The following is a 57,323-nucleotide window of genomic DNA, read 5'->3' as shown; positions in this document are numbered from 1 at the left end:
AATTTATAAGACAGTGTACCGAATCTTAATTGCTCAAAACTTACTGGTACTACATTCTTAAACAATGCCTGTAATAACGATGTAGTCAAGTGAAAATATTTGTTCATTATTGAAAACTGTCATAAATTTTGTGACGAGATTTATAGCCTTAACAATATAGAGCCTTTTTCAGACAAAATTGTTCTCTATATACTTCCCTTACCAAAAATCAATGCAAAACACAACAAAAAGATTCACACCAACAGAGAGCAAGGTTTTGTTTAAATCGTCGCTATTGCTGTGTAGCCAGTGTGTTGTCTATGACGTAATAGGTAAGGGCAACACTTATTAACGGTCTCCCAGAAAAAAACATTTTCAATCTTTCATAATTTCATTGTTCTGCATTGCACATACTGCTACACATAAAGATAATAATTTTTTGAAATCTAAAGCACTTCATCCCCTTATTTAATAGCATATCAAAAGGAGATCATGCGTACTGATCTAATAGTTATACTACGAAATATTTGTCAGTTAGGTATTATTTGAAGCCCAGCAACCAAAACATAGGAAGGATAATAGGCTTACCAATCTACCTCATCGAAACAAATAAATTCATAAATTATTCATTACATACTAGGTGTTAGTACCTAATCCTGCTTTGCCCGTCTCCGACGCATCTGTATCTTTGGCGTCGAGATTTTCACTGTTCTGTGAGGAAAATCTTTCTAGTCGTCGTCTTCTCAGTTCAGAACTATTATCAACGTCCGCGTCACTTCTAGGTTGGTTCGATGCGTCTGTGTCGATGTTTTCAAGCAAATCATTCATCGCATCAGAATTATTAGATTGTCGATCTTCTTCCTTTCTAGCAACATTAGAATCTGGTTCTTCTGGTTTCGAAAGTAAGCTGAAAAAGAAAAGTAATTGGATTTTTGAAAACTATCAGCAAACATTAAAGCCAGGATTTCCTTAGAGGGGGTCGCTTCGTCCACACACAAAAATGGGCACTGTTGTTACATGATAACATGAAGTACTTGATATTTGAGTCTAAAGATGGGTGTACGCACCCAGAATCCCTTTCTCGCTACGAGTAAGCTATGCAATTAAAAACTAAAAAGGGAAAATTATATAGAATGATTTTATCACAAAGCAACATGAATGTGCACTTTGTTACAACATCTGATATTTTTATTGATAGTCCTTAGACGCAGACGGAAAGGGGTTTTCAGTATAAAGTTGATAGGGGAATATATCAAATTCGAGAAAGGGGGAAAGTTTTGCCCTGAGGTGTGTCAAAGACATAGGCTAGTTTCTGAAGAGGATGGGTCAGTCTTGCATTATATGATTACAAAGTATCTACAAATATTAAACTTACTTAAGCGTTGTAATAACTTGGGAGTATTGGTTCAATTGGACAATAGCAGCATCTAGCAATGAATGCACGTTTCTTAAGACTTTGATCCTGGCTTCAACATTGGCTCTCTCTTGACCCTCCATGTTACGGAGCTCTTCTTCTGAAAGCGTTGAAAGATTTTCTAGGGGGCTCATGAAAAGTTGTGGTGGCAACGGGGAAGGCATACCTAGGAAAAAACAAGCGCATTATTATTAACCAAAATACAACTTAACTGTCACGTTGGCGTGAATCGAAACACAAAACGGTTTCATTCGAAAGAGCCGACAAAGAAGGTAACCCACCCCTGAAGCCTAAAATACAGAAGGTGAAAAAACAAAAGCATTTTTTCATGGGCAAAAACAGCTATGAATTGACTTCACTCTTCCTCAAACCAAAGTCAAAATTCGAAAAATCTCCTACTAAGACGAACCACAAGTAGCTTTCCCAGCAGAAATACGAGTCATTTTTCTTTCACAGAATTTTAGGGATGATCAGGCTTAATTCAGATAAATTTCTAACAGACCACTCACCTGGCATTGCCATAAAAGGTGGCATGAAAGGTGCCCCAGCCATAAAAGGCGGGGGAGGTAAAAATCCAGGTATTTCTTGAGCCTAGGAATAAATCAAATAAAAAATTAGAAAAATGATTTCATAACGTGGTTTTTAAATCTATTTTTTGCAATTTAGTAAATATATGGCATAGAATCAAAATATTTTGTCCATTTTAACACATGGTTAGAGCAACTTCCTAAATGTGTCTTATGCAAAGGAGCAGGTACCTTTTATAGAGCACACAGATTAACCATTTTCCTTAATGGCGTCCTTTATAGTTACTTTATAGAAGCTATCTATTAGAGTTACTTACAATCATACGCTCTCCAATAAGTGACAATGACAGAGACAGCTTTTAAATGAATGTATCACTAAGCAAATGCAAAATGTTTTTTGAAAAGACTCGCGTTTCTGGTAACATCAATTCGTATACTACTTTTTGAAAATTGGCGAGCGTTTTTCCTTTCACCAGACTGCCCGGGTATCAGATTTTATAAAAAGGAATATTTGCCAAAAATAATTCGTTCTTACCTGAGCAGCTGTTGCCGATGGTCCTTGAGATGTGGTAGCTGCTGAACCTGTCGTTGCTGAGGCAGGCGTTGAGCCCGCCGTAGTCGGTGGAGGAGCTGGAGGCTGGTTTGGTGCCTGTGGCATAGCAGGATTCCACATGGGAAATGGTGGGGGCGGTGGCATACCGACGAAACCTGGGACTGAAAAGGCAATGAAATCCATTGAAAATACCGACAGAGCATTTAAATGAGATTTACTCTAAAAATTGGTCGCCTGTTCATCAGCCATAAAATAAAGGTCACTTGCCTACAGGCTCAAGAAATCTTGTTTTCGTTAAGTCGTTACAGTCGTAGGTGTCGTATCAGTTGTGTTCTAGCGGCCCGTCCGACTTTAAGGAAACACATACACGAGTACGATAGATAAGAGTTATGCAACCGATCGCGTCATTGTCGTATGAGAAAGATCGAATCTGTTTCATATCACTGATAAGACTAGAAATCACATTGATCGGATAAAACCTATAAGGCTGATACAAAAATAAAGAAGCCAGGAGAGAGATGATAAAAACAAATATAGGACAGTTCCTTACCGTTCGGATGGAACCCAGGTTGCGGTGGAGGCGGCTGTGCAGCTTGCGCTTCAGCCTGCCTTCTTTGCTGTTGTTGCTGCTGTTGCTGCTGCTCTATAGGTCTAAGAACATCCATTCTGCACGTGGGACAAGATTGTTGTCTTTGGAACCATGATCGCAGGCAGTGAGCGTGGAAGATGTGATTGCACGGAAGTTTTTTGCCAGAGGTCATTTCCTCGCGACAAATGATGCAAACGTTGTCATGTTGAGATAACAACTCTTCTGTGGCATCGGGATAGCTAATAAAATCGAATAGAAAATTTTATTATTTGAATTTTCTTTAAGTTATCAATCATTAACAAGACTTCTCATTTTCTATAACTGGGAGTTGACGAATTTGCCAATTAGATTCATTTTAAACTGCTTTTGGATAGTTTTTTCTTAATTTGGGGACTTTTACTTGCAGAAAATCTATTGCAGTGTTCTGATTTTTTTTCACTTCTTCGAGGACAATTACCTGGCGATTGGCCACCTTCTATGCTATGAGAACCACTTCCTAAGGGGTTTTTCTTTACAGTCGCGAAATCCTCTTTTTTCAAAGCTTTTTGAGAAATCTTACCACAGTTTTCCCAGTTGCAGATGCATACAAACATTATCCATTTCCACAACCAGAAAAGAAGAATTATTTTTACCAAATAATGAGAATTTCAGAAAAACTAATGGTTTGACAGAATGCAAATAAATCCCTGCTTACGTGGGATTCCAAAACCTAAAGATTATGGGAGAATTTGATAAGCAAAAGAATGCTTGATTTTATGGTCGATAGAAACAATGATTTTTAACATATAGGTAATACTCTATGAGGAATTAACGGATATTTTCTAAAAATATAATTCGACAATTGTGAATGGGTAATTGCCACAACTTACTAATTGTTCATGTATGCAATTGCTCTTCGTGACAAAACAACATCTGAAACTGACTTCTTGAACGCCCTTCAAAGATATACAGATAAAAATATTGATGAGGCCCAGTTTCTTGTATAAGAAAAATTTATAAAGTAAAGTAGATTGATATCACAAAAACAAAAATACCAGAAATAGCAAAAAAGTGGTCTTATTTCTAGTTGATAAATTCTAGAAATTTTTTTGGCGATTTCTGTTACACCAAAACAAACTCTCGGAAGGGGCAGTGGCAAAAATAAGGTGGAAAAGAAGAAATGTCCGATTCACAGTGCCTTACAAGATGGCGAGTAAGCAAAAATGGCCAACTGCTTAAAATTTGAGGAATACAAAGGTAGATGACAGAAGCAACAACTTACTGAAATAGATAAGTGATCTTATAGTAAAGCTCCAGTATAGTAAGGCTCCACTTAAAGATTTGGCAAACAAATTATGATACATACCTTAAAGTTAAGTACATTGGCCGTATTGCAAAAAGAGGGAAAGTGTGGATCTTGATCATGATGATGACAAAAACTACGTAAAGAAGTGTTTTGAAGAAACCTAAAAAATAACCATAGATATTAGCTTCACATATCCTAAAAAATTGTAGAGTTGAATCCCGAAATAATAATTCTTGAAGAAAAATTGAATAAATAGAACAGTTATACACCGTTTAAATAGTTTATGCTAAACCAGTACTATAAAAACTGTATCAACATATTGGGTTTAATATTCATGGCAATTTGATGAAACTTAACAAATTTTAGGAAAACACAAGTGAGTTTCTATTCTATTCCTCGTTCAAAACTATCTATGATGAAAATAGTCAAATATGGTAAAAAAACGTTCTCTGTTCTGTTACAGCACAAAAAGAAAGCCAAACAAGGCAAATGTCTCAACATCACAGCAAGAGTTTGGAGCTTTGAGCATGAGATAGACAGATTAAAGGAAATCTAACCTGTAATTAGCTCTGTGTATAGAAGATATACAGTCTTGTTTTCCCAAGGGTTCTCCCTGTTCAGGTCAATTGTATGCAGGACATACTTCATAATGGTGGTAACAACCATTGTCAACAGAATGGCATACTACAAAACAATTAATTATCTTAGCAGCCTGCCTTCAAAAGGTGGTGTATAGGAAGGGAATGAATACATAAATGCTGTAAATTACATTTTTTTATACAACAAAAATAACAAGTTTATACTGCCAGTTCTTGGAGAATGTATTGCTTGATTTCAATGATTTAATCTGATTTAAAGGCCTAAATTAATGGTAATTTTTGAGCTATGTGATTACTATCTACAGGATTTTTAGGTTCTTTATAGTAGCCAAAAAATTCAATAAATGCTAAGGCCATATCACCAATTTTAGCAACACTGGCTATCTACATAAAATCTGCAAGCAATTATATGGACACAAATTGTGGTGAAAATGGATACAAATATAAGGTATAATATTTACCTCAAAGCCAAACACAAGCTGAACAGTTGCACCATTTTGTACTGTACTCCTGAAGGCATGGTGAATCAACACTGCATCAGCAAGACCAAGGAAAAACAGCAGAGCTTCAAAGAAACATTTTGTTAATTATTGTTGACAACATAAGAAATCTATCAAATAAGGGCACAAAGGATAAAATTCCATACAAAATTTAATCAAACTATGATGCAAAGGATAGAAATAGTCGTCATGAGAGTGAGTTCAAGGTCACACTAGGTATGGTAGTTTGGCTCAACTAGCCACATATATTGTTCTAATGGCACAAGGACTTGTTTGTGTAACTGTTGCAAAGTTATTGCAGGGTTTTCAAAATTTCTATGGAATGAGCAAGAAGTCTTTTTGTGTTTTCAAAGGGAATAATCAAGCAAAATCAATGGTTTATATCTTTTTGCTGCTAACACTAGGGTACAGAAAAGAATTTCATGGAACTGAGCATTGTCGCAGTTAAGAACATCCATGAAAATAAAATACATAATGACCTTCCCAAAAGCAAGTGTTAAACCACTTACCTATAGCTCTGATGTGAAACTTGAATGTGATAACTGGACTTCTTTCCATCTGAAAATTGCAATATCTCATTGTTAAACAATGAAATTTGACCAGATTTTAACTAATGAAGAGGCTATGTCACAGTTTTGTAACTGTGCCAGCAGCATAGGACATTGTATGATCTTTTAATATAGAAAGGAGTTTGGAGAAATTATATATTATTAACTGAGCCTATTTATTGAACTAGAAATTTTCAAACTGTCTGTTTAAAAACCAGGTCTACCAAACAGTTTAACAAAATGAGCTGCTTGGCTTAAAATTGCTCGTCCTGTTCATTGTTAGACAAAGATTGTTTTTCAACTCTCAATTTGCTAATACAATGTCCTGTGTCACATCTCTTTAAGAATTAAATCATTAGTAATGTTTCCTCTCTCTTTCATATCTCCTTCTTTCTACCTCCTTTTCAGAGAGGGGCTTCCTAGCTAAGAGTATCAGAGCCCAGTTATATCCTCAAACTATCATGTGACATAAACATTACTGTCTCTATAAAGATGGAAAAGGGATAAATCCTAGACGAATGCAACATTGATTATAAATTGTTTCTACAGAAATATAAGGCAAATGTGAAACTTACATAATCAATTCTATCCTCAGCCAACCAATGAAATCCTTTTAAAAATAATAAGAGTGTGAAAAGGGAGACAAATTTTGGACTAAAATCATCCCTGAACACAGTAAAAGCCAAGCAGGTTTCTGTGACTGCATACCATGATCTTTCCATTAGATGCTGTAAAAAAGAAAATGCTATATATACATTTCTACACATTAATTGGGCAAAATTTAAAATTTTCAAAAATTGGTGGAAATCACACATTTAGAAAATCAAAGATTAGGCACATGTGGGCAAGTAATACCCTATTGCCACCTCAGGCCCTATACATCTTTTCTTTAAAGAATATTACTAGACAAGATTAGGGCATTCACCCTCATAAGCTGATCCATGCAGGCAGTTTATCCGCCCTTGTCAAAATTTGTTTGCCAAAAGGCCTGATACATGTAGCTGGGATGTGAAGACAACCCTATAAATAAATGAGAAGTGCTATACTGGGTTTGGTACAATCTGAGTTGCACGAATCTTGAAGGTTGTTGCATAAAACTTGTCTATGTATTCAGTCTATAGCAGGTTGAATTTCCTCTCAATTATTTCTCAACTACTTAAACTAATAGACTGCCAATCATTAGAATTCCGCAATGCCATGCAAGTTCAGGTATGTTACTTAGCACCCTTAACCAGTTAATGCCAAAAGCTCTTTGAATGTTTTTCTTTAGTATAATTACAGTAAGGCAAATATTTACCTCCATTTCTGCAGCTCTCAGTTGTCCAAAGAACACTTTCCGCATCATTTTTCCCAAAAGCATTACCACAACAAATGCTTGAATATACAAAACCTACAAAAAGGTTCAGTTCAGTTCAGTTTCATTTTTAAATTTCCGCTACATACTTCAAATAAAACTACAATACATATGCAAAAAAGAAATACAGAAAGAAAACTAAATATCAAATACAGGACACAAGAAAAAACTGAATGGAAAATAAAAATTGAATTTCTAACTCTGCGATGGTTGGGTCAGCTATATCAGGGGGGCATTCATTTATGAACTGAACTAGCGTGGAATGCGTGTAAGTAAGACCAAAGATATTCAGCATAGACTAACAATTTTCAGTTGTATTTCTATTTTTTATTGGTGTATAACTGTATATCTGGCTTGAGTGCTACATCGACTTTTCCCTGAATTGTATACAAGTTCTATACAACAGGATAAGAAATTTTAACAGTGTAAAAAATGTTGAAAATTGATCGCAAGACAGCATTGGTCAGAGACATTTATATGTGATGTGATACGCAAGTTCGAAATACCGATTGAAAAGTTAAAAACTAAATATTAGGTTTGCTGCAAGCAATCAATCCAAAATCAATTAATTTTCACTATAAAACGCAAATAAAAATACATAATACACATCATTCTTACCGCCATACTTGGGTTTGACTTTGTAATATAAACAACAGCTGGATAGAATTGTCTTTTCTGGACAAATGCATTGACAATGGCTGCTGAAGTGAGTAAAGCACTCCCCATCGTTATCAATAATAACCTCATTTTCTCTTTTTTGACAAGCAAAGTCGCGTCACCTGAAGCCTTTTCTTTAACTTTTTAGATACGTACGAGTTTCCAGCTATGCTTTTGATGATTTGGCGATGATAATATGCAAAAACTAGAAAACTACAGATTGATTTAATTTCTTCCTCCTGGATAGGCCAAGATGGCTGCCACAAAAACACAAGTCATAAGTCTCGCAATCCAGTTAGGCACGACAGTAACCCATCTTATGGGCATTTGAATCTAGTTAAAGATTTACAAGTAAAAAGATCCGTCTTCAAGAAGCAATAGATAGGCAATAGAACTCTCCTATTTATCAGCAACGTAGCAGCCTCTTCAAAGTCCAGAAAACTTTTCAGCTTTCAAAGAAACCATCACGAGGCTGGATGATGTGGACGGGAGACAGGTAGTAACAACAAGGTAAATAACAAAGGCGATAAGAGACAGGTAACTTCTGAAATTTCTGCTTTGAAGATATTGCATCCAACTGTGTGATAAACTGCATTAGTATGAAACATAAAGTTAAGCTTTGGGGATTAAATATAACTATCACTTATCAGTTTACCACACCATGTTTCTAGGTCTTGACACGTAAGGAAACAAAAAACCTCCTTTTGAAAATACTTGAAAACTCAGTGGATTTTACAGCATGTGATACTCAAAACCAGAAAATAAAATTGCGAGAAATTAAACCACTTTCAAAGAGTAATATGCAGCAAGGAACGAGATACCGGGGGCCGGGGGAGGCTTGGCCTCCCACAGAAACTTAAATAGCACAAGTAAAATACTATTATTTTGTAAAATATGGCTATCTTTGCATTAATTTGTAAGGGCTGCCCCCCACCTCTAAACAAAAGTTATATCTCAGTCATGCAGATCTTTTTGCTCGTCTGATAAGAGTTCCGTAGGTGCACCCGTTTACACTTAATTACTTTCTTTAAATACTTTCTTTAAAACCAAACCAGCAATAAAATTCGAATGCATATTCTTACAGAGCGCTTATTTCTATAATGATATGCTAAATATTTCCCTTACCCCTTTCTTGTTTCACTTTGAGTCTTTCAATAAATATGTTTGTGAGATTCATAACACATTTCCTTTTCAAATTAAAAATTCCAAATTTGAAAACAAAGTTCACTTATGTGAGTAAATTCTTCTAGTGCCTTTTCCTTATTCAAATTTTGTTCCTAAAGGAAATTCTTGTTTCTTTTCATTCTCAGTCTCCCTCTTTAAAGTTTTTTGGGTTTTCAGAAATGTGAGCCTAAGGTATCTTTCTCGTGTGCTCCTTACACAAAAGCGAGTATTTAGCCCAGAAGTATCAAGTCTGCTCTATTTGTCTTCCTACTTTCGGAAGATGAAAGTCACATTTGGAAGAATGTGCTTGTCAGTAGATTGTTGCGTATCTTCTCTAGAACAAAAATATACAGCCAGAAAGAAGAAACTGCAGCCACCTTTTGGCAGCAATGTAGCCAGGAAGGCTATTACTATTGTGAGGGGGGCGTCCTACGCTAGGGAATGTCTCTTCGCTTATCGTGGAACAACGCTGCCTAGAAATTTTCATGGTAAATCATGATAACAAAGATTTTGCCCCTCCAGCTCTTGTTTCTCCAGAGCCTGGAAAACATGGCGGGCATATACGGTCAATGACCGTGGGGAAGGCCAATGCTACCACGCCCAAACATTGCCTTTCTTTAGTATTTTGGGGAAGGATTTCTAAGTTTGTGGGAATTGCAAAAAGGAAGAACTAAACACTTTCAGGACTCTGTGTTCCTTTTTGTTTGTTCATTTCCATGGCAATATTTCAACCAACTATGAACAATGAAAGATTTCAAGCACAGGAAACGCATTTTTCTCTCATTTAACTATAATATTCTCATCTAAAAATTTTCACGATATAAGAAAATTTAACTCAGATTCGTAAAACAATTCAAATTAGAAGTTCCTATCTCATTAAAAAGTCCCCAATGCAATACCGAATAATATTAATCTTTGAAATTTCAATTAAAAACGGTAACAACGTGTGTGGTTATATCTTAAAAAGAATTATACAGATTGAGTACACATTTCGCTAGAAAACTGCAAGAATACTGACGTTTCCACATCAAGGAATATCCATTGTCGATTCTTCAGATCTTTGAAAATTTCGAGGGTTTTTCACTCACCACAAATCCACTTTGCAGTTTGTAGATGGCTGACAAGTGCGTAATTTTCTATTGTATATCCTTCTGAAAGGAGCAAGTCAATTTTTCTACACAGAGTACAAAAATCCTTTTTTGTTTGTAAAAATGCTGCATCTGTATCAAGCGCCAACAAAATGCAAAACCCCATGATAATTTGACACGATGTTTTCATCTCAGATTTTGCCAAAAACAAATTTGGGTTATCGATGTATTTGTTGATTGCCAGTTTTATGTATGTTGCATACCCTCTGCTGATCAATTTTGGGCCTAAATTCTTCAAGCAAATCATGTTTTGAAGTTCCTCAAACACAATATGCCCAAGCGTCAAGTCCTCTTTGTAAGAATTGGCTTCGCCTTCTTCAAAAACGACCACGCCATTTTCTTTATCTTTTTCACCTAAGGCGTGGATTTTAGGATGTTCCTCTGACGGCGGCCTATCAGCAATTAGCGAGACAAAATCAGCAGACTTGCCAAGTATAAGCGACATGAAGAAGTTGCAAACTTTTTCTGGCAGATCAGAGTACAATCCAGATAAAGACTTGATAATGACTTGCAGCATGTAGCTTGGCTGAACACAAAATCCAGGTGGCAAAGCTTAGTATAAAGAACAGAAATAAATAAATTATTACGATCCCATTGATGTTATGCGAAATATCATACAGAATCAATCAGCAAAAGGCATAAAAAGCTATTTTGTCGAATAAGCGAGGGTTTGGAACTATCGTGGGGTTGAATTCAGAGGTGCATTTGTAGTTTGGAAACTATTTGTATTTTAAAAGATAAAAAATAATACAGCAAGTAACCCAGTGTTTCTAAAAAATCAATAATGTTCCATTTCCTTCAAACAAGATATTATTTCCTGAACTCTCTTCTTTGAAAACATTTTCGTGCATAGTTTCATATAGAGTGCAAATGCACGTTGGGAGGAGGGAAAAGAACACTCGTCTCATTGTTTTCTAAAATTTGTTTCATAGCTTTAAAAATTTTGCCTTGTGTATAGCCTCATGGAGGCACATTTTTTGGCAAGAATCAGAGAAAAAAGCGAGGAGGGAGACGCTGGAATGACGACATCCTTGGCGGAATTCTTGCTGCAGAAAGTAAGCATCCCGGACGATTTTGGAGGTTTTTAAGGGTATCACAGATCACGTTGAACAAAAACTAGACAGAAAAAAACGATAACTCACTTGTACATCGTGCAAAAGCTGCAGAATCTTGCTGAGGGTATAATTTACATATGAATTGGAAAATACTAGCAGAAACTGAGCAGCGAATTTCTGAATCTTCGTCTTGAATCAAGTCTATAATGCATTTCCAGTATTTGAATGCCAGTTCGGCTGAAAGAACGAAAAAATAACTTTGAATATATAGCCTAAAATAAAAACAATTCATTTTTGACTGCTTGAAATACTGAAAATTTTGAATATACTAACATCGAGCTTGAAATACCGAAATACTGACGGTGAATTGCTTTAGATACTGAAAATGCTTGAAAAGAGATCCTCCTGAAAAAGGATCTTTTTTCATAAAAATAAAGATGTTGCATAAGTACGTAGTATTCTGGCAGCCAAAAATATAAGCATGTACCGTTTCACTTTGAAAAAATACCCCTGGCTTTCTTTAAATTTTATACACTTTTATGGGGTTTTGATCAATGAAGGCGTTTTTCGAACTGTACGTTTAAGGAAAATAGAACGAAAATAGTCAATACTGCAAAAGACTTTGGTTTCGATTTTCTTAACGAAATATCAGAAAACAGCAAAAAGCATCAAAAAAATTCAAAAACATTGGATGAAAAACAAATGGGAATCTTTATCACATTTCAAAATTTTCAAGAGGGTGTTCATTTGAGGGCATCAAAAAGAAGAGGGGCTTTACTAAGAAGTACTCAAATAACAGTAAACTAAACACTGACTTCCTTCTTAAAGAGTTGACAACTTTCTAAATTCACTCACAACTTTCAGAATCAATAAGTTCCACATCTGTCATGAAATCAATGTAATTTTCACTGGCAATAACTTTTGCAGATTCCATACGAGTAAGGAGACTCTCCTCTGGCCGGCAGAAACTGCTCACGAAATCAAACATTTCAGCCACACAACTAAAAGCTGTAGATTTTACCACATCTCTCATCTACGGTTCAAGCAAATAAACTAAACAAAAACAAGAAAATGACTTGAGAAATCTTATCAATAGATTTTGAGTGTGAAACAGATAATTTTCAAAGTCTCGCCAAAAATACTTTTCTTCTAGTTATCATATCTAATTTTGTAATAGTATTTCCACTCTAACAAATCTTAAAATCAAAACCCTTTGATAAAGCAAAGTGTTTTCTGCTACGTAAAGAAATCAAATATAAATTAAAGTTGTCTACACGGCTGTCAACGACTTGCTAAATTTGTAAAGTCAAATTTTGAAAATCTGTGAATTTTTTGCTGCAATAAGATTGATGAAACTCAATATGTGTAGAAACATGTCTGGTAGAAGAAGCATTCTATTTGTAAGGCCGCTGGTCAAATTCTTCAAAAAATTTTCTTGGCTTCAAAGATCATTTAACTCACCCGCTTCATTGAATTATGTAAACCACAAATCAAGACTGTAGTGAACATTTGAACAGCAGCATTCAACGACTCGCTGTAATGTAAAACATCCACGCTAAGAATAGTTCTCCCTGTAGCTCTATATTTCTCTGATTAATATAACTCAGCGAAAGAGTCTTGGACATCTTAACGAACCCCGACCGCCCAACCTCCCCTCCCCCACCCAACACCACCCCCCAACACTAAGCTTACCATTTTTAGATATCTATATTTCAGTATTGGCCAAAATCAACCTGGAAGAGTTGGTCTGCGAATTAAGTCATTTAAATATCAATACCAATCATTCATTGCAACCGACTATAACAAATAAATAAACACTGTGTTTTGTATGGAAAATTTTACAGAGGGCATTTTGAACGAACCAATAAAAAAACAGACAGTTACACTTGAATAGCCTTTGTTAAACCATATTTAGCTTTAATATCATAACAGTACTTTCAGTGGATTTTGTTGATTGGCAGCTGTATTTTGATCAATGGGATTCGCCGTCAGACATTCGCAGTGATCTTAGCCATTTTAATCCGTGACCAGAACCAGCAACTGGTTTTATAAACTTAAGTGGAATTATTTACTTCTTTCATCTAAATTCCTACGCAAGCGGTCGATGCATTCAGTTAAAGACAGCCAAACTGAGGTTAAAACACACATCTAAAAGGTGAATAAACACTAAAAAAGGAAACTTACCTCTTTTTACTTGGCTGAAAGTTTGCTTGGAGACACTTCCACACCTGAACAATGATGAAATCGTTGAAAGAATAAACATCAGGGGAAATCTATGACAGCTTTATTTTTAAGTGAATATAATATACTCAAAGAGTTCGCAGCTTACGTTTAGGTCGTTATCCGATTCTAAGGATTGTCAGGAGAAAAGTGCTTGATAGGGTAGGTGATCGATAGGTGATGAGCTTATCGAAACTGTTTTCACACTAACAGAATCAAAAGAAGAGCAAGAGTAATTTAAAAGAAATCCTCTACAAAGTAAATGAGCAAGAGCAAAACACAGACCAGAAATAACGTAAATGCCCAAATAATTCTAGGTGTCAAGTGATGGGCTTCTTAGCTTACATAAATGATTTACAGTATAATTCAATGAATATTTTGACATTCTTTTTAGCTTTAACTCTGTTTTATAGATGTTGCCAAGTATAAAATCGATACAGACTTAGATGGTGAACTAAATAAAAAGAGGTTGCTACAAATCATATCGGTTAAACACAGAAAATATGAACCCTATTTTGAGAAATTAGGAATTACTTTTGCATACGAATTTCAAATATGAATTTCATTAATCAGAATGTTTAATAGCTAAGTATATGAACTGCTATATAAAAATATTGCTAGTTTCTCATCAGGAATGTGTAAGTTTTTAAATAGCCACGTAAAAAACGGAAAAGGAGACTACAATCATTTTTGGTAGAAAAGATGTTTACCTGCATACAGTCGAAATATTTCCCACTTTCCATGATCCAGGGAAAGTTTTTTGAATGGGACGATGCTAGAAGTGCATTGCAAATCTGCAGCAAAAAAAGGATTCAAAATAAATTGTTTTCATCAATAGTTTTTCAAAATTAACGCCCTTTGGTGGGGGTGGGAGGTGGGGGTACATACAGATAGTAAAATATTACGAGGTCGGGACAGCAAAACTGTATAGATATTTGTTTGTACTATTACGTGTTTCACAATAAATATTACAGAAAAGCTTATTTCCAATTATGAGAATAATGTCAAATGTGCACTACGACTATCAATCTCATCAACCATTTAAGGAGAAAAATATGGAACTGCACACTCAAAGCAATAAATACTTTGACGAGAGTAAACTTGCAGGGTTTGTCCCATACCAGGCAACAGGTTACTTTTATGATGAAACTCAGAAAAATGATTTCATCTTTGCTGATTTCATCAAGTTGAAAAACATGTTTGTATCAATATAACGATTTTGCCCGACAGTTCTGAGTGTGTGAACAAATTTCCGAGCAAATTCATGGAAAAAGGTCGCACTAACCTCAGCCAGACATTCAACCTCCGTCTCACTCTTGAGTAGCCTCTCTTGAAGACATAAGGTTACAGCCTCTTTTTGAATTTCAGATTTTCCATCCTTGCAAAGCCAGTGCAAAACTAACTCCCGAACGTCATAAAAATCAGATTTCAACAACTTTAAAACAATTTCCAATTTTACTACCTCTGCGTCACGGCCATCGGTTACAAGATGCTTGAAATTATGATATTTCAAGCACTTTTGGAGGAAAATGGAACAATTTTTCCTGAGCAGTTCGTACCCAACGCTCCTTTTCAGTGACTGAAGTGAGACTGCTTGTATACTTGACAACCCTGATAAATGCAACTCATCGAGTGCTGCTTGAAAAGAAGCTTCAATAATGTTTAGGAAGGAATCGCGCACATAAGGGGACAAGGAATGCCAATCTGAAATGTAACAGAAATACGTAGTCATACATTTAACGGAAAAACGTTTATAACTAATCACTACTGTAAACAAAAAATGCCAAGATAAACGGCAAACTTCAACACTTCCATAATTTGAAACACTTCCACGACAGTTCTTCTTCATTCTTGAAGGCTCTTGCGCAACCGGAATGCATTGCGACTTTATTTTCAAAACTGGCCTAATTTTGTACAGCATGAAAATGCAAAACACAATCAATTTCTCAAGACAGGCGTGCCGGCTGCGCAAAAGCCTTTAACTTAGACAGAACAAAAAAATAAATATATCAATTAAAATCGAAAACTTCGGGAACGTTCCAAGGTGTGTTAGAAAGCGAAAACTTCAATAGCAAGCAGTAACCATAAGCATAGTTGATAAGAGACCAAGATAAAACTTTTCACAAAGTCTGCCACAAAAGCTGGTTATTATGCTCTCTGCCGAAATATTTATCGCGAAATTCAGCCGAGCTTGCATGGTCGACGCCAACTCTAATTGTCTGATTTATCCAGTAAGACAATTAAGACAACCCCTTTCCTGATTACAAGCAAGCCACTTAATTTAAATAACGATCAATGTAGGTAAATTATACCAGGAAAAATTTTTTAAAATAATTAACGACGTTTCGAGCATAGCCCGTTATCAAGTGATAAAATATAGCGTTTTTGACTTGATAACGGGCTATGCTCGAAATGTCGTTAATTATTTTAAAAAATTTTTCCTGGTACAATTTACCTACATTGATCGTTATTTAAATTCATCATATTGTACCGCACGCATTTTAGTATATTTAAGCCACTTAATTTGATTGCATAGATCCTTATTACCTTCTCCGTTAAGCTCCATGATTGTTGCATTTATTAATTCAAAGAAAAGAGCTTTGTTGAAGCTGCAGAGGTTGTCGCTAAAATACAAAAAGTTCATTAGTTGAAATTGACACTTAGTACAGGAGCGCTTTAAATTGCAACTATGGGTTCACGCTCTACTATAAAACAGACAATTTCACAGCAATGTTTATCTATTTGAAAAGCCATGATTTCGTGGACCAAACTATCTGATAAGAAATTTTTTATAAGATTGAGGTTTCTCATTCCTTGCAAACAAAAACAAAACAAGAGATAATAGATACGAACATTTTTTCAAATATCATAATCTATGATTGTCTTTACAAGTTTTAACTTGAATCTATTCTGAAGCATTCTTCAGTATTCACAGACGTCAGGGTTTATGTGACCCCTGGATAAATGATGGATATCGAGCACATGACCAAAACCATTCCCACCTGAACATAGCAACCTTAATTACATTAAGGGAGCTTTTATTTCAAAAGTATAAAAACTCTAAAAAACAACATTTGAAGATGGCACGAAATAAAGAAAGCATTCCATACTGAAGCACTTTTCGTCCGACACTCTTCAGAGTATACTGAAGAGACAATTTGTGTACTTAATTTATATGCTCATATATTGTCGTTATTTGGACAAAGTACCACAGACGAGCAAAATATTTTGTTGAACGTTTACTCAAACTCTAGCTTGAAACACTTGTTAGAATAACATGATTTCGTTTCGTCCTTTTAATATGTAGTGTTCACACAAAAAATCAATGAAACCATTTGAACCGTACCTTGATACCAGCCATAAGTGATCTCTAAAGGATAACAAAGGCCCATCAATTATTTGCTTTTTTAATGACGATGACACGGTCCTGTCTGCCATTTTGCCACGCAATAATTCTTGTATCTTGAAATAACGGAGTAGCAATCAAAATTGATCAAATGACCTTTAATGAATCAATTCAAATAAACTTGTTCATAGCATTCTAAAATATCTTTCTTCAAGCCCTTTAGATCAGACCTTGAAGATGGTTGCTAATGCCAGCTATTATAAGACAAACAAGATGGAGAAAATCAACCTACAAAGTCATTTTACAGAGCCGGAATAGCATAGCCAACACGATATGGGAAACCTCTACCCGGACAGCCAATCTTTCACTTGGGAGAAGGTAATACAGGCAGATTCTTACAATAAGACCGATAATCTTATCTATGTATAATTGGATGTCAATGCTACTATTAAAAGGAAACATGAACAACAATTACTCCTGCCTCCAATGCTAGCTGCAAAAGTCAATAAGTAGCTTCATAAAGATGTAAACTTTGCATGCTATGTTCCTGTTTTTCCGTCCTACCTTTTGCGGTACCTAAGCTATTTGGCAAAGAACAACTTTAAGAGGCGAGGCACTATTCCTGGCTTTCCAACAGACATGATAATTAGCCTTCCCGATTGTTCTGTTACAATCTCGATCCTTTTATAAACGTCAAAGATATGTTTTATAATGCATTAAAGCTATATGAAGTTCCATACAACATCCTGGTAATTTCAAACTCTAAGTAAATAAAAAGACACAAACCTGTAACAAACAGCCGTTTATATGATTATGACAGATCTTTTTGCTACAGAGGAAACAACACGCTAAGTTAATATTAAATTTCTAGTTAGCAACAAACAAAGAGACAATGCACTTCTACGCAAAATAAGCATATAACATAATATGAAGAGATAGGGGTCATCAAAAATCATATCTCAAAAATTGCTCTCACTTTATTCCATCAGTTGGCAAATTACTGATTAATGATTGGACAGTCTCTACAAGTTCTCCTGGCGTCACAATTGAAGCTAATGCCCTGGCGGCCATTGTTCTGGTTTTATAGACCCCGCTTCTTCCACACCTATGAAAGAATAAATAAGAACTTCTAGACGATTATTATGATATACATACATGTATGTATAGAAGTTACTTATTACAAATAAACCAATCAAGTAGACTATCGAAATATGGATAGCATTAAATGAATATTACCATATAATGAAAAACTAATACTTTTGACATATTTATTGACTTTAGCTGCAAGGACGAAATATCCATATAAGCTTTGATTTATCAAGGGAACGTATCATGAAGAATAACTCATCTAAATGTATGTGATCTTGGTGTCAAAAAATCCAAACAGGAGTTTACAGTGCCTTAACACAAGGTTCAATTCCGTAACATCATATAAACAAAAAAAAGTGACCAAATAGTATGATTGTAAAAGTGGACCCAAAGCATAGTTAAGAAATCTTTAAACGACAGCCCTTAACAGTATACAGACGAATAATGATTAAAAGTAAGCAGAAAACTAAATCCACGTGCAGATGGAAAGAAACGTGAGAGGAACAATAACGCTTGTCGTGACGGCTTTCCGTCATATTCCGAGAGAACAATACAACTCCAAACTCTAAAAAACATTGCATTTTAGGTTGATTGAATGTCTTTTACCGCTGGATATGTGGTGCGAAGGCACGTAACTTCATCTTTGAATCGTTTCCATCCATTGAAGAAGGATAAAGATGCGAAAGCAACAACAGCAACGGAAAGACACTTGGGTGCAGATGGATCCTATTGCTATAACGATAAAAGACAGAGGTAGAAAACAAGAGTTAGTTCATTTTGAACTTTTGACTGAGTGCTAAAATGCTGGAATCTTCGGTAGATCGAATTTTCAAAGTTAAGAAAATTTAAAGTCAAATTTTCTTGTATAAACATACAGTACAGAAATATGATTATAAATGCAGCCTTTGATTTAGTGACAAAGCTTAAAGCTAAATTGATAAAGTTCAATAAACAACCTATTGCTGATATGTCTCAAACGATTTTCTTTCTTGTGCAAAGATTCTGTTGTCAGTAATGAGATCTGCTTTAGCTAGAGCTTAATTCCTTTCACCTTCTATAAACTATAGCAATAATTTTTTTTATTTCAGCTGACTATCAACTGATTTCTACTGTATGTTACAAACAAAAACAGGTCGTCAGAAAAATATTAAGAGCGAATAAGAAACAGAGGAATGACGAATTACAGACAGCATACCTCTGAGAAGAAAACTGTTCTGCAACAACTTCAATTTCCGTTTTCATAAAAGAGTACATGGCTGGAAATCTTGAGAAGAATTCATTTCCACTCATTCTGTAAAAACAAACTAGTGTCTTATGTTTGGAAGTCCGCAATGGATTAACTTCTAAATAAAAGGTCTTGCAATAATATCATCGTTAGTAAATCTACACAACTAAAGTATACTGGACATTGTGATATGAGTGTATTAGATATGTGCTTACAGAATTTACAGTAATCTGCATCTAAAAAATATTAAAGATTAAAAAAATTGAATGGTGGTATAAAAGTGGTCAAGAGATATCAATAGCAGATATCAATAGCTCAGTCACTATAAAATAACTATAAAATACATCGTCTTCTCCATAATTATTCATTCAATACAAACAAAACAATTACGTTTTGTGACAGGTCATCTTTGACAAGAAAAAGGATAACTCAGGAGATAACAGCATGTTGGAAACAATTCAAAAAACCTTTTGACAATATGAATATAAAAACTTGGATGACGGCCATAAAATGATTACGCACTATTAACACAGAAGAAGACTAAAATGAGACAAAAAGAAAGAATCACAATCGATTAGCTCTTTCGTCTTTGTTCCTCCTGTTTGCATGGGGTCAGGTCTGCTGACTTCAATGTTTCAATAAAATGTTTCATATCACTTTTTATAAACGTTCAGCTTCCTCATTCACATTTTGGAGACCAGGTGGTCTCAACTAGCAATCAACTTAGATAGAGAAGATCGACGTTCGCAGGCATATCAAGAAGTTGACATTGAAAAGCCATTTTGAGTGCAAATAAAATTATGCTCAATTATGCAATCAGCTTGTAGTTTTTGAAATAGTGTACGAAACTTGTTGCTAGCCTAAATATTAAGTAACGAAATCCGGATCTGGTTTCTAAATTTTTGTGTAAAAACCTCTTTTGGCTGTTTCCGTAATATAGTTTGAAATGAGGCAGATCTCATTTGTCAATAAAATACACACGAGAAATCAAAAGTAAAAACGACTTTACGGGAACTTCCTCACGCCAAACACCCTGGACATCAATGCACTGAACAGCAAAGTACAAGCATTTCTTATCTAAAAATAAAAACTTTCGTTTAAAAGCAAACTCCATAACTAATTATAGCACTTCAAATAAACTGAGTGCCTTCCTCTAGCTATTGCTCCAGTATTAGTTCTAGTTAAAAAATAATATTCTTCATTATTCTTTAGCTACCTTTTTTGGCCGTTTATACTACAATATCATCATAGAGGGAATTTGTGTAGCTGTAGTTTGAAAAAATTAAAAAAAATGATAATAAAAATGATTATCGAGCTCGTGGTCAGCTATCTAAAAATCCTGAAATTTTATTCGTTGTTTCACCGTCCTATCGTGCGAGCACCGAGAAGACAAGTTCGAAATTACACACAACAGCCTGGTTAAATATTCTTACAAAAAGCTACTTGACAGCATTACGGAAAAACAAGAAAAATCTCAATCCTGATCTTTGAAGTTTACAAAAGAGGACACCTGACATGAAAGAGCACTCACCGCCCAAATACTGGAGGAAAATCCTTTGACAGCGATCATCAAACCATCACTTGCGTAAGGAAAAACATCTTCGCCAAACTTAGAGTCTCGAAACATCGCTCGTAGAATATTGAGGGTGATTACCTTTGAAAAGAAAGAGAGCAGTAGTTTGAAATGTCAATATCAGTGACAGGAAAAAAAATGGAACAGCAAAAATATATCGATATCACATACCTTTTGTGAAATGACATCATCATTTGTCAAATCTAGTTTGCTTGCGACGGAGCGACTTAATTCAACCAAAACTATGAAAGAGTATTTATAAAATTGTTACCTCGAAACATCTAATGGAAACCTGAGGAATTGTTAAACTCCAAAATTCATAGGCTAGGCTATCGCTAAGGTCGTCTTTGCTATACAAAATATGAATAGAAATATAATGTTTTTCCGTATAACAGGAAAGTTGATGGTAATCAATGTTTTCTTCACGATATTTCTTGAATGCTTATATATCGGGAAAAATAGGAGCTGAACACTTACAATTTGCCTAAAAAAAACCTTAAGAAATGCTACTGTCAAAAAACGTATTAATGTAAATATACCACTTTTTAATGTTCATAAGCTTGTTACCAGTCATCAGCTTGCATTTTATACGAGAGGCAAAAATAGTCTAACAAAAAACGTGTTGTTAATCCTCTTGAAGCCCATGGACAAACACTTTCTACATAAGATGAGGTTTTGGTACAAGCGCGTGTAAGACCATCAACAGAACGCATACACAGCTATGGCTTCACCAACACAATGAACAAACGGAAGGAAAATATGAATTAGTTCGACATGGAACTTTATAATAGTTCGAATAAAATATTTTTAGCAGTAGCTACTCAACTTGGAGAATCCGAGAAGAACAGAGTAGAGCACGAATAAGGTGCTTTGTTTTGGGAAGTTTATACTCACCTTTCATTACAAGGTGAAAAGTCTTCCTCTTGTTGATAATTGGTTCTGTGCTGCAAATTGCCTGAAAAAGCCAGAAATGCAAAAATATCACACACATGCACTGAAAGATATAAATTGCAAATGGTGTACAGTGAAATTTTGCACTACGAAAGGCTTGTTTAAAAATAGGAATTTGAAAAGTCAAAGTTGGCAAGGTAAACAAAGAGAACTAAGAGAGTAGAACTAAGAGAACAAAGTAGCCAGTTTAGCTTCCATCACGCCATGCTCATTGTACCTTTTACAGCAATATTTCATAAAAGTTACTGCATTACCCATCGTCTAATACATGCTGTCATCTAGCATGCATTAATCCGAGGCAAAAACAAGAGTTTGCATTTTTGCAACACACAGCAATACAAGATTGCTCGATTTTGAAACAGAACACCGCCTTACTCCTGTTTTACTTCACAAATATTAATACTGGGCATCAATATAACTTAATGAATCTTTCTGACACGAATATGATCCTTAGCAAAGGACTTACTGGGTAGGCTCTTAGGTGGTATAAAATGTGAAATGATGTCATAGGGATAATCTGGTTAGGGAACCAAAAATGATTCTAAATAGCAGAAATTCACCTGTAAATCTTAGATAACACATGATGAAACATTACTTACGCTTATATAAAATGGGATCCCTGCGCTCCTTCGAGTTGAACAAAGAGCTGACGATGATGATACTGACCTCAAGGTTTCTAGTAAGTCATTTATCCATTTTGTTGGTAGAACTTTCAAGGACTCAAACTGGCATCGCCAAAAAGAGTCACAGACTTTTACAAAGCCTAAATAAGCCAATTCAAATGCACCAACATGACGGGATGACAACAGAATATCTATGAAAACATTGCCTATTTCAACGGCAATTTTTGACGAAAGAAGCCCTGTCGTAAGGTCCCTTTTGACATTATGTCTGCTCTCTGTTCTGCTGTTTTCAATTCCCACACTACTCTCCACCCTTGATGACTGAAAGTTGTCTGCTGGCTGCGAGACGTCAATTGACTCACCGTTTTTCATCACAACGTCCTCAATCATCAAACTCTCCTCGTCCCTTCCAAATGGTGTGATCTTTTCTTTCATATCCGTCGTGATACTTGGTGGCAGGAGGGGTTCACCTCGTTCCTTTTTGTCCTTGTTTGAATCCTCATAAATCGGAACAGAGTGAACAATGTCACCTAGCAACAATACTGCCTCTTTCATGGACCGCCAGCAACAAACAAGAAGCATTTGCGAGAGATGGGCCTGGGCCTCGACTTCTCTTATACTCGACTCTCTTTCTCCCAAAACCTCGGCGACCATGACATTGTGATCTCCTGCTTCATCGAGGCTACCTTCTGGCGCATTGCTTTGTATAACAGGTCCTACAACATCAGTGACTCTTAACGACATTGTAATTAGTTCTTTAATTAATGATTGCCAAATAATTTTGCTCCTAACCTTTTGTATTTTAACAGTCTTTAACAACTGCCTAATGCATTGTATGGTCCCATGCAATGGTCCCTCCAATGCTGCCTTCGAGAGTCCAGACTCAGCTATGCGCAACTGTTCATTTAGCTTTTCAGTCAAGAGTCTCAAAATTATTAGGTGTGCATGATAGAAACATTCTTTAGGGCCGCTATTATCGTAAAGCAGCTTGTACTTGCTGTTCAATGCAGCAACCGTCATTTTTTTTATACTTCCATTGGCTAAGAACTTCATGATCTCAGGAGCCGAGTTCGCCTCATCAGGTTGGGGGCTGTATGCCGATTGGAGCCCTTCTTCAAAAAGATTCAACAACTCATCGTGTGTAAAGGAAAAAATGTCACATGGTAGCATCATAAGAATCTCATTGGCTAGAGATCTGTTTACATCAAATGTATCGTGCAGGCAACTAATAAGTGTTCGGATGCGATCCTTGGAGAAAACGTCTTCTGTAAAAACTTGAAAAATATCACAAGCATCAGAACCAAGTGTATTCAATGCATCAGCATTGTTTAGATCTGTTTCTGAAATTACCTTGAAGATAGTCGCCATAATCTCCAGTGCTGTGACAATCCGCGGGAAACACGCATCTGTATGTAAACCAGAAAACAGAAAATCCAAAAGCCACTTAACAAAGGCCTTACAATCGAGCAGTTCTTTGCTCAACATACTTTCTCTGCTGCTGCTTTCGTCATTCAAAACAAGTGTTTCTGATGCCTTTTTTATTTGCTTGCATCGATCGGTTATGCGCGAGACAGCTTTCTTTATGCAACAAACAAATCGACTTCTGAACTTGGGGCTTTGACTCGTCATGTTAAGTGGAATAAAGAACTTCAGCAACCGAAAGTCTTGCTGCTGCAGGACCTCTGTGCTTTTGTTTGATTCGCAGATCAATGCCAAACAATCTAACCTTACCTTAAACGAAAAAATAGCAAAAATAAGAACAAAAACTACATTTAAAACTACATTTAAACTAGACTTAACAAAAATAAGAACAAAACCTACATTTAAAAAATTAAATATTGTTCATTCAAAATAAATACTCAAAAAATCCATAAAGCATATATCGAGTCAACACATATAGCATATTAAGAATTGATCACTTGCAAGGTACGATTAAACTGGTTATTCACTCATATGTCTAAACTCAACATTCCACAATTAGGCAAACCGACTAAGTAGTGGTCACTGGGAATTTGATGTAAAGTTCTCAGCAAGCCCGATCAAAATAATAAACTATCTTCTTTTAAAATATCACAGAAACACATACACAGAAAAAGCAAGTCAATGAAGAATGTTAGAATAAAACGAAGAATAATTTGTAGTGTTGAAGCATTTATCACAAAAATGAATGTCTTGCCAACTATTTCTCTAACCTGTTCATCAATATGGCACAAGCAAAGCTCCATGAATTCCATTCGTGCCAAACCATGCCAATAACTGACACAATCCACCCGTTTTGCAGCGAGATCCAGCTTGGCACAATCTCTAAGACCCCTGGCACATGAGAGGAAAACGATCGTTGTTATGACGTAATCCCGAGTATTCTCAAGGTCCCTGCTTTTCTCTAAAATCACGTTAATCAGGCCAGGGAAAGCCTTAAGCAACCCAGGAACTATATAGTCAGTAATATAGGTCCTTCGTATGCGATCACTTAAAGAGATAGCTTTGAAAACCGGCTCACACCAGATACGGAGCCAGCTGTCTCTTTGCGACTCATCTTTGCGGATTTCTGAAAAATGGCACGTTGCCGATTTCACGTACAAATCACAAATACACGAAGAAAGATTACAATCATTGAGGCAATCCAGCAAATCAAAGGGCAACGACTTTCGGATTTCTAAGAATTTCGTAGCGCTTATATGATCTAAAACACAGATCAATGACAAGCATTTGCTTCTGATTTTCAGATTTCCATGTAGCCAATTACCCAACAGCATGTTAATATGAGCTTCGGAATCCGGAAAAAGATTAATAATCTTGATAACCTTCTCCAGAGAATGTCTAACCTGGTGCCTTACTGCGTCAACTGGGTGATCCAAATAGCCATTCAATGTACGAAGCAGCTTGGGTGTTGTATCACAACTTGGCGAGTAAAACCCTAGATCTGTTGTTTCGCTTTCAACTCCAAGAAGTGCTTTACAATGGTTATATGCTTCTGTTGTCCAACAGTTCAACGACCTGAACGCATAAACGGTTAAGCCTTTCTCATTTACTGTAGAACAGATATCCAGTAAACAATCCAAGATCGAATCTGTAAAGAGAGTCCTCCTTCTTATTTCACTGTCACATTTGTCAGCCGAACCAATGGCCTCTTCGTCCAAACCTCTGTCTTCTATTTCAGATGGCCCACTACGCAAAGCTGAAGAAATTTCCAGGTTCGTCATTCTATGCCGCAAATCAATACCAGAATCGTGCTCATTTTTGGTCAGATATTCACCTTCAGAGTCTGCACAATTATGACTCGTGCTTCTTAGCCCTGGTAGATGCTCTTCAGTTGCTTGACCTAACTCTGACGAGATCGGTTCCCCATCATGTAGAATACTAGAATCGAGTTTGGTAATGAGACCATGACAAAGAATCAGTCTGGAAGAACGGAAACATTGTGCCTGAACCAGCTTCTCTAGAAGAATATCCACAATCTGCTCTTCAAGATACGCATTTTCACCATGCAGTATTTTCCCTTTAGGCAACAACTGCTTTCTCATTCCGTCTAATGATAAATTTTTCCATTCTATCAACAAAATCTCAATAAGGTTCTTTAAGCTCTTTTTTGGCAGCAAGAACTGTAAGGTAGCAACAACAGCCACTCCTGCCGCACTTCTACAATCCAACATAAAGTCATCGTTTTGTAGTATATCCAGGCAATACTTGAGAATCTCGTACAACGTGCTAGTATTTACTTTATTGCCGGGCGAGCTTATGTTTTTTCGCTTCTCCTCCAGCAATATGTTGCAATGTAAGATAGCAATTGTGGTTTTTATTGCACTTAGGCAGTTTGACATTGCATTTGACTGGATTTCCAACGACTTTGACAATCTAAAATAGAGGCCTGCTTTGTCACTAAGGAATGGGGTAAACATGTTTCAATTTACTACACTCCTCTCAGGAGCAATTACAAAAATATAAGATAAAACAGAACGAAAAAGTAGCAGTGGTCTTCAATATAGCAAACAAAAGGCATTCAGCCAAAACATAATGGAATGTGACTGCTTCCGAACAACACGTTATATGTTACTACCTCACTGCTCATTAATCCTGTAAACAGGCAGGAACTGATGGCAAGCAAGCAGGTTAGCTTGAAGCACGCTTAGAGGAAACTAAACAATTTGGAATCATCATACCTGGCATTAGGAATTTCTTGCGAAAGCAGCATCGTCAAAAACTGAAAGGCTGAAGAAAAAAACAGCTTAATGAACATTTTTTTAGGTTTATATGAATTTTTTAGATTTTGCAACAGAAAACCAAAAAATAAACATTTCACTGCATGCACAAAACAAAACGCGTTTTTGCATAATGGTCAAGAAGAAAGTTAAGTTAGCAATAACTGGGTTTTGGAAGAATAGTGTTCGGAGTTCAGGATTGAAATTGTAAAATTGAAATTGCAGATTTCTTTGTAACTTTATGGTACTAAGAGGAATGAATTCATGATTAAGCTTGAGACATGATGAAAATTCTAAAGGATAATCATCAGCCCTTTCTTCGCCAATCTGGTAAATATTTATGCAATTTATAAAAACAAAATAATTTGGAGATATAAAAACAACAAACCTTCATGACTACAATTGTTGATCACTTGCCTGCCTAAAAAATGAAAGATTTTAATTTCAATACAAAGTAAATTGTTACTTCATATAAACATTTTGAAACAAAATGAATTCCAATTCATTTCACATCTTGACCTGTTTTCAAGGTTTAGGCAAAATAACCATCTGATCTTCCTACACAAAACTTGCCTTAAAAACAGGGAAAACCTTTCTGGCTAACATGCTTAAATGCATGAGCATTGGTTTATAGAAAAGCTTGGATCTAAGTTGCTTCTGAAAAAAATTAATGCAATATGTCCTGCGCACCAAAGTTTTACAACTTTGACATGAAATCTCAACTTTTACATTGTCTGTACTGCAGTAAGTCTCAACCAAAGATCAGTACACAATAATTTTATTTCCCTCTCCCACCTTTATTCTGACCCTCCTTCTCATCACTGGCAGAAGATTTGAAACTCTAAAGATGAACTGAAAGATCCCTCAGATCTGTACTAATTGGACAAACGAGGAATAGTTAATCAAATCCCATGTTTACTTTCTGACATTACCTAGTGGAAAGTTTTCTGTGAATGCCATCAAGGTCTCAACAATTCTTCTGCCTTCAATTTGAGAACAAATACCATCCTTGTTAAAAGAAAAGTAAAAAGAATTATTGCCAAGATATTAAAATTGCTTGAACAACTGTAGGACATCTTATTGCTGTTTAACATTAGGTCTATTTCACACCAAGGTACCCAATTTCTGTCAGTGGTTTCTAAGTTAACAGAACACTTCACTTTCCAAACAGTCAACTCTATGGGTTGCAAAGTAGGAAAGGAAATGCTATGAAAGCTTAAAAAAAGCAAAAATATATATCTAACACGAAATAAAATCCATATTTAATGCACTGCGTGTTAAACATTTGACAAATATACCAATGTCTTAAAATATTAAATACTACTAGAAGGTAAATGATGACTTAAAATGTCAGAAGAATTTTAAAAGAATGACTAAATCTTACCTTGAACTCGCATGAATTTCTTAATTCTTCTGACAAATTTTTTGTCAAATATTGAATTACTTGTTGAGTAGACCATTCCGGAAGCGTATGAAGAATGCTAAAATACATTAGGTTTGGCACAATTAGAGATTTAAAAAAATACTTTGATTGCTATCAAAATGAAATATCTATGATCTGCAATTGGCATGTGTTGGAAACAGACAAAACAGATGTTAATCAAAAACTTACAAACTTATGAAAATCAAGAAACATGTTAGTCTTAACTACAATGTATCATATCACACTCAACTGTGGTAGATATTTGTCAAAATATTGTGCACAAGGGTGGACAATATTTTCAAAAAGAATTATATATTATTTATTGCTATAAGATAAAAAACAAAAATAAATTTCCAAACTCTATGGGGGTATTTCTGTGCTATCTGCTGTAATTGTACCAAACACTGCTTATTAAATTTTATTAAACATTAAATTGTGACTGTGAGCACTGAATTACCTTGTAATTGCTCTCCTTGCTGGGTGTTTTGACTTGCATTTGATGAATAAATAAGCAAATGAATCAAACAGGACTTTAATCAATGTGTCATTACCGCAAGTGGCAAGCAACTCTTTCAACTGATTCCCAACCTAAGAAATAAATGTTTGTGCTGCAAGGTTGGGATGGTCTTTGGAATTACACTGGCAAATCTCAGTTAAATCTAGCAAAATACCTTTGGTTTTGACATTTCAGAGATCTTTTTCAAATTGATACACTTTTACATATATAAATATGGGGTGATGTTGGCCAAGGAGTCTGGCTCCCAATAATTTTTTAGAAATTAATAAAATGCATTTTGTTCTAAAAAGGTCAGAAGTAGTACCCTTCTTCAGGATTAAGTGCTCATTTTCTAAAGGGCGGGTGACTGCTGCTTGAAGATCTTTCTCAACAAAGAAAAAGATTAAGACTGAGTGACTGGGATAGAACAGATTTCCTTACTTCGTGAACGGGTGGGCATCGCATGCATACTTGCTGGTAACACTATTTTGGTGACTTTGGTCCTTAGTCCCGCAAAGTAACCACTTCTTCCCTGTTGTTCTACCAAACAAACTAACTGGATTCTTGGTCAGTAAGACATCATTTACTCCAAGAACACTATACTTGCAATCTTCACAGGCTAGCAATTCCCAAAACAAGCTTCAAATAAAGGTACACAATAGGTGCTATAATATAGTACCTCTTTTAAAATAGCAATTTGTTCAAGACCATTTTGTTCCGCATCTTTATTCATACAAATCTTCAAGAGTGGTGCCAGACTGCTATCATCACTGTCTTCTAGAAATAATAGCAAATAGATAAGGAAATGCCAAAAACAAAAAAAGAGGTTTTACTCTGTGGAAGCTCTATGTGGGCAAAATACCACATGAAAAGTAGTTTGTTTAATTGCTTTTTTATTTTATCTAAATGATTTGTAAAGTTTGACTTCTGTCAGTCAAAGTAAATTTCAAGCATGAAAAATTTTATTAAAAGGCGAAGCAAATGATAATAAAAACATCTTTGTAGCTACGCTTTTTGTAAACAAAAGTTTTAGAAGGGTCAAGAACTCTCCATGTTGTCAACTTTAATGAAACTTTTAAGGTTCTAGACAGCAAATAAAGCTAAGATTAAACTGTTCTTGTCTAACAAGAATGAAGAAGAATTGTTTTGTCTGCCAAGTCAGACCTTTCCTGGAGACCCAGACTATAGCCTTCGCCCACGTAAATCTCATGCTAAAATTCTCATTCAATTCAATGTTCTCATTCTCAAAGCAATGTTCTCATTCAATCCAGACAAAAAGAAGATGTCCGTTTCTTTTGACAATAAATGTTAATAAACTTAAATATTCTCTGCTAAAACTAGCAATGGAATAGGAAATGAGTGTGCAGGCAAGGAATAACAGGGCGGTGTAAAATAGTAAGAATGAGACACAACACTGTCTAAGACAAAACTTTTCTTTTTGAAGTCACAAAAAAAGAATTATTTCACCTGCAAACAAGCAAAAGCAGAAACAGCATTGTATTAATAATATCCTCATTATTTTATAAGAAACTCCCTATAAGAAACCAGTACCGGGGAAATGGAAAAAATTAAAAAATTTCAGTATCTGGAGCAAGAAAATTAGGAAACAATTGAATTTTGAAAAAGGTAAAACCTCAGAAATTTCCTTCAAATCCACCAATATGGTGGGCTGGGTGGCAGAAACATTAGACCTAAAGAATGAAAATATACTTCCCCCATCTAATTACACCACAAGAAGGAAGCAAATACTGTGTTAAGAAACTGGAGTACACAGCGCAACATTGATCTTCATTTATTACAAAAAGGAGCATAGTTCAGTTGTCTATTTTTGAATTTTTTATAAAAATCAACTTTATCTTAAGATAGCCCATTAATAATATCATATTGCTCTTTTTAAAAAAAGATGGTTCTCATTGGACCCTATTAAGAAAATCTGTGTTCCAACAAAAAACTTTGCCATTATACACAAAAAATTAGATTTTGTCAATTTAAGGAGTAGTAATGCATTAGAAATTGTCTTTATAAAGTTAACAATGTTTACAAGTAGGCAAGGCAATATATTTATTGCCATGTATATACTGAAATATAAATAGATAAACAATAAATTCTGCAAGGGCTAAATAGTCCAAGCAGCAGGGGTCGTTTAAAGCTTCTGGGCTTTTTCCAGGAAAAGCCTGACCCAAGTGGCTCCGGGAGCAGAAAATAGGAATGAGAGGGCCAAACATAGTTCTTTTCAACCAATTTGCACACTTCCGTGCCTCAAGGAGACAAAAAAATGCCTGTCTGAATCAATTGTAGGGCCACCCTGGCATGGGCGAGATCTAAGCAAAAAAATGCCACAGAAAGTTACAGTACATACAGGTCACCATCTATCGATGTCATCTTTAGGAGATGCAAATTACCTTGTTTAAGCTTTGATTCCAGAACATACAAGGCTTTATTTGTAAAAGCACTGTGTAAGTGCCTATCTCCTTCTTTCTTTGACCGTTTCATTTTCTTAAAAACATTTTATTTACCAGATCGGGTCTTAATCATGCAAATACACGTGAGTTAATATGGCGGCAATACACCACTTCGACGGACCGCGGCCTCGTTTTGTTCCGGGGACTGGGCCGAGTTTTGGGGTGAAAGATTTGGCTTCGTATGTGAATACCGATGAAAACGGTGTGCTGCACTTGATCATCGAGAGATTTTTCTTCGTTTTCAACCACCGTTTTCATTCGTAATTTGCTCTTACTTGCTGATTTGTGATTTGTTATCTTTGGAAGAATTTTTTGAAAACTATTTTGAGTACGAAGCTCTGACAATTCACAGAATTGAAAGAAGTTTAGGCCACCGCGGGTCACAAAATGGTTAACGGGAATTGCGCTGTGGTTGGCTGCAAAAACAGCAACTACAGGCTGAAATCATGGAAGAAGAAGCAATGTGAAGAGCATGCTGGTGTTCTACACGAAGCCTGCTCGTGCGTCCGACCTTTTACTTTGCATAGATTTCCAAGTGAGAAGATGAATACCCAAATTAGGCAGGAGTGGATTAGAAAGATGAACAGGGTGACAAGCAAAAACAAGCCTTGGACTCCTGGTCAAAGTGACATGGTCTGTTCTCAACACTTTGTGGATGGCTGCCCAACTCTTGCAAACCCAATTCCAACATTACATCTTGGATATGAAGCTACCAGGAAAAAGCCAAGAAGAGCTTTGATTCGTGTTGAAACTGAGAAAAAACCTGCAATCTCAGAAGCTCCTACGCATCCTGAGGCAGATATGGACTTTGTCATGAAGGAAGATGTTTCTGCTAGAGAAACCGCATCCTGCACAAATTGTTATGATGCAAATTTGAAAGTTTCATCACTTCAGGATGAGCTTGAATCCTTGAAAACTGATAACAAAAGGCTGCAACAGAAGGTAAATGCGCTCTCAAACCAGTTATTGCATGAGAAGAATAGAGGAAAGCCATTTTCATGCAAAGATATCAAGTCAGATGCAAAAATGAAGTTTTATACTGGGATACAAACTCTGGCAATATTCAACGTAATTTTTGATTTAATTAAGCCTTGCCTGTCATCGATGGTTTATTGGAGAGGAAATAATAACACTGTTTCCCCATCAAAGTATATCAGTCACAAGAAGAAAAGAGATCAAAAAGTACCCGTAAAGGACCAGTTTTTACTTGTGCTAATGCGATTAAGACTTGGATTAATGAATGAGGATTTAGCTGACAGATTTATGATTTCTCCTTCAGTATGCTCAAACATATTTACAACATGGATCAAGATGCTTGGACCACTACTTGGAAATGCATTAGTTGTCTGGTTACCAAGGGATATTATTCAGAATAAGCTTCCAGATGTTTTCAGAAGTGTTAGCCCCAAAACAAAATGTATAATTGATTGTACTGAAATATTCATAGAGAGATCAAAGTCATTGGATGTTCAAGCCAGTACTTGGTCAGATTATAAGAAACATAACACCATAAAAGTTCTTGTTGCAATTTCCCCTCATGGTTATATTATGTATTTGTCTGACAGCTATGGTGGTAGAACCTCTGATCAATACATTTGTTCAAATAGTGGATTTTACAAACTTTTGGATCCTGGTGATGAAGTAATGGCAGATAGGGGGTTTCAGATTAAGGAGGATTTATTGCATTATTATTGTTCATTGAATGTTCCCCCAGGAGCAAGAGCAAAATCCCAAATGACTGCTGCTGAGTGTAGGCAGACAAAGATGGTGGCAAACTTAAGGATACATGTGGAAAGGGCTATCAACAGAATTAAAGAGTTCAAACTGCTAAAGAACACAATGCCCATAAATATTTTACCACTTGCTGATAATATTATAAAAGTGTGTGCTGCTTTATGTAATATTCAGCCTCCTTTAATTAGAAATGCATGTAAATACAAGTGAACTTTGAACTGAGAGACATGAGCAAGTTATTCCAAAAGTGTTATCCAAGAGGCTTTGCCAATTGTGAGAAATAATTTGTTTCTTTGTTTATTTGATCCTTTTTACTAATTAAAAAAATTAGTTTTGTGAGAAGCTGTAGAGATAACAAATGTTGCCACAAACACATGGGAAAATAATATAAACTAAACCAAGCCAAAATTTTCTGAAGGTAAGAGACAAATAGGGGGAAGTCACAAGATTCCCAGAAATTTCACAAATTTTTAAATGAAAGTCCATATCTTTATATCTAAATTTTTTTGCCTCCAGAGCCCTTTCTCTCAGGATGTCAATTTTTTATGTTGACCAGTAAAAGATGAAGGAAAAATAGTCTGCTTTTATGAAACATAAGTATGTAAGATAAAATAAAAATGCAATATTGATAAATAAATCAACAAACTCTAGTGGAAGATTTAAACAAATCCAATGTAGAGATTAATCCATCAATTACCAGTTATAATGCCTCACAGCCTTTATTTGAGTATAACTAGACCTATGTTGGTACATTTCAATATCCATCTTTATTGATCTTTGTTTTTTCCTATTTGTGATGGTAAAGTTTCTTGTGTCAAAGCAATTTCAAAAATCAGAATGTTCACATTGATTCATTGTAAGAACAATTCCCCCTAATATATTGTTTGATGACAAAATTCATTGTGGGGCATCAAAAGAATATAAATAACATATATAATAGCCATGTTAAGTCTGTTTATCATAATAAAAGGTCAAATTTATGTACTTCCTTTACTACAAATAATATGAGGAACATAAAAGTTAACATAAAATTCTTTCAGAGTGTTTTTCATCTTCAACCAACTTGGTTCATCAAAAACAAGTTTCTCAACGAAACTGCCATGGGGTGTCCAGACATAGAAATAACAGGCAGATATATCAGCTGAGGCCATCTGTACTTGGCACTGAGTAAAATATTTGTGTTTCCTGTTCAGAACAATATCCTCCTCATTCTTCCTTAAAAATGGCATCTCAACTGTAGGGTCTATAGGAGTTGTATGTCTGATTGAAAAAGGACACTTGACTTCTAAACATGCTTTCCCACAACAAGAACATTCAATAATTCGGTCTGGACTACCACCTATGAATGGAAGCTCTTTGTAAAGAAACAAACCACAATCAGTAACTGTCACATCTTTGTGATTCTTTTTAAAACTTTGAATGAAGCAATCTACTGCATCATTTTCCATGCAGCTCCCATATCGCAGAGCTGGCAAATCTGGATCTACAAAGTCTTTCCCTGAAATCTTATTAAAAATAGAAGTGAGGTCTATTTCAGATTTGGATGAAGATGCTTTTTGCAAGGTGCTGAACCTTGTTTTAACATCATGAGCTTTTGAAGCAGTGATGACATGCCTTCTAAATATGTTCCAGCTAGGGTTCTGATTTTGGCCTCTGGTCAATTCCTCAACAGCTTTTACATTTTCCACAGTGAAATATTCAGCCACCTTTGCCAAGAAGTTTTCTTGGCAAGTTGAATCAGCAATAATAGTTTCAAGGGAATCAACTTGAAAAGCATAAGGTTCCATGGATGTTGCACAAGAGTTTTCTGTAGGTGTAGCTGTGAACAAGATAGAATCTGATTCATTGCACACAGATTTCAAAGCAGCAGCCACATCATTTAAATTAAGTTTGTAGTTACTTTTAGCGATTGGGTTAAAGTTTCGCTTCCGGGCCGAATTTAATTCAACCAGCTTTTTCCCTCGCTTGTTTATACTATCTCTCTTTAGCTTCAAGTCTTTCACTTTTACAGGTTCAACAGCTTTAGTATTGGGTAGCCATTGGCATGCTGTTGAAGTACAAGATGGGTTATTTAGACCCATTCGAGAAGCTGATTCAATTCGGAAAAGAGCCGCAGCTACATGGTTGCATGTTTGTGACATACCAGCCATACATGTACAATGAGTTGTTATTATTTTGCCTGATTCTTTACTGAGGCAAAGCCACAGCTTGTGAGGAACATCATTTATTCTTTGCGAAGGTCTGCATGTTCCCCTTAGGAGACAAATTTTACTATCTCCATTAATGCCATTTAATTGCAATGGTGCTAGCCATCCTTGAGAGAAGTAACTGTAGGCTTTTGATGTCTTGTAGTCACTAAGATCGGTACTGGCAAGCTCATTTGGGTGGAAGGCAAGAAAATTGAAAATGTCTGGATAGAGAGTAACTGGCCAGTATCGAATACTATCTTCTTCACTTAGCCAGCCATGCGTCAACGTTAGTGGGTCTGGTATTCGGTTTCCAGCAACAAACAACTTTGCTGCGTATTCTTCAGCAATCTCACGCTGGACAGCATCCGCTGATTTTTGCACAGGCACATTGTTTTCAACGGCAACGAAAACTCTTGCCACTAATTCTTCTTTCTTTCCCGTTACACGCAATCCACGAAGTCGTAAAAAGTCTTTCAACTCTTCAACTTTTAGTCCAGAAATCCTGGCCAAATCCATTACGATGAGTAGGCCACTACAACAGCACAACGAAATTTTCTGTGAATTGTCAGAGCTTCGTACTCAAAATAGTTTTCAAAAAACTCTTCCAAAGATAACAAATCAGCAAGTAAGAGCAAATTACGAATGAAAGCGGTGCTTGAAAACGAAGAAAAATCTCTCGACGATCAAGTACAGCACACCGTTTTCATCGGTATTCACATACGAAGCCAAATCTTTCAAATCTTTCACCCCAAAACTCGGCCCAGTCCCCGGAACAAAACGAGGCCGCGGTCCGTCGAAGTGGTGTATTCTTGAATGTTGGCGTTTCTACCCAGGAGATCTCCTTCGCAATAACCCTTCGACTTGTTGGCAAATCGCGTATGCCGATAATGGCTGCAAAAGAGAGACGATGTTGAGGAAGTACCTGAAATAACATTGAAAAGAAAAGCGTTGTAAGCCCAAAATCATGTAATTCTGGAGTTTGAGTATAATATTCAAGTTCAACGGTTACACTCTTTGTTTCCATTTTGTTATGGCATTCAGAAAAAAACATTTATGATTGCTCACATGGATATTCATCAAATACACAAAGGAGAGTGATTTAGGCCAATAATGTCAGCAGTAGGATTCAGAATATCCCTCTTGTGATGAATGCGTGAAACATGTATATGAATACTTTTTCGATAAATCTTAAAGATAAGCTAGAAATTAGCTATAGACTCATTCCGGTCTGGCCTTAAGCATCTTTATTAAATGGAGCCTTCGAATCAAAACAAACATGGATTGTATGGGGAATCAGCATATCCCCCAATATTTGATAATGAACCACCGCCCCTAGACGATTATGAAGACGATTTTGGCGATTTCGGAAATTTTGCAACTTTCGAAAATACGGAAAATATAAATGCAGATGAAAAATGGAGCTCTTGGTCAAACTTGTCAGTGCCAATTGAAGACACAAAGAAAACCAACAAGTCCACCGCTGACACCAAACATAATGAGACATATCAAAATGGAGTTAACAAGAATGTATCAGATATAGAAAATTTCGCCTCCCAAAAGAAATCTAAAGGCAATGACGAAATTGAGGATAGAAACAATGCAGGTGAAGAAGGCAAGGTCAAGTTAACATCCAATTGTGATGAAAGTAAGTCATTTGAAATACATCAGTTGAAAGCAGAAAATGGAGAGGATTCTAATGATATCTCAATCCAAAAGAGTATATTTGAAGTGCAAAATGAAAGTGATGACAACTACCAAGGTAATGAGAAGGTTTCTAAAGGAATTTCCAATGACACAGTCACTACTGTTCATAAAAATGTTATTCAAACATCTGGTCAGTGTCTTGAAAGTCAAGGTTTTGACCAGTTTGATGAAGATGCTAACTGCCAATCTGGAAATGACCATATTGAGAAAAAAACTTTAGGTGTGAGTAAAAATTATGAACAATGCAACAATCAAAAAGAAACTAGATCATTAAATGTAAGTGACAACTTTGGTGATTTTGCAGAGTTTCAGTCCAATTCAATGTACAAAGAAACTTTTGGAGAAGCCATTGAAGTTAATTCCAAGGCTGAAGGGAATCAAGATGCAACTAATGTTTTAAAGGTATTTGCGAAATCTGTGTTTATGGAAAATGAAGAAGAAAGCAAAGATGAAATTTCAGAAAGGACTATAAAGAGTAACACCAGCAATTTCAGTGAAAGAAATAATGACAATAGTATATTTGATTTCAAAAATGCAGATGTAGATTTACATGTAGAGAAAAACAAGTTAACAAGTGCGAATGCACCAGAGAAATTCTTCATCACATCATCACAAGGCAACACAGCGTCCAGTTTGGATGGAAAGAACAAAGTAGACACACTGGATTTTGATACTGATGAGTTTGATCAATTTCAGAAAAGCTCTGAGAAGCAAGAACATTTTGATGTTAATAGGCAATTAAATGATATGCATTCTGACTTTGAGGATAATTCTGTTTGTGAAGTAGTAGACAGTAGCAAGCATCTAAATACCAATAAAGAGGAACAGGATGTTGTGATGAATTTTCCAAAAAAGGCTCCAACCACCAATGAGATAAATGAAATCAGTCTTGCCAATAGCCTGTCCAATAAAAGCAATGATGAAGAAATTGAGCAGTTTGATACTGATTTTGATGAGGATTTTGACACTTTTCAAGAATACTCTCATAAACCAGTAGATGGGCAAGATCAATCTTGTGATCATATTAGCAGCATGATAGAGCCAACTGGAAGTAGCCAAAGGGATGAATGGGCATCATTTCAAACCCAAACAGCATCAAAGAAAAATAATGTAAAGAAGGAGATTGTCAATTTAGAATTTAATGAATCTGTAGATAAAGATACTGATAATCAAGATAGCAAATATGCAGAACTTGTTTCGGAAGAAATGAAGAAAAATAAGGATGAAGAGTTTCATGATTTTCAAGATTTTGAGGCTAATAGAGAAAATGGTGGCTTCAGTAAGGAAGGATCTTTAGAAATTGGTTTTAAAGAAAACTCTTTTGCAGAAGACTCAAGTGAAGGTCTAAATACAAACATGTTAGAGAATGAGCCTAAATCAAATATGTTTCAAACAACATCATCTGGGTACAACAAAGATGATTTTGATGATTTTCAAAGCAATAATGCACATTCTTCAGTTTCTTCTAAGAAGAAAGAAGATGAGTTTAAACTATCATCTGGTTGTGATGAAGAAGGCTTTGATGATTTTCAAAATTTTAGTGCTCAAACTGCTATCAGTTTGAAGGAAGAAGAGAAAGTATTTCAGTCATCATCTGGTGCAAATGAGGAAGATTTTAGTGATTTTCAAAATTTAGATCCACATACTGCTATCAGTTCTATCGAAGATAAAAATGAGTTTAAACCATTCTCTGGTACAAATCAGGAAGACATTGATGATATTCAAAATTTCAATGCTCAAACTGCTATTAGTTCTAAGGAGGAAGAAAATGATTTTCAGCAATCATCTGGTGCAAAAGATTTTGATGATTTTCAAAATTTCAATGCACAATCTTCTACCAGTTTTAAGGAAGAAAACAATGAATTTAAACCATCTTCAGGTACAAATGAGGAAGATTTTGATGATTTTCAGAAAATCAGTACACAAACTGCTATCAGTTCTAAGGCAGAAGATAATAATTTTCAACCATCCTCTAAATGTAATCAGGAAGATTTTGATGATTTTCAAGATTTCAATGTACATACCCCAGTTTTCTCCAAGACAAAAGATGTTAAACATGAAAATCAAGCTGATGGCTGGGCAGCTTTTAGTTCATCAACAGACCAAAATAAATCTGTAAATATCCAAGGAAAATTTGATTCCTTTTCATCATGGCCGGCTGAGCAAAATCAAACTGATGTCAGCTTAAAAGATGACTGGGCTGCATTTGGCTCATCAAGTGACAGTTCTCTCGAGACAAAAAAAGCCCCTGATGAATCTTACAGCTTTGGATCATTTGAAAAACCAGAAAATATTTCAAAGGCAAGGAGAGAAAACAAAGCTTTCAATCAGGTACATGTTCTAGTCGTTTTTCTTAAATGCCTGTTTGTTTCTTTCTTACAATTTGTTTATATTAAAAAGTATCAAGTATGTTTAGTATTGAATTTATTTTCTTCTTGTTGATCAAGAACAACTTCAAGAAAGTCAACTATCTTCTATTGTAAATCCCTTTTACTGATTTTCCAGCATGATCCATTATTGCTCATCAAATAGTTTGTTTTTCTCGTTCGAAGTGCCTTGTGATGCAGAGAAATTAAAATTTTAATAAGAAAGTTATGATATTTTTTTGTGAATTCTTCGTTACATACTTGTTTGGTATTGTTCTAGACAAAAACGGCCAACTCATCTGTCTTGCTGTCACCTTGTTTCCCAAGGCCAGGTGAAACTTTATTGTCACAAACTGAGCACTCAAATTTAGAAACATCTCTGATAGATATAGAAAATCAGAGGTAAGATTTTGAACATTTTCTTTTCGCAGTTTGAGAGCATGATGCATTACATACAATTATTAAGTGACTATTGAGTGGATAGATATTAAGCAGATTAAAGTTTCTATAAAGTTTTTAAAGATATTTTAGTCTGCTGGTGCTTCTTTGTCCTCTTTATTTATATTTATTTGTCAAAGCAATCAATTAGTCTTTTTAAAATGGTTTTTAACAGATCTGGTGGTGTTTGGGGAGCGCTTACCTTGGGTAAGGAAGAAGAGGTAAACTGGAATGTCAGCTTCAATTCATCAACAAACTTCAAATCAATGCTTGTCTCTATGAATCTGACATTTGAGGGTATTAAGGTATGTTTTAGTTTATTTCTATGCTATCAGGGAATTATGACTACAGAAGGAGAATTTAAACTGGTAAGCCGGCTGTGCCTTGATATGCATATCATGATTATTTGGTAGAGGTTCTTCGGATAGAAATAATACAGAAAGCCTTGCTTAATAAAATTAAAGTTTTGTAATTATGTACTTTATATAATTTACTTAAATTATATGATATTTTAATATGATATGATATAATTTTATGTAACTGTTTATTTGAATGCAATAAGATTCTGACAATTTGATACACTAATGATTATGATGTGAACAAAACTCAAGCTTTTCCCCAGTTTGAAAATCTGACCCCAGTTTGCTTTACTTTTAATTTTGAATTATAGAAACTTTGACTGCATATTTTAATATATTTCTGATTTACAGTTGACTACTTTGCCAGGCAACCACTGAGCTGTTATGTGTTATTCCGATATTTTGAATCAATCTCTAAGTAGCATTACAAATCTCCATATTAGCCCATTGAAATATATATGCTAGTATTCTATGTATTCTTATTTTGTGCTTTTCATCAATATCTAATGAATATGCTTTGCAATTTTTCTCCCTTTTTTTAATTTCAGAAAAAATTGAAAAAATCAAGTTTTTCATCATTGTCACCCACATCATCAATAGCAAGCTTTGTGAGTTTTATTGTTTGTGTTGATTTTATAATTTAGAGAGTGGTACTTCTGTGAAGGATTGACATTTAGCATTTTAAGTTAGTCTAAGACTTTTTCAATTATGTTTTTTATGGTTATTGATTACTGATTGCTTGTCTGCAGTTTGGGGTGATATTTGAGGCTATTAACTATCATAGCATGCAGCAGGTTTGAAAGTTGGTAGTATAATAAACTTGAAGAATTTTGTTGAAACTTAAGTTTCTGCATCAAATTTTGAATAATATGTCATTTTTACTGGTTGTCAATTAGTGTATATCATATGTATATTTAGGTTTTAGCCCTATCTTATTTCCTGGCAATGTCTTGACATGTGATTGTAGATGCATAGATAAGTTTTCTACCCAAGAGAATAATCAATCAATTTTCTATCCAATGTCTTACGTCAATAAATTCATACAATATTGAGAAAATATTTTATACCTTACCACTACCAAATTAGATGAGGGTTTTTTTATATATTTCAAAATATTAAAATTTTCAGGATGCTGAGAATTCCAGTGACCAGTTTCAGATCCTTATGCCGGAGCCAGCTGTCAAAATGACATCACTTCTAAAACCAACACTCTTAGCACAGAGCCAGCAAAAAGAGGTAAGGTTTTTAAATAAAAACTTACAAACAATTTAAATGTAGACCTGATAGCATTAAAGACATTTGACATGCAGAAGTGCAACAAATCCAAGAATAACTTTTAGGCGAAATTGATCAGAGCATTTGACATGAATGGAATTGGAAACTGCTCACATGAAACCACTGTGAGTTGCTCTAGGATTTCGTAGATTTGCAGAAAGTCAGAAACTGTCAAATGTTTTTCCCTGTGCACAACTTTATTGGTCAACCGCTGATGGTCAAGTGGCTGTCACATTTACCTGTGTCAGGTGCCTTTTATAATCTACCTTTTTTTATAACTACAATGTGCTTTTTGTGTTGAATACTTAATTTTATATATTAATTCCTTTCAATGACAGACATCTACGTGATTCCTGATAAGTGGAAGAAAATTGAATTTCCTACTGCCTTGTGGCCCGGGTACATTTGCAGATGTAGTCCCGATAGTGGTTTTTATGCCTGAGCCTGTCATAAGCTTTAGAATAGTTTAAGTATCTTTTAAGTGTATCTTTAAGTGTCTTGTTTTAGTGTTCAGGGGCGGCAATCATAAACACAACAATCTGAAGTACTGGAACAAAACAAATGAAATTTTAGTGTGAATGGTTGAGAACTTCTTAGTTTCAGGCGAAATGTTTAAAGACACAGGCCTAATTAAGTCCACTCCTTGTATCATTTTAAATGACCTTAAATTTTCAAAAATTTTCCTAAAGCCAAGCCCAAGATAACTTGCTAATCTGAACATTTCTAGGCATCTCAGTACAAAAATTGATATGTTTATCATCATAGCCAATTTTTTGTATTTCTTTTCAGCTAAAACTCCAAAGAGTACCTTCTATCTCAAGTCTCAAGAAAGGTAGATATAAGCTGTTTCTCACTTCTCAGATTTATGATCTTGTTGTTCACATTGAACCCTTAACTTGAAGAGCTAAGATTTTTGCTGTTTTGTGGCCCAGGATATGTCTTTTAAATCAAAAGAAATAGTATCATTATGATTCATGTGGCTACATTGGGACTGGGTATATCTTCAAAGGCAAAATGCTCTATAATATTTTTGTGTAAAGACCTCAAGCACGCTTTAAGACTTAAGAGCAGAGATCTTATTTTTCCTCAGTTAAATAGAACTTTGAAAAGGTTACGCTTTGTTAACAACAGAACTATGATCTTGGTCACCAGAGCTTATGTATTAGGATATGAGGATTAACGCAGTTGTTCAAGTTAAAAATAGCTACATGTTAACATCAGTGCTTTGTTACGCTTGAATAATGCAATCACGAATGGCTCTGCAGCTACATGAGCGGTCGTTGATTGGTTAAAGCCAGGAACAAGCCTAGAGATAGGATAATCTCGTATCTCTATGGGAATAAGTCACTATTCTTTCTCGCGTGTTATTCTCGATCCGCACCTGGAAATGAAGGTCCGCCCATTATCTTCTGACGTTTACAATTCTCAGGATGCATAGTGTTGGATTCAAAGTACTTTTTACCATGTGCTATGTATCCCCTTTTATCGTTGACTGTCCTTGTTCACATAGACATCGGTGACAAGGACCGTTCATCATCGGCAAATTATTAGTATATCGGTGTTCAGTACTAGCAACCTTGCCGGCCAAAATGAAAACAGTCCGCTCTTGGACATATTTTTTAAGGTTCCTCGCGTGAATGGCTCTAGAAAAAATTTCAGAAAAGATAGGCGCCATACAGAATATCGTCTAACTGAATTAGAAAAGAAGGAAGTGCCAAAGCAATTTTTCTTTGAATTTTTTGGTATTATATATATATAAATTGTACATTTTACGTGCATATCCGCAATGACTCTTTGTTAGGTAATTGATAACTATTGTGTCCTCCAAACGTTGCTAATTTTTGGTAAAAAAATTTCAAAGTCAACTTGAAAAATGTCACGGTTTGGTGCAATCGCAAAGATCACCACACATACACATCTTTTTCCCACACACTCATACCTATGGAGTAAGCCGTCTTTTATTATAAACTCTCTGTTTTGTTTTTAAACATTTAATTTCCCTAGGTTGATTTTATCTTTAAGGAGATTGTTGCATCGCCTGCATTCTTCAGGTTTAGGCAGCGGATTGTCCATCTTGCGTCTGGTTTTCGGAAGTTGATAAGCTTCATAGTTACTGCCATTGTAAACTCATGAATGCCAATCGTGAATAGTGTGAAGATTATAGGGCCTAATAGTCTTCGCAGGAGGCCTCTCCCATAATTGGTGTGAATGAAGATATTTTTACCGTTTTGAATAAATTTGATGTTTCAAATCTCCGAAGATGCTTGATTGATGCAGAATACTCTAGTTGTAAAGAGGTTTTGACGTTAGCCAATAAGCTGTTGAACTTGGCTTTTAGTTCATGATGACTTTGACAATTTTTTAGGTGACAGTGGCTCTGAAACAACTTCAGAAACCGCATCCTTAGACCTGGATTTCTTCTCGAGTGGCGTTGCTGCAGGTTCCGCATCACTGCCAAATAAAGGTAAAATCGTGTTTTGGCCCCCAGTGCCTGATTTCCAACCGTTTATTACAGAATTCGAAGGTCTCTTTAAAATTGGATGTTCATTTAATCAATCTCGATTTTTAAAGATATGCATACAGAGCTGTTACAAGTTTGAGCACTTCTTTGAAAGAAAAAAACTTAACTATGCAGAATTAATTCACAGTTCTCACAATCTTTGGAACCGGTAGATATAGGAATCCTACTCCTATGACATGGGGTATCGGAATCCTACTTTCTTAAGTGTAACTGCTGTAGAGTATGGAATCTGTGTTATTCAGTTTTCCATAATTTCAAAGCTAACTCAGTATATTGATAGCGTGTTATCAATAGCTGATTCAACATCGCTGGCTACTGAATCATGTGAATCATCTTTTGGGACAAGCTCTATGTGCATATCTAATGTGCATGTTATGTAAGAATTCTTTTGTATAACGTATAATATTCTCACACATTGTCGTTTTTTAAGTAAAGTTATAATCTAGTTATGTTAGAATTATTGTTAAACAAGCCCTGTTTAAGTAAGCCCTTTTTAAGTAAGTCCTTTTTAAGGAAGTCCTTTTTCCCATTTTCCCTTGCTACCTCACTCATTTTGTAAGCTCGCTGGTTCCACATCAGTGACGAATAAAGCATTTCCCTGCTGTATCAAATCTTTAGTCTCTAAGATGCCTGATTTCCAGTTCCCAATAAAGTCTCTTTGCTATAGCCAGTGCACCCTTTCCTTTCTGTAACTTTTTTACAGCTGTTGCTACATTTTCAATATTAATTGCAGATTCGTCAACATCTCTGAATAAGAATGATTTGTTTGGTGTCAATTGGGGCGGCGAAGAGGAAACACTAGCCTCGACTGAATCATCAACCACAGACTTTTCGTCGTCAACATACGCGGCACAGCAACAGAACCTAGCGACCAGAAGTGATTCAAACCCCTCTTCGCTACCTTTCAATTTAGAAGCTTTAAATGAGATGCGCAGTGAAGATGAAATTAGTTCTGAAGCCAAAAAATTTCTAGATTCATTGGAAAGCCTGAAATTTATGACTTCCACAGTCCTCATGTTTCCGAGTCAATTTTCAGGCGGCGATTAGCCAGCTGAATATGAATATTTTTAAAATGATATTGAAATTTATTACACTATAATTTTCCAGGGTAGTGTTGTAGTATTGTAAAGATTTAGAAGTCGACGAGCATCTTGCCGTCTCTTGTCGTATTATTTTGAGTTATTTCAATCAATCTTTGAATCTCTTTGGTAAATTGTGTAGTGCTGTAGCTTTTCTTCTGCATGAGTTTTTTGGTAGGTTTTGTAAAACTTTACATTTATTGTTGGTGGACACGGTACGGTGATGGACACGTTGAAAAAATGTAATTGTTCTCCAACTTATGAGGCCCTATAAGGGGTATTTTAGATGTGAAAAAAATGAGATTTTCTGGGGAAATATTAATATTTAGGTTTTTTAGTTTTGAAAATGAAACAACTTTGGTTCCCAGAGTTAAATAACAAAATAACCGAATACCCCTTTTCAATGTTGTGTGCGAATTATCCATTTGATGAAAACATTGACTCAAGCGACTATTGAGGTGTAGAGCTGTTAAGATACCATCCATATTACACTTGGATTGTTCTTTTGAATTTTTCGATCTTTTTAGAGGCGTTTATAAGAAGGGGCTTCTTTTTTTACTTCACGTTTACCATGCTTCAGGAAAGTACCAATAGCATGAATCTACCGCAAATAACATAAATATAGGCTCTCGGGTTGAAATGGAGAAGCGGGTCGGCTCTCACGGCTAAAATAGAGAAATGTGACGCATATTTAAACTATTAGTCAACACAAAGGTAACAATTATTCGGTAATAAGTGTTGACAATAGGATCAAACAGCGGTCAATCCGATTTCTCTATTTTACCTCTGACCGGAAATATTTCTCTATTTACGCTCTTCTCTATTTTACCCGGTTCGCGACCAATATGGGTGAATAATTTTGGCTTGTACTATTTCAACGAGATAGAAGAGACAGAACATCAAATGACATCAATAAAATGTTGTTATCTGCCTTGATTGTTCCACATTACCGCAAAAATTTAACAGTGGCAAAAAATAATGAGAGCTGCGGAGACCGACCCAGGGTACTTCCACAAATACATGCTAGGAATTCTTTCCAGGAACACTAAACAGTGGTGGCGCCAGAGGGGGGGCAGGGGGGGCTACAGCCCCCCCGTCGGAGGAGGCTAGCCCCTCCGTCGGAAGATAAATTATGCTTGAATTTTTTTTGTCGGAGCGAATTTTTTAAGTTTTGGCGGAAATAGAAATTTCTAAAAGGACTGTTATCAGAATTCAGGAAGCTCATCCCAAAACAACTCATCGACACATCAATTTCATGGTAAATAATAATCTGTTATAAGAGGTCTGTTCCTATAAAGTTACGTTGTGTTCCAGTTTTCCTTAAGTTCAGTTGGTTGCTTTTTATTTAAATTCATACTTTCCAAAGATAGGCCCTACTTGAATTGGCAACGTTTGATGAGTTGTAAAGATTTAGAGTAGTTTTAAGCTTATCTAGAGGCAGCTTTCAAAAAAAATTTCCAGGGACGCCGGAGAAGGGGGGCGCGGGGGGGCAAGCGCCCCTCCTGCCCTTTGCTAGGAGGGGCAAGGGAGGGGGCAAACGTGCCCTTAGTAATATGTCAAAAAACGTAGTAAAAAACACGATTACACCATTTTGATAGCATTTTTAGCCAATCTAATGGGTGTAGCCACCAAAATTTTCCCGGGGGAGTACCCCCGGACCCCCCGAATTTTCGGCTCGCAACGCTCGCCTTCGGTCTCCAGTACCCTTACAATTCCTTGTCGCCCCCTAGCCCTATCGTTCTCTAAAAAAATTAGCCCCTCCGTCGGAAGTGCTAGCCCCTTTGTCGGAGGAAACCTAGCGCCACCACTGACACTAAACAACAGTTTTGTAAACCATTGAATTTGCAGGATTGATTAGCTGATAATATCTGTTCTGTTTTGTTAACGTGAGAGAAAATCTCTAAAAAATATTGTTGATTCTTCAAATTTTTCTATGAGGCTAGACATGTTACCCCCTTAGTCTTCTAGCAGCTCAAAAAGCCCGGTCTAGATAGGTTTAAAAAAGAGAAAACGCACTGTCGACACTTCGAAACTGTGGAATGAGAAACGAACTTTTTCTATAAGAACAATTTAATTTAATTTGAAGATCAGGGTGGCTTTTACCAACAGTGAAACCATTAAAACCACTGAAACTTTGAGGCTGGATTGTTCGTAATTTGTGTTTAAACCCTAAGGATATTGGCAATGCAATTGCTAAATATTCAGGCCTCAGGCCCCATTTGAAAAAAGTTTGAAAATCCAGCTTCCATGCTCCCCTTGATAGGAAAAACTTCTTGTTTGAAAGGAAATATTTTAGGAGGTTTCACAACTTTGTTCAAAGTACATTTAAAAGTACTTCAGTCCAGCTTGTTCTTAATTTGTTCTTAGCTCTTGACAAACCTGATATAAGTAAAATTAACCAGTTTAGAGGCTCCTGTTCTTAAAAAATTGTTCTTAGGAAAAGCGAATTTATCAAAAACTGTCATCCAACTTCATGACTAGGAATCTTAGAGGCATTAAATAACCAGGACCACAGAGAGTGGGTCAAAGGGACATATTTCCCCAGGGCTTCAAGGCTCCTTGGAGCCTTATAAAGTAGAGAATATGCCAAAGAATAGAAAATGGCTCCAAGAAATGCCTTTTTGTGTACGGAGAATTGATTACACTATGAATTCGCTCAACGAGGAAGTATTTGGAAATGTTTTGTAAATTTTTTGTAAAAAATTTGCCGTTTCTCATTAAATAGGGGGCAAGTTAAGAGGAAATGTACTTCATCCTCAACTTTGAAAATATCCAAAGTCTTACACAGGTGCGTCGCGACCGGGTCGCAGGCGTCGCAGGCGTCGCAGGCGTGTCACACCCCCCCCCCCCCCCCCCCCTCAATAGTATCGCAATAGGAAATTTCAGGTAAAATCCGCCCAGTGGAAGAAACGCTTTAGGTATTTCAGCGACCTTCATGTAGAAACATCAAAAATGGATCAAGCAAAGATAGTTGCTCCTTTGGCTAAATATGATATTTCTTGATATGAAGGAAGATAAAAAAACTAATGACTTGAAGATTTGAAGATTTCTTGATGGCACAAAAGCTAAAAATCCAGGCACTCTTTAGGTAAAATTGTGTCTTGTGTCCATTTCCCCTAAAAAGGCATGCTAAGATGGAAAGAGGGATCTAAATTGGCAACCAGTACTGCTTGTAGCCTAGCTTTAGAAGTAACTGACAACATGGAATTTTTCAAGACCACGGCGAAATTGTACCAGTTGTTTTTTTATCTGCTGTTCAATTTGTTTGCAAAAACAAAAGAATTTTCGATAGGATAAGGAGGATTGCTCTAGTAAAATTTACTTAAAAGAGTGCATTTTCCAGGGAACTGGAAGCATCAAAATTCGAAAATTTTCTAGCCCTTCGGCGGCAACCATGGTGCCGCCTCGGGTGGTTGCTCGTCCCGGTATACAGATTTGGCAAAACTATTAGGAAAGTCCGTTATTATCATTTTAAAATGAATGTTACGAATTATATGCCACACAGTTAAATTGACAAAATGTATTGCAGAGGTTTCTGACAGCAACTTAAGAATTTCAGGTAATTATTTCTTAATCAGGTAAATTTGTAGTCAACACCCCCCCACCCCAACAAGGCTTGCCTCGCGACGGCCCTGGTCTTACAATACGGATAAAATATTTCATATCTTGGAGTTTTAGTTTTGCTAATATGCATCTTTTATGTAATCAAGATAAGACTCAAATTTGTAAATTGTTTTAAATGAGGCGTATAAATTCAGTTGTTTGTTCTCAGTTATGTGTTCATTTAATCTTCCCAGTACCTCTGACTCGAAATAGCTTATAACCTTAGTTTTAGTAACTGAACGATTATACGATTCCTGTATTCCATAGCGTACCCTTAGGTCGCAGGCATGAGATACCCAGTTAGAGTGGCCATAGTCTGCATCTTTATAAGCATTGCAAAAGCTTTGCTAGCGTAACGTTGTGAATCTAGAGATGATAATCGAGCGAAGAAACTTAGAATACGTATATGTCTATGGGTTTGAAGACTAATTGTTCCCAGTTCAGCGTAAATGGCATCGGTAGTGGTACTAGGTCGAGCCCCCAAAGCATATTTACAGGCTTTTAGATGAAGAATTTCTAGCTTAGACCATTCTTCAAAACCCCATATTTCTGATGCATAATTTAGAATAGGAACAATCGTATGGTCGAAACGATAGAGAAAAAGACGTGGCTGGAAACCGCCCCATTCTTTGCTTTTAGCAATTATAAGGGAAAGATAGGCCTTATGAGCTTTCTCTTTAATTCTAACGATGCGTCAAAACTTGCTTAGCCAGTAAACGATGTACCAGTAATATCAAAACATTTCAAATTTGAATACTTTTACGCACTAGAGTTGTCGCATCGCGCGGTGACCTACAGTAGGTCTCCGATTTCATGCTCAATTGGACGGTTCATTGTGCTGGACTCCTTTATTCATGAATCCATTTTCTCGATGTCTTCTGTTCTCAAGCCCGCAAAGTAATCTCGGTGTTCACAACCACGGTGTTTGAAGTTTCTTCAAATGAGATGGTATTTCCATGTAAGTTCATTTCATTTTCATGTGCTTATTCTATTCATGTTCCTGTGCCTATTATTGATTTTATATGCTTCTTTAATAGGAGGCAATCCTTACAGAGATCTTAGCCGGTTTACAAACACCCGATTCGCGAAATCAAAAATAAACAATCAGCAGTGACGGAGGCCCAGTGAGAAGTAAATCTTGTATAAACAGTGAGCAAGGATAACCTGGCTAACAAAAATAATAACAAAGAAGACTATGACCCTGCAAATTTCAATCCTGAACTGCACGTTGCCTTTTCTTTGATCAAATGCAAATTGATCAAATTTATTTGAGTTTCTATCTACACATATCGAATGTAGAGACGAATGTGTTTGAAAACCCTCCCGTTTCGCATAGATTCTTGCAGACATTGAAACGATGAAAGAGAAGTCGCAACAGTAGAGTTTATAATGTAAACTATTTTCGAATAAAATTTTGTGAAACTCGATAGCACAGAGGATGAAAAAGGTTTTACGGCTATTATCAGTTTTTTTCCGTCTACACTGTTAATTCACACTGGACGCGTCGCGGAGCGTCATCGAGCGTCGCGTCATGTACTTTTTCATGCTATTCACACACGATGCGTCATCGAGCGGCGTGTTTTCTGTTTTCCAATGCTGTTCACAGCAAACTTGCAAATTTTTTGACAAGTTGTACTGTATTCCTTGCATTGCAAAATCTAGCCGGACATTTAGGTTTGCTACAGAAACGGATGAAACGGTAACCTGAAGCCAATATATCAAAAACAGCATCTTGGCCAAAAAATGAGGTATTCTATGTACTTCAATTAGTCTCGTGCGGTTTCTTCGACATCACGGTTCGAGAGGTTGGTCAATGTTTTGACAGGAAGACGATTCTCTTCAAGCATTCATTGGAGAACTGAAATTTTTATTGATATTAAAGATTTGGAAGGTCTACTACAATTAGCAAAATGTTTGGCTTTACGGATTCATGGGGTTTCCCTTCCTGCCAAAATTCGAGGGAAAATTAAACAGCTTATTTTTATCAACACTCCCCAAAATTTCCATGAATTAAATCCCTCGGAAGTAAACTTTTGGAAGGTATTGAAAGCTTAACGGGGAGTGATTGAAATATTTTTTTAACAAAACGGAACATACAACGAAAAAAACTCGGACACTACAATTTCGAAAAAATTCTGGACCCTAATCATATAAATCTCAACATATGGTTTCCTTTTCAACCATCTTTTGTCCACTACGGCTTGCCATAGATTTTCTATTGTTCTGAAGCGTCACCGAGCGTCAAAGTTAAATTTAATGTGTAGAAGGAAGAACCGCAGGATATGCTTCCCGCCGGATTCTATGAATATTCCAGTAAGTGTTGTTATGAAAGATGTACAGGAACAAAGCAATACGACGACGAGAATCTAATGTTACGAGATAAAATTTTCAAAATAATTTAAATCTAAAGAATATACTAATATTTCGCCCCGGCATACAGGGCTTCAACAGAGTGAATGAAACGAACGAGTGAATAGATTTGAAATATGAGATGGTGATGCCGGATTGGTGGATGTTGAATGGTGCGAATGCAGTGCAGTCGAGACGCGTGGCTGAAAAAACGCGCTGCTTGCGTATAGCTGCCGAAAATGCTAACCATATTTGGTCAGCGTCATGACGCGCCGCGCCGTGACGGGTCCAGTGTGAGTTCAGCTCTAAGCGGGTCGATCTTCTGGCGGGGAATAAAACTATAAGAGCTTGACAGGGCTTGTACCATTTTCTGAAACTCGAGAAAAACAATGGGTGAAAGTGCATATTTTGGACGGGCGGGCCACACTGGTTTTTGATTGTTACGCAGAGGCTTTCCTGGGTAATCCACATCATTTCACATGATCAGAAAAAATCTTATACTCCATCATTATCAAATGAGAAAAATTTATAAAATATATATTCAATGACATAATCTTTTATGGGAAATGAAAAGTATTTGTGAACAGTTTTTTCTTATAATATCCGATGAACGGAATCTACAATGCTGTTAGTTCTTGCATTGTTGATTGGTGACTCGTACAGCTATTTCGTTTTAAAGAAGATTATTTGACCAAGCATTTTCACGATAAAGGTCAATTGTTCTCTTCCTTTTTTGTGTTGGTAAACTCCTTAGCAACAGTACTATTATACAACTCTTCTGCACTCAACCTCCTAGATCAAATTTCATAATTTTGGTAAGCTCCGACCAGCTATCATAATATTTCGACAAGCGCTCCGACCAGCGCTCCGACCAGGCACCTTTCCATCTCCCCCGACATCCTCCAAATTACTGCAGATAGTTGAAACAGAAACACAGAATAGAGATTACACTGTAGACAAACACCTAGTTTGTTGGGGGTAAATTGCTTAGCTTTCGAATCGAAGGCAATCCATCTTTCATTTTACGTTTAGATTTTGGTACTACTGGTTCCAGGTCAGGGTTTCATCAACACATATCCCTAGCTACTTAATACCATTGACCCTGTTTAGTGCCCCCCCCCCCCAGCTATAAACCTGTAACTCCACAGGCCCGCAGGCTCTCCAAGTCATCGAAAACTTGGTGCCGGGGCCGTCGCTCGCTCAGATTAGGCCGTAAGCTGTGTCAGATTTTTATTTGGTCTCGTTGCCCCCATTCCGGCACTACGTTTAATAAGCATTTTCCTGTGTGTTTTTTCGTGCTGATTACGAATCTTCTTGTTGTCAACTGTGAAAACCTGCAATTCACTTGAAATTCAGCTTTAAACTTCACCATTCCCGCGCTTTATGTGTTTAGGCTCAGCAATCTCCTGCGTCTTTCTTGTTGCAAGGTGTATAACATGGAATGCCGAAAGCCGGTGCTGCTTAATTATTCTCGGGCCTATATCACAGTCCGGATAATACCTAAGTACCAATTGCTTTAAAATAAACATGGCGGTCGGCTAAACAAATGGATCGTTGTTTGATACATTCTTGACATTCTTGCTTTCCAGTAGCGGCACCAAGGGGTAGTATGGACGGTTATCCCCCCCTCCCCTCTTGCAAAACATTGTCCAGATATTCTCCTAAAATTGATGAAAAATGCACTGGGTAGGGGCAGGTCATATTTTTCAAGATTTGTCTATGAAAATGCACCTGGCATAATAAACAATTAAAATGAGACAGTAAAGGCGTAGTCTCCTGGGTCACGCCTATTACCCTCCCATTCTGCTACAGCTGGCGCCACCACTGTTTTATTCTTAATGCGTTTACAAAGCTTAAATAACTGAAATGTTTTTCATAAAATTATTGATTCCAACCTGATTTAAGAAAGTAAAATACAAAAATCATAAAGGGATGACGTCATTAACTATTCAAAACCTGTATACAAGAACAGGGCCGCAGAGAGAATTTATGGGCCCCCGGTCAGGACAAAAATTAAATTATAAGGCATGCCTAAGGCAGACGCTTCTAGGAGGTATGAGGAATGCTCCCCAGAAAGTTTTGAAAATTATGGTTGCTTAAACTGCTAGGGTGGCTATTTTGGTTGCTAAAATTGTCATGGTGGCTAAACTGCGCCGGTGGCAATGGTGTAGATAGAGGGAGCAAAAAGACTACTATAGAGCTGAACTGCTATTTTGTCGGAAAACCTCTGCTCTTTTCAAAAATTTAACATGGTTCTATGTTTATCTAAATGCTATGTTTTGATGGAAAAAATTCAAACCTAAATAAACATAAGAATATTCAATATATCAAATGATCTTTTTTTCAGTTCTGATGTTGTTATGTTATGTTGAAATTTACGAGAAAGATATAGAAGCTTGTTAGATTTTTGTCTGAAAATCAATGGTTCTCACCCCTCCTGTGAATAAGAAAGAAATAGAAAATAACAGGTACAAGATGATACGTTTAAATAACTGAGAATAAAAAAAAGTTGGTTACGCGCAAGACTTAGGGATATTTAATGGAAGAGATATAATTTATCACAAGTACATTTAATACCTTAGGCAACTGTTTATTCTGTTTCCTTCCATATCGCACTGCTTCATTCAACCTTGCACTTCTTAAATACAATCGATATACAATGTACGCATCAAATAACATACTTACCATACCTGATAACTGATATCTGATACCTGATAATTTGAGCATAACTGATGTCTTAGCACCATAATGCATGAAAACGAAATTTACTTAGAAATTCTTAACGGCTAGAAAATGAAAAACGTTCCATTCATTAACTAAATTGGACCACAGCCGACACACTGTTGCAAATAGATGCGAACGCCATAGTGTAAATCTGTATGACATACATATTGCCCTGTATGTTACCCTGCAATCACATTTCGTAACATTCAGAAGCTTTTGAACTTCTTTAGCCCTAGCCAACAAAGATGAGAAATTCTTAACAAAAATTTCTTCACGACTTCATGGACCTTTGTCATTATTGTCCTCAATATTATGTTTTGTTAATTTTGTTCAATTGAGTTATTATTTATGGGCCCCGGGGTCAGTGACCCCCCTGACCCCCCTCTCCTCAGCACTGTACGAGAATAACCTGTACAGTATGAACAAGCTTACTCGCATTTGCCAACTGTAAGCCCGTTCATGCTGCTAACTACGGTGTTAACTACAGAAACAGATGGTTTTGACCATAATACATGATGATGTTGTGATGACGTCATCAACCGTTAAAAGGCATCTTCTCAAACACGAAGCGTTTGACAACGCTCTAAGTTGCACGTTTGTATACTAACTTAAAGTGATCTAGCTGGTGGGGGCAGTTTCTGTGTCAAAAAATGTTTTTTAAATAACTTGACTGTATCGATGACGTCATAAAACCTAGAAATTATTGACCCCCGTATCTCACGAGATGCATGTTTGTCAGAGTGACAACAACTGATTTTATATTAAGTAACACATTTTGAACAAGAAAAAACAGTCGTGAAGTTGTGCCCGGATGCGGGCAACGAAAATTGATTTTGGAGCACCTTTTTTGGTCACAGCTTACGGCCTAGATCCAATTTGCTTATAATACAGTGTGGCTGAGCCATCCTTTATGTGCCTCTATTTGTGAAATCTGAAATTTTGCCGATGAAGCATCCCAAGATGGCAAAAATCCCCTTGATCTTGCAATGAAACTTTTCCGAAGTGGTGTCATACAAGTGTTTATTTTGCTTTTTACAGTAATTAAAAATAAATGCACTCGTTAACTTTTACTTTTAAAAATATAAAAAATTATCAGACTTGGGTGTTTCAGTTCTAATAGAAACAGTTTTACCAGAATAGGTGATACCTTGATTCATATATGTCTGCCGTGTCACACAACACTCTTAAGATAGCATAACAACATAACATAACATAACATAACATAACATAACATAACATAACATAACATAACATAACATAACATAACATAACATAACATAACATAACATAACATAACATAACATAACATAACATAAGGTAACATAAAATAACATAAGGTAACATAACATAACATAAGGTAACATAACATAACATAAAATAACATAACACAACATAACATAACATAACATAACATAACATAACATAACATAACATAACATAACATAACATAACATAACATAACATAACATAACATAACATAACATAACATAACATAACATAACATAACATAACATAACATAACATAAAATAAACCTCCCAAGAAAAAAGTTTGTTCTCGGTTCAAAATAGAACTTTTAACCAGGTAGGTCTAGTTGCGATACTTTAGCTACAGAGATAGGGGCAAGCTTTTCAGGACATCCTTTTCCCTTCTCAGTTTTTTCCCTGTCTATAAAAAATCGCGGAACAGGAGTGAAATGAGGCTGTTAACTCTGCGGCATTCTGCGGCACCTCAAGCTTCCAAATAACCATACGCTGAGCCCTCCCCACATATTTTTCATGTACAAACAATTCTCATACATCTCATCGATGCTGCATGGAGAACAATAAAAATTATGTAGGGTCTCAAAATCGATTGTTTGAAACTGCGCGGGCATCTAAAATTAATATGCGAAATGCCGCAAAATGTGATTTATGTCAAATAACCTGAGGCAGGGAAGAGGATCACATAATCGCAGGCATATAATCAGTTATTCGCTCAATATAAGGCAAAACGAAATATGAGGCAAAACAAAGATGCAAAGTAGGGTCCCATGCAGGATATGATAAGAAGAAACACTTTCATGAATGACTGCACGCACTCAATTAATGGAGGTATTTGGGGGTAGAGCGTGAGCCATTTCAAAGAATTCCAAGGGCAGGTTTAGACTGTGGTTTAGAGAACTTCATATGTTTCAGTCTTTGTCAACAGCAGCTGACTGCCTTGCGTAAGGTAGTTGCAGCACCCTAGATCCGCCCCTGGCTGATATGAGTCAGACAAATGCAAGGGTACAAAATAGCTTTTGAAGGTGATTTAACCAATAAACTTACATAGAAAGTATCATTTTGCAATATTTGCCAATTATTGACATAGGTAGAATCACCACATTCTTGTGCATCAAATGATGTACAGTTTAATCAGATTCGTCGTTTTAAAGTTTAAAGGAACCGTCGTTTATTATGGTACCCGTTTTGAAAACCTTTGAATGCTTACAAGATAAAAAAGCAGGCAATGATAAGTCCAGCAACCTGTCGATAAATCTTATTTTTTGAAAAATTTCCTTTTTAATTCAAAAAGTCCCTTCTATTTGCAGCACAATTATCGAAGAGAGAAGTAAATGTCCTTTTTCTTCTCCAAGATATCGCAAATCTTCTTGCTGACACTTTTTTAAGCACTGCTTTTGTTTTCTTTTAGGGTACGCAATCGTTATTGCTGGCCTTGCGGGGACCCTAGTTATAGCTATTGTGTTCATTTTAGTTTTGCGTCTCATTCTTTCATTTGTTCGGAAAAGGGCGCAACACGAAAATGCGTATTCCAAATTGGATACTGCAGAGGAGGTTTGCGGAGACCCCGATGATTCAATGCAAGACAAAGACGATAACATGCCTGTAAGAACACAAATAGATATTTTCCAAGAAAAAATAGGCAAGAAGCAAGATCGCAGTTACTTAGATATTGCAGAAACCCGCTCAATCAGAAGTGAGGTGGCAGTAGTGAAACACGTTTATGCAGAAGTGTCTCAGTCTGACTATGATGCTTCTAGTGATAGGGAATCTCTTTCCGCTTATGGTGACTTGGGCTGGCGCAAGAGCGATGCCGGTTTGAGTAGAGCTGATACCTTGAAAACAGACATTCTTGGAGGTGTTGATTCTTCTCGCGTTCAACTTTCTTTGATATTCAACGAAGAGAAGGGATATTTAGCGGGTAAAATAATAAAGATAGAAGGTATTCCGCTTCCTGCTTCAAACGGACCTCACCAGGTTAAATTGCACGTAGTTTTTCTGCCCTCTAGAAAGTATATTGTTAAGAGTAGATATTACAATGTAACAACAACAACAACAGTAAACAAATATTTCAAATTGAAATTCAGAGAGCTTCCAGATCCTGAGAAGTCGGCAGTTAGGTACAGATTATACGGAAGGAGGATCAAGCTTGGGATTTCTGGACAAGACAAATGCATAGGAGAAGCTTGTGTTGAATTACCAGAGATACTTTCTTCAAGAGGTGGTGTGACTATGTGGAAAACCATTGTCCCAAAGGGAATGTCGAAAGCTATTGAATACGAACGCAGTTAGAATTAACCCGTGAATATTCCAAAGATATACTGATATATAATACTGATATAAAAGACATATCAACACTGTCGAACCTTATTATGGCTAACGAATTTCTGAAAATGTTGACTGTAATGTACTTGCCAATGGGTCTAGCAAGTACTGGCTTGTTGAATCCCTCTAGTACTTTCATTTAATTTTTGATGTTTGTTGAGCACTGTTGGGTTGTGGTTAGGATGTTTAAAACCTCTCGATTTATCGCTCTCTCTCTCGCACAAATTAAAAAAAGAGAAGAAGAGGACTCCTTCACAGTGTCAAGACTCCGTTGTTTAGTTTGCAAAATATGCAGGAAATCAAGTATCTGTCATTATACTTCCCCTCCAATTCAATATCAAATACTTTCCCTTGACAAGAAAGTCCTTGACCAGCTTTGATTTGATTCCCATAAGATCTCCCAATGACGATTTCCTCC

General features: G+C 36.1%; 5 protein-coding genes across 6 annotated transcripts; 3 read left to right on the top strand and 2 right to left on the bottom strand.

Annotated features, from left to right (window-relative positions):
- Positions 1 to 351: 351 nt before the first annotated feature.
- Positions 352 to 8,597, bottom strand: LOC135693576 (E3 ubiquitin-protein ligase synoviolin B). The gene is made up of 13 exons (XM_065212109.2): positions 7,967 to 8,597; positions 7,292 to 7,384; positions 6,570 to 6,722; positions 5,956 to 6,004; positions 5,408 to 5,511; positions 4,905 to 5,031; positions 4,408 to 4,507; positions 3,932 to 3,997; positions 3,024 to 3,301; positions 2,456 to 2,634; positions 1,903 to 1,984; positions 1,355 to 1,559; positions 352 to 886 (listed from the first exon to the last, which is right to left on the bottom strand). Exons 1-13 carry the CDS (start codon positions 8,093 to 8,095, stop codon positions 616 to 618), a joined length of 1,836 nt encoding a protein of 611 aa, XP_065068181.2. The 5' UTR covers positions 8,096 to 8,597; the 3' UTR covers positions 352 to 615.
- A 1,064-nt stretch (positions 8,598 to 9,661) lies between these two features.
- On the bottom strand, positions 9,662 to 31,091 carry LOC135693542 (tRNA (32-2'-O)-methyltransferase regulator THADA). 2 transcript variants are annotated; one of them, XM_065212083.2, is made up of 26 exons: positions 30,920 to 31,091; positions 29,197 to 29,291; positions 28,479 to 28,609; positions 27,983 to 28,079; positions 27,531 to 27,606; positions 26,987 to 27,019; positions 26,560 to 26,608; positions 24,592 to 26,254; positions 22,376 to 24,130; positions 21,720 to 21,780; positions 20,997 to 21,067; positions 20,784 to 20,906; positions 20,262 to 20,329; positions 19,223 to 19,318; positions 18,634 to 18,759; positions 17,915 to 18,043; positions 17,725 to 17,767; positions 16,939 to 17,054; positions 16,140 to 16,216; positions 14,878 to 15,296; positions 14,303 to 14,386; positions 13,557 to 13,600; positions 12,834 to 12,906; positions 12,228 to 12,405; positions 11,460 to 11,609; positions 9,662 to 10,869 (listed from the first exon to the last, which is right to left on the bottom strand). In XM_065212083.2, exons 1-26 carry the CDS (start codon positions 31,008 to 31,010, stop codon positions 10,250 to 10,252), a joined length of 6,468 nt encoding a protein of 2,155 aa, XP_065068155.2. In that variant the 5' UTR covers positions 31,011 to 31,091; the 3' UTR covers positions 9,662 to 10,249. The 2 variants fall into 2 exon arrangements, with proteins under 2 accessions (XP_065068155.2, XP_065068147.2); XM_065212075.2 differs by having other exon boundaries at positions 9,664 to 10,869; positions 29,197 to 29,294.
- Positions 31,092 to 31,366: 275 nt separating this feature from the next.
- On the top strand, positions 31,367 to 32,923 carry LOC135694585 (uncharacterized). The gene has a single exon (XM_065213391.2). It carries the CDS (start codon positions 31,367 to 31,369, stop codon positions 32,921 to 32,923), a length of 1,557 nt encoding a protein of 518 aa, XP_065069463.2.
- A 2,827-nt stretch (positions 32,924 to 35,750) lies between these two features.
- Positions 35,751 to 44,778, top strand: LOC135693559 (uncharacterized). The gene is made up of 8 exons (XM_065212092.2): positions 35,751 to 38,937; positions 39,253 to 39,374; positions 39,586 to 39,715; positions 40,318 to 40,377; positions 40,898 to 41,005; positions 41,834 to 41,876; positions 43,410 to 43,508; positions 44,299 to 44,778. The coding sequence occupies exons 1-8, from the start codon at positions 36,154 to 36,156 to the stop codon at positions 44,610 to 44,612; spliced, it is 3,660 nt and encodes a 1,219-aa protein (XP_065068164.2). The 5' UTR covers positions 35,751 to 36,153; the 3' UTR covers positions 44,613 to 44,778.
- Positions 44,779 to 49,056: 4,278 nt separating this feature from the next.
- On the top strand, positions 49,057 to 57,068 carry LOC135691037 (uncharacterized). Its single transcript, XM_065208776.2, has 2 exons — positions 49,057 to 49,205; positions 55,992 to 57,068. Exons 1-2 carry the CDS (start codon positions 49,193 to 49,195, stop codon positions 56,870 to 56,872), a joined length of 894 nt encoding a protein of 297 aa, XP_065064848.2. The 5' UTR covers positions 49,057 to 49,192; the 3' UTR covers positions 56,873 to 57,068.
- The last annotated feature ends 255 nt before the right edge of the window (positions 57,069 to 57,323 follow it).

The sequence above is a fragment of the Rhopilema esculentum genome, chromosome 10 (assembly GCF_057945365.1).
Source record: "Rhopilema esculentum isolate cy_ngs chromosome 10, ASM5794536v1, whole genome shotgun sequence".
NCBI classification, from domain to species: domain Eukaryota; kingdom Metazoa; phylum Cnidaria; class Scyphozoa; order Rhizostomeae; family Rhizostomatidae; genus Rhopilema; species Rhopilema esculentum.
This window is presented reverse-complemented; position numbering and strand designations above follow the sequence as displayed.

Coding starts and splice junctions, on each gene's coding strand:
- LOC135693559 (XM_065212092.2), top strand. CDS start 36,154: ATGGAGCCTTCGAATCAAAACAAACATGGATTGTATGGGGAATCAGCA. Junction 39,716..40,317: donor TGACATTTGAGGGTATTAAG/GTATGTTTTAGT, acceptor TTTTAATTTCAG/AAAAAATTGAAAAAATCAAG. Junction 40,378..40,897: donor CATCATCAATAGCAAGCTTT/GTGAGTTTTATT, acceptor TAAAATTTTCAG/GATGCTGAGAATTCCAGTGA.
- LOC135694585 (XM_065213391.2), top strand. CDS start 31,367: ATGGTTAACGGGAATTGCGCTGTGGTTGGCTGCAAAAACAGCAACTAC.
- LOC135693576 (XM_065212109.2), bottom strand. CDS start 8,095: ATGAGGTTATTATTGATAACGATGGGGAGTGCTTTACTCACTTCAGCA. Junction 1,985..2,455: donor CATCGGCAACAGCTGCTCAG/GTAAGAACGAAT, acceptor ATTTATTCCTAG/GCTCAAGAAATACCTGGATT. Junction 1,560..1,902: donor ACCTTTTATGGCAATGCCAG/GTGAGTGGTCTG, acceptor GTTTTTTCCTAG/GTATGCCTTCCCCGTTGCCA.
- LOC135693542 (XM_065212075.2), bottom strand. CDS start 31,010: ATGAAACGGTCAAAGAAAGAAGGAGATAGGCACTTACACAGTGCTTTT. Junction 29,295..30,919: donor GGAATCAAAGCTTAAACAAG/GTAATTTGCATC, acceptor TATTATTTCTAG/AAGACAGTGATGATAGCAGT. Junction 16,217..16,938: donor CACTTATGGCTGGTATCAAG/GTACGGTTCAAA, acceptor TTTGTATTTTAG/CGACAACCTCTGCAGCTTCA.